The 72,089-nt window shown below is 42.4% G+C and overlaps 1 long non-coding RNA gene across 1 annotated transcript; it reads right to left on the reverse strand.

Moving 5' to 3' along the window:
- Nucleotides 1-2,661: 2,661 nt before the first annotated feature.
- LOC142741408 (uncharacterized) lies at nt 2,662-32,545 on the reverse strand. The gene is made up of 3 exons (XR_012881121.1): nt 32,267-32,545; nt 31,627-31,833; nt 2,662-2,832 (listed from the first exon to the last, which is right to left on the reverse strand). It is a non-coding gene; the product is annotated as an uncharacterized LOC142741408 (long non-coding RNA).
- Between the last annotated feature and the right edge of the window lie 39,544 nt (nt 32,546-72,089).

A 72,089-nucleotide genomic window follows, 5' to 3' on the forward strand; every position in this document is an offset into this window, starting at 1 on the left:
GTTACTTTGAATACCTGAAGCTCCTATAACGTACCTTTATGAGTGGAACCGCTGTCATGGCTACTGACGCGGTGATCCAGTTGCTTGACAATGAGGACACCTTTGGATTGTGCACCTGCAAAGTAGTGATCTTGAGCATATCACTATGTGTATATAAGTTTTTGTGAGCACTACATCGATCTTCAACTGTTTATTAACACAGATATACATGTATATGGTTATGAATGTTTACACCTATATATTGGCATATTTAAACAAGGATTTGGGAGTATACCTCTTATATAAGATGCATCTTGCGCTTTGTATGCTTGAAAAACACCTATATTGGGTTGAAACTTCATATGATTCGGTGAATAAAAGCTGTACATCTTTTTTGCAAATTGGACGAGCACTGCAGGTTTTTTTTGTCTATAGAATAGGTCCAGGATATGTGCTTACTTAATTAGGATGTGCTGTATACAGTATTTGCCCATTGTTCTGATTCCAGCCTGTGGCACCATTTGTTTATTGTGTAGGACCCAGTTAATTTCCCCTGTAGAACCTGGTATAGGTGCTTTGATTATTTGGGTAAGAAATACAAAGAGCAATGCATAAAATGTACAATCCTTCTTTTTCAAGACGTGAAGATTTTCTGCAAACGTCAGCTGATGAAAGCGACTGTCAGTGGGCATCTAGTTTAATACTGTTTAAATAAGTGAGCGCTGTAGGAGTCTTCTATGAATATTGAAACATGCTTTAAATATCTATTATTACTGGAACCATTTCTCCCTAATGTTCTTGTCTCTTGTAGTTTCTTCCTGTAGTTTTTTTCTTTATGTTGAGCCTGATTTTGCATGTGTCTGCATATCTAAAGATGTTCCTTGAAATGTAATTTAATGTTTCAATAAAGTTTGCACTAAAGCTCTAACTTAAAGATAAATTGTAACGTATTTTATGGAAATCCCATAGTTCAGCTGCTCAGATTTTTAAAATGCACATTTTTATACAAGAACTTATGTGTTGTATAAAAATCTATTCAGTGTAGAGATGTACTTAGAAATGCACAATTTTGCTGGAAATTTCATTGTTGGACCAAAATCTATGTGTGTAAAATGTGAAAGCAGCAAAGTTTGATATCCCGTAAAAAAGAAGTAATTTAGTTGTAATAGAATTTAATAATAATGACAATATTTATATTGGGAGTAAAGATGAGTGAATTTTCCGAATCGGGCACAAAATTGTTATGGTCCAAATAAATTTGCAGCATACCACATTTTCCCCGATAGACTTATCTGACACACTGATGTCTTCTAGGACTGTATCCAACTTGGATACAGTCTTAGAAGATATCAGAGTGTTAGATAGGGCAATAGAGGCACTTGCGATACCACTCCTCGCCTTCCCCAGCACACACGAAATCCAGCGCTTGCGCATCGATGTACTGTTCTGGTGCGTGCACACAATGGGGCACCATATCGGCGCATGCGCAGTAACTAGATTTGAGGACCGGACAAAGCAGAGAAGGGTGTCGGACCATACATAACGGGCGCATGCCAGTGGGCGGGCATAAGTAGAGGAACGAACGAGACTGCTGGATTATTACCATAAAAGGCGCAAAATGTTTGCAGACCGTTATTTACGGTCGGAAGAGGAGTTTAGGAGAGGGGATAATGCCAATGAACTTTTGACAGCAGTGGCCAGCGAGGAGTGAGTAGAGTTCAATAGGTGAAATGCTGATGACAGGTTCCCTTTAAGACTGGCCTTTCATACGCCAGTCTAAGGGTATGTGCACACGAGAAGTGGCTTTTACGTCTGAAAAGACAGACTGTTTTCAGGAGAAAACAGCTGCGTCGTTTCAGATGTAAAAGCTCCTCCTCGCATTTTGCGAGGCGTCTTTGACGCCGGTAATCTTGAGCTGTTCTTCATTGACTTCAATGAAAAACGGCTCAAATTACATTTCAAAGAAGTGTCCTGCACTTCTTTGACGAGGCAGTAATTTTACGCGTCGTCGTTTGACAGCTGTCAAACGACGATGCGTAAATGACAGGTCGTCGGCACAGTACGTCGGAAAACCCATTCAAATGAATGGGCAGATGTTTGCCGACGTATTGTAGCCGTATTTTCAGGCGTAAATCGAGGCATAATACGCCTCGTTTACGCCTGAAAATAGGTCGTGTGAACCCAGCCTAAAACTAAACTTCATCAGCGTGAAATGCGACAGTTTTTAAGAGACACACGCTTCTTAATACATCTGGCGCATCTTTGGCTGTCCATGTACCAGAAATGCATATCTACGTCTGCTATGAGTCACAATTTACGCCAATATCTGTCATTCCTGGCGTTGTGTTAGGGACAATGTCTGCAGATTAGGGACTTGATTAAGGCCAGTGTTTGGGACAGTGATGGTTAGTGGCATCTGGTGATAGGGTCAGAGTTCAGGGAGAGATCCAGGGGTAGATATGGGGTTAGCTAGTTAGGGTCAGCTTGTAGTCATCACACATTATACATTTGCTACCATTATCTGACTGTTGTCATCACCCACCATCGATTTGCTATTATCATCTGACTGTTATCATCACCCATGATCCGTTTGCTCCATCATCTATCAGACATCATCATCTTGTTAGCATTCCTGTGTTTAATCGGTGAGTTCCTTTTTTATGCATTCCTACTGCCCATCAGTATTGTGATACGTGCTCCATATGTCTCTTCCCTTTGACTGTCTGGTTGGCTCACAATTCGGTTTGGGAAAAACGGAATACTGGGAAACACTGTTAGTCCCCGGGAAAGAGGATTTTTATAGTTGAGGTCTAGTTCCGCCGTCCTGTGGCCTGCCAGCGTCGTTACACTTGCCTACATCAAAAACGAAACAGCAGGAAACCTTACGTTTTGGCTTCATAAGTGACCTCTATCATACAAAATATTGACAAGTTAAGAAAGTGATTATTGCACAAGCATCTGTATTTACAAAAAATAATGATAGTAGCGTTGTAAAGTGGTATTCAGATAACATCAGATACTTAGAATGAATGCATAATAAGATGCAACAATGATTCTAGCTGGCATCAGCATCAAGAATATTGATTATATATCTGATTCTATTATCAATGCACCGAGAATAAGAATAGATTCTGTCAAAGTCAATTTGGAAACTGCTACTGTGCACATTGTCATACATAATGATAAAAAGACAAGTATATTCATAGCAACATTGTTAAGTTGGAAAAAGACAGAAGTCCATCTGGTTCAATCTATTATCATGCAATGTTGACACAGTAGACAATTATCTACATTTTAGTATTATTTTGGAGATCATTTAATTAAATTAAAGTTTTTTTTATATTTATGAAAAATCTTGCTTTCTGGTGCCCGAAATAAATATATTATAATTGGTGATCAATAAAGCTATTTTCATTTTTTTATTACATCTGAGGAGTGCCTTTTTTAATTACTATTATATTGGATTGACGAATCTTTCCGGGTGGCACCCAAATATATTTTTTATGAAGAGTTATCTTATTTTATGAAAGTTAGATTTCAGTTTTCTGTCTTTAGAACTGCTAGAGATGCGCCAAATTTATAAATTAATTTGGCGCGTTTCTTTCTTAATAAATTTGGCTCATTTTATTTCGCTGTACTTCAGTTTAAGGCTGTCATAACGCTAGCCTTAATAAATTCACCCAATGAGTTTCATAGGTCTTGAGAAACCCTTGTGCATTTTATCCAGGCCGCACTGACAAAGGACCTGTGAGCAAAAGTAGTTAATCTTTAGAAATCAGAAAAACTATATAAAAAGATATTCAAAGATTTGAAAATGGCAATCAGTTCTGTTCAAACCTTGATCAAGAAATGGAAAATTATGGGTTCTGTTAATACCAAGCCACGGTCGGGTAGACCAAGAAAGGTTTCAAGCACAAATGCAATAAAAATCCCACAAGTAACTCTTACTGAAATACAGGCTTTTCTGAAACAAAGTGCTTTGGCTGTTTCATAGTTACATAGTTACATAGTTAGTACGGCTGAAAAAAGACACATGTCCATCAAGCTCAACCAAGGGACGGGAAAAGGGAAGGTAAAAATTTCTACACATAGGAACTAATATTTTTTTGTTCTAGGAAATTATCTAAGCCTTTTTTTAACGCCATCTACTGTCCCTGCTGTGACCAGCTCCTGCGGTGACTATTCCGTAGATTCACAGTTCTCACAGTAAAGAAGGCTTGTTGCCTCTGCAGGTTGAACCTTTTTTTCTCCAGATGGAGGGAGTGCCCCCTTGTTTTATGAGGGGGTTTTACATGGAACAGGATTTCACCATATTTTTTGTATGTGCCATTAATATATTTATAAAAATTAATCATGTCCTCCCTTAGTCGTCTTTTTTCAAGGCTAAATAGGTTTAGTTCTGTAGCACCCATGGCTGCGGGCCCTCGGGTTCACTCACCTCCCGACGCCCGCAGCCATGGATCTGTGAGCGCTGGCCTCCGTCTCCCTCCTAGGAGATGCCAGCGGTCACTTCCCCTCCGTCCGGCTGGGTCCCGTAGGGTGCGCGCGCACGCTCGCGCTCGCTCTTAAAGGGCCAGCGCGCGCACATGAAAACAATGTTCATTAACCCACATGATTTCCTGCCCTATAAGAATGCCCCAGGCCTTCTGATCCTTGCCTGAGCGCTGTTAGGGTATGTTCACACGGCCTATTTACGGACGTAATTTGGGCGTTTTTGCCGCGAATTACGTCTGAAAATAGCGCCTCAATAGCGCTGACAAACATCTGCCCATTGAAAGCAATGGGCAGACGTTTGTCTGTTCACACGAGGCGTAATTTACGCGCCGCTGTCAAATGACGGCGCGTAAATAGACGCCCGCATCAAAGAAGTGACCTGTCACTTCTTTGGCCGTAATTGGAGCCGTTATTCATTGACTTCAATGAATAGCAGCGCCAATTACGTCCGTAATGGACGCGGCGTTCAAGCGCCTGCACATGCCGTTACGGCTGAAATTACGGGGATGTTTTCAGGCTTAAACATCCCCGTAATTTCAGCCGTTACGGACGCCCTCGTGTGAACATACCCTTAGTCTTTCCCAGTCTGTCTCGCAAATGGTCCCTTAGTGTCTCCCGTTCCAGCTGTTACCCGTGCCCTGTTACCGTTCCTGTATTCCGCATTGTTCCTGTGCCTACCCGTGTTCAAGTGTCATCTGCTACGTCAAGTGTCATCTGCCACGTCAAGTGCCATCTGCCACGTCAAGTGTCATCTGCCACGTCAGGTGCCATCTGCCACGTCAAGTGCCATCTGCCACGTCAAGTGCCAACTGCCACGTCAAGTGTCTTCTGCCACGTCAAGTGCCATCTGCTCATCGGATACGGCCCGCCACGTCTGGCGCCACTTTCCGCACCTGCCTCCATCCGTGCTGAAGCCACAGCCACCACCCGGACTATTTCAGGTACCTAAGCATTACTGTCTGCCATCTTACTTTCACATAGACTGTGACCTGGTCAGCTGCCTCCCCGCTACGGCGGAGCGGCCTAGTGGGTCCACAAACCCAGTGTCCGTGACAGTACGCTCAGGCCATGGAACCCGCTGGCCAGCCCAAGACCCCAGTACAGAAGATTCAGACAGAGATGCACACGTCAGGATCAACTCCTTGAGGCGGTGAATTCTATCCTGGTCCGCCTGGATCTACTCGCTGTTCCACCCCCGGTTCTTCCTCCAGAGGCTGTTGCCGTGCCACTGCCTGTTGCTCCCCCTGTTTGTTCCGGATCCTCAGTTCGTCTGCCTCTTCCTCCTCGCTACGACGGTGACCCCAGAGCATGCAGAAGATTTCTTAATGCACGGTGCATTTTAGGCTACGGCCTCATCTCTTCCCCTCTGAGGAGGCTAAAGTAGCGTTCATTATCTCACTCCTCGCTAGTAAGGCCCTCGCATGGGCGAACCCAATCTTGGAGCAACAGGGACCTGTATCCTCGGACCTAGCCTTTTTCCTGCAGTCCTTTCGTGCCGTGTTCGAGGAGCCGGGTCGAACATCCTCTGCCGCAGCCACTCTGTTGACCCTCAAGCAAGAAGGCTCCACAGTAGGGGAGTATGCGATCTCCTTCCGTACCCTAGCAGCCGAGCTGGCATGGAGCAATGAGGCACTGGTGGCGACCTTCTGGCAGGGACTGTACCCTCACATCAAGGACGAACTGGCAGCCCGCGACCTTCCTTCTACCTTGGATGCCCTCATCCTGTTAGCCACCCGGGTTGATATGAGAATCCGGGAGCGCTCTCAAGAGGTTCGTCAGGAGAGCCGGGCCCACAGACCAGCACCCCCTGCCCAGAGACCACTATTGCCCACTCCTAGTGCGCTACCTGAGGAACCCATGCAGGTAGACAGAGTCCGGTTATCTGAACAGGAGAAGAAGCGCAGACGCTCCTCTGGACTTTGCATGTATTGCGGCCTCAAGTGTCATTCTGTGCGTCAATGCCCACAGAAACCGGGAAACTCCAGTACCTAGGGTTGGTTGGAGAGGCAACTCTAGGTGGAACGTCTCCAAACGTCAAAACCTCTTCCAAATTATCGATACCTGTGGCCATCGTCACCGGACAGACTTTACATCCTTCCTCCGCCTATCTTGACTCTGGAGCGGCTGCTAATTTTATCCACCAAGATCTAGTGGATCGGTTTCAACTACCCACAGTCCGTCTGGAGAGACCCCCGGCAGTTGCCTCTGTGAATGGTCTACCGTTGCCTGATCCAATCATGCTCATCACTGAGCCGGTGACATTACGGGTCGGAGCTCTTCACTCAGAACAGATCTCCTTCCTGGTACTACCCAAGGCTATCAATCCTATCCTGCTGGGTCTGCCATGGCTCAGTCTACACGCCCCGACACTCGACTGGAGTTCTGGAGAGGTTCTTCAATGGGGCTCCAGATGCCATAGCCATTGCCTGTCACAAGTCCGTCCTGTTGTGCCCCCTCTGCCTCAGTCACTCTCCGATCTACCTTCTCAGTATGCCAGTTTTGCGGATGTCTTCTGCAAACGAGAGGCTGAGACGTTGCCTCCACATCGGAATTATGACTGTCCCATTGAACTGGTTCCCAATGCTTCTCTTCCCCGTGGACGAGTATATCCTCTCTCCTTGCCAGAGACTTTATCGATGTCAGCCTATATCAAGGAGAACTTGGAGAGGGGTTTTATTCAAAAATCTTCCTCCCCGGCCGGGGCAGGATTCTTCTTCGTTAAAAAGAAAGATGGATCTCTCCGACCCTGCATTGATTACCGTGGTCTCAATCAGATCACGGTCAAGAACAAGTACCCGTTGCCACTCATTTCCGAGCTGTTTGATCGCATACGAGGAGCCAAAAATTTTTCCAAGCTAGATCTGCGAGGGGCCTATAATCTAATCCGGATTCGCCGGGGTGACGACTGGAAGACGGCATTTAACACCCGCGATGGGCACTACGAATACAGAGTGATGCCCTTCGGACTGTGTAACGCTCCCGCAGTATTTCAGGAGTTCGTTAATGACATCTTCCGAGATCTCCTCTATACATGTGTTGTAGTTTATCTCGATGATATTCGAATCTTCTCCCCAGATCTGATGACCCATCGGAGGCACGCTCGTCAAGTTCTTCTGCGACTAAGAGAGAATCGCTTGTATGCCAAGTTAGAGAAATGCACCTTTGAAAAGAGGTCTCTGCCCTTCCTGGGCTATGTCATCTCGGATCAAGGCCTTAAGATGGACCCTGAGAAGTTAAAGTCTGTCCTGGAATGGCCACGTCCTCAAGGCCTAAGGGCCATACAGCGGTTCCTGGGTTTCGCCAATTTCTACCGGCAGTTTATTCCGAACTTTTCTTCTCTGACGGCCCCCATCTCTACCCTTACCAAGAAGGGTGTGAACGCCAAGGTGTGGACTCCGGAGGCAGAGTCTGCATTCATTAGCCTCAAGAAAGCCTTCACTTCAGCATCGATCCTCCATCACCCTGACATATCTCGGCAGTTCTCACTGGAAGTGGACGCTTCCTCTGTTGGTGCAGGCACACTTCTGTTCCAGAGGATCTCCAAAGGAAAGGCAGTAGTGTGTGGCTACTACTCAAGACTGTTTTCCTCTGCTGAGCGCAATTATTCCATTGGAGATCGGGAGCTACTGGCTATCAAATTGGCCCTGGAGGAGTGGAGACATCTTCTGGAGGGCGCTGCTCACCCCATCCTGATCTTCACCGACCACAAGAATCTCACTTACCTTCAGTCCGCTCAAAGACTGAATCCTCGTCAAGCCAGGTGGTTACTGTTCTTCACCCGTTTCCAATTTCTGCTCCACTACCGTCCCGCTGACAGGAACGTGAGGGCCGATGCCCTGTCCAGATCATTCGAAACGGAAGACACGGTGGAGTCCCTTCAGACGATCATAGACCCATCCTGCGTTGTCACCGCCAATCCTCTGCAGCTTAGAAATATCCCTCCAGGGAGAACTTTTGTTCGGTTGGCAGACAGAAAAAGAATTCTCCGCTGGGGACACAGTTCTAAACTAGCTTGGCACGCCGGTGTCTGTAAGACCCAAGACCTGATCGCTCATCACTTCTGGTGGCCCACACTACCTAAGGATGTTCTGGACTTTGTCTCTGCTTGCACGATGTGTACCTCTAACAAGGTGGCTCACAGCAAGCCTGCCGGCCTGCTTCAGCCCCTGCCTGTACCCAGTGCCCCCTGGCAGCACATCGCTATGGACTTCGTCACGGACCTTCCTCTCTCAGCAGGATGCAACACCATCTGGCTGGTGGTGGACCGGTTCTCTAAGATGGCACATTTTATCCCGCTGACCGGCCTACCCTCTGCTCCTCGACTGGCAAGCTTCTTCATTCAGCACATCTTCCGCTTGCATGGCTTGCCTCTTCACATTGTGTCCGACCGGGGGGTTCAGTTTACCTCCAAGTTCTGGAGAGCCCTCTGTAAACTCCTGGATGTGAGTTTGGACTTTTCCTCTGCCTATCACCCCCAGTCCAATGGGCAAGTTGAGAGGATCAACCAGATCATGGAAAATTATCTCCGCCACTTCATCTCTTCACAGCACGATAACTGGGTACAGCTTCTACCATGGGCGGAGTTTTCTTATAATAACCACACAAGTGAGTCCACCACCTCCACTCCGTTTCACATCGTGTACAGTCAACATCCCAGAGTTCCTCTTCCAGTGTCGACTTCATCTCAGGTACCCGCTGCTGACTCTGCATATGGGGACTTCCTGCAAATCTGGCAACAGACCCGGTCCTCTATTTTGCAGGCGGTAGATCGCATGAAGCGTAAGGCAGATACCAAAAGAAGAGAGCCGCCTCAGTATCTTCCTGGGACTAAAGTCTGGCTGTCCTCTCGAAACATTCGCTTGAGGGTGCCTTCATACAAGTTTGCTTCCAGGTTCCTTGGTCCCTTCGAGATCCTGCAACAAATTAACCCTGTTTCCTATAAGCTGCGGCTGCCCCCTACCCTCAGAATCCCTAACTCCTTCCATGTGTCCCTCCTGAAACCAGTGGTCCTGAACCGCTACAGCAAGACCTCTAGTTCCACAGTTGCTTCCAGCGGTCCTTCTGATGTATTCGAGGTAAAGGAGATCCTGGACCGCAAAAGCGGTTGGAGGAAGGACTTTCTATCTGGTGGACTGGAGAGGGTTTGGTCCTGAGGAGAGGTCCTGGGAGCCAGAAGAGAACCTCAGCGCCCCTACTCTTATTAAAAAGTTCCTCTCTCACTCTGGTCCATAGAAGAGGGGGCGTAAGAGTGGGGATACTGTAGCGCCCATGGCCACGGGCCGTCAGGTTCACTCACCTCCCGATGCCCGCAGCCATGGATCTGTGAGCGCTGGCCTCCGTCTCCCTCCTAGGAGATGCCAGCGCTCACTTCCGCTCCATCCGGCTGGGTCCCGTAGGGTGCGCGCGCACGCTCGCGCCCGCTCTTAAAGGGCCAGCGCGCGCACATGAAAACAATGTTCATTAACCCACATGATTTCCTGCCCTATAAGAATGCCCCAGCCCTTCTGATCCTTGCCTGAGCGCTGTTAGTCTTTCCCAATCTGTCTCGCAAATGGTCCCTTAGTGTCTCCCGGTCCAGCTGTTACCCGTGCCCTGTTACCGTTCCTGTATTCCGCATTGTTCCTGTGCCTACCCGTGTTCAAGTGTCATCTGCCACGTCAAGTGCCATCTGCCACGTCAAGTGGCATCTGCCACGTCAAGTGTCATCTGCCACGTCAAGTGCCATCTGCCACGTCAAGTGTCATCTGCCACGTCAAGTGCCATGTGCTACGTAAAGTGTCATCTGCCACGTCAGGTGCCATCTGCCACGTCAAGTGCCATCTGCCACGTCAAGTGCCAACTGCCACGTCAAGTGTCTTCTGCCACGTCAAGTGCCATCTGCTCATCGGATACTGCCCGCCACGTCTGGCGCCACTTTCCGCACCTGCCTCCATCCGTGCTGAAGCCACAGCCACCGCCCGGACTATTTCAGGTACCTAAGCATTACTGTCTTCCATCTTACTTTCACATAGACTGTGACCTGGTCAGCTGCCTCCCCGCTACGGCCTAGTGGGTCCACAAACCCAGTGTCCGTGACAAGTTCTTTTAATCTTTCCTCATAACTTAAATTCTCCATGCCCCTTATTAGCTTTGTTGCTCTTCTTTGTATTTTTTTCTAACTCCAGGGCATCCTTTCTATGAACTTGAGCCCAGTACGGAACTCCACATTCTAGATGAAGCCTCACTAATGCTTTGTAAAGTGGTAATATTATATCCCTGTTCTGCGAGTCCATGCCTCTTTTAATACACGACAATATCTTGCTGGCCTTTGAAGCAGCTGATTGACATTGCATGCTGTTATTTAGTTTATGATTTACAAGTACACCCACATCCTTCTCAACAAGTGACTGCCCCAGTGTAGCTCCCCCTAGGACATATGATGCATGCAGGTTGTTGGTATCCAGATACATAACTTTATATTTATCCACATTAAACTTAATTTGCCAACCGGATGCCCAAACACTTAGTTTGTGTAAATCCGCTTGCAATTCACAAACATCTTCCATAGACTGAACTATATTACATAGCTTGGTGTCATCTGCAAAAATAGAAATAGTGCTATTAATCCCATCCTCTATATCATTAATAAATAAGTTGAATAATAGTGGTCCCAGCACTGAACCCTGGGGTACACCACTTATAACCGGGGACCATTCAGAGTAGGAATCATCGACCACAACTCTCTGGATACGGTCCTTGAGCCAATTCTCAATTCAATTACAAACTATATTTTCTAAACCTATAGTCCTTAATTTACCCATTAGACGTCTATGAGGGACATTGTCAAATGTCTTTGCAAAGTCCAAAAACACTATATTCACAGCAGCCCCTCTGTCTAGGCTTCTGCTCACCTCTTCATAAAAACAGATCAGGTTAGTTTGACAACTTCTGTCCTTAGTAAAACTGTACTGGCTGTCACTTATAATACTATTTTTTGTCACATAATCCTGTATATAGTCCCTCAATAGCCCCTCAAACATTTTTGCCACGATGGATGTTAAGCTTACTGGTCTATAATTACCCGGGGAAGACCTAGAGCCCTTTTTGAAAATATGCACCACATTTGCCCTGCGCCTGTCCCCTGGCACAATACCAGTCACTAGAGAATCTCTGAATATTATGGAAAGGGGGACAGACATAACTGAACTAAGCTCTCTAAGAATTCTAGGGTGTAACCCATCTGGTCCCGGGGCCTTGTGCACATTTATTTTATTTAATTTAGCTTGGACCATATCTACATTCATCCAATTCAGTATATTAACTGATATATTACCAGCACTGGCAGCGGCTACATCAGCTGCTCTTTCTTCTGTTGTATATACAGAGCTAAAGAACCCATTTAGTAACTCTGCCTTCTCTTGATCCCCTGTAACCAACTCCCCATTACCACTATCTAGGGGTCCTACATGTTCAGACCTTGGCTTTTTTGCATATATATACTTGAAGAATTTTTTGGGATTTGTTTTACTATCCTTGGCCACCTGCCTTTCATTTTGTATTTTTGCTAATTTTATTACATTTTTACAGATTTTATTACGCTCTTTATAATTTAAAAAGGCTACAGCTGTACCCTCAGATTTGTATTTTTTAAATGCCCTTTTTTTTGTCATGTATTGCCCTTTTTACAGACGGTGTAAGCCATGTGGGATTTAATTTTAGTCGTTTATACTTGTTACCTATAGGAATAAATTTTGCACTATATTTACCCAAAGTAGATTTGAAAATCTCCCATTTATCATTTGTCCCATTATTTACCATTGGTTCTTCCCAGTCTATATCGTGAATTGCAGCCCTCATCCTGGGGAAATTGGCTTTCTTAAAATGAAGTGTTTTTGCCCTCCCAGCCTGTGTTTGTTTTTTACAGTATTGGTAAAATGTAACTATATTGTGTTCACTGTTACCGAGGTTTTCACGAACATTGACATTCCCAACAAGCTCTGCATTTTTAGAACTGACCAGATCCAACAGAGCTTCACCTCTAGCCGGGTCTTCCATCAACTGGCCCATAAAATTTTCCTGCAACAGGTTGAGGAAATGTCTCCCCTTTGCAGTTGAAGCCGAACCATGACACAAATTAATATCCCGGTAATTAAAATCTCCCATTATTACTACAGTACCCGCCTGTTCAGCCATCTGTTTATATAGCTTAACTTCCATCTCCTGAGTTATATTGGGGGGTCTATAGATTACACCAAAAGTAATTTTTTCAATGTTTACCTCCCTTTGTAATTCCACCCACAAGGTTTCTACCTCCTCACAATCTTCACCCACTATTCTCTCTTTCACACTCACCTTCATATCACTTCTCATATACAGACATATACCACCGCCTTTCCTATTTGTACTGTCTTTCCGAAAAAGTGTAAAATCCTGTAGATTTACAGCCCAGTTGTGTGAAGAGCCTAGCCATGTTTCAGCAACACCAACTATATCTATATTTTCTTCCAGTATCAAGGCCTCCAGCTCCCCCATTTTGCTTTCTAGACTTCTGGCATTTGTGAACATACACTTTAACTTGCCTTTCAGTTTTTCACTTTTATTATCAGAAATGTGATTATTTGACATTATTTGGGCATTTTTATTTTCACTGCTGTTTTGTAACAAAAGGATCTCCTTATCCTGTTGTCTAGTCCTCTCCCCACAGTCTGGTTCTCCCCCACCAATATAGTCTGATCCCTCTCTAACCTAACTACCCCTTTATTTTCTACATTGACCTCCCTCCTCAGCCCTAGTTTAAATACTCCACCACCCCAGCTAGAATTCTCTCCCCCAGCATAGCGGACCCCAGCATGAACAATAAGAAGAGAAGATACTTGAACAAAAATGGCTGCATGACAAGAGTTGTCAGAAAAAAAGCTATTGCTGCATCAAAGACACAACAACAGCACATATACAGTAAGGACCTATTCACACTGAGGTTTTTTTTACACGTTTTTTTACTCGGAAAACGCGTCAGGAAATGCGGCAAAAAATCATCCGAAAACGGTAAAAACGTCAAGAGCAGCTCACGGGAAAAAGAAGCGACATGGCCTATCTTCGGGCGTTTACATCTCTGACCTCCCATTGAAATCAATGTGAGGTAGAGAAAGTGTTTTTCGCTGCGTTTTTGCCCATGGAGCTCAAGGGCCGCGGACAAAAAACACTGTGAAAAACGCGGCAAATGGCATGCAGACAGATCAACATCTTCCTCAAAATTCCAGACGGAATTTTGAGTCAGAATTTTCGGCCTGCAAAAAACTCTGTGAACAAACCCTAAGTTAGACATCTCTTAGAGAGGCCTCAGAACTTTTGTAACAAAATAATGTTGAGTAATGAGACCAAATTAAAATGTTATGGTCCCATATCAACGATATGTGTATCATACTGTATCTCACAGTTATTTTACTTTGTTTTGTTTTGAACCGCTAAAAAAACTAATAAAAACAATTAAAAAAATAAATAAAAATGTTATGGTCGCATGGATAAATTCTTTGTTTGAAGAGGAGTCAACAAGGTCTATAAAATGGGGGCAGTGTCTGGCCGCGTTTCTGAATGGCCGCAATGTAGGCGAGCTTCGTTGTTGGCCCTTGTTTAGCGGCACATAGCAGCGATCCACGACCTGATACCCTTCCCAAACACTTACCCCGGCTTCCGGAATCCTTGGGAGATGAGCCATGGTACGGAGACACGGCGATAAGTCTGGGCCGCGGCGTCTTACTGACTTCTACTCCTCGGCTTTGTCCTCACAAGATAGCACTGGACAACGCTCTTCTCCGGCGTCTGCCGAACATGAAAGAGCTGCACATGACATGCTCGTGCCGCTCATCTCCCACTTGTAGCGATGTCTCGCCCAGGGCCGGCTCCAGGTTTAGGGGGGCCCTTGGGGGCCTCTTTGCGGTGCAACTCGAGCGGCCGTGGTATAAAGGCACAAACTAGACAGTGAATATGAAAACATTTTATATGATATACTTAGATACAGGGCCCCAGCAGTAAGTATCCTTGTACTAACATACGTTCACCCCCCAAAAAAATGTGTGTGTGTGTATGTATGTACTTGCTTTGCTTTGTTATATCTTACAAATTTTTTTGTGTGTTTGTTTTTTTTACAGTTTCGGATGCTGGACTACTTCGGATTCGAGGACTACTTCGATGACTACTTTTTTTATTCTCAATAAAATGGTTAAAGAGGGATGTGTGTTATTTTTTATTTCAATGAAATATTTTTTCTATTTCTTGTATTTTTTTTAAACTTTATTACTACCACCTTACTATTGGCCGCTGACTGATTGACAACATCCATTACTAAGGTGAGGCTTAGTGTTAGCCGGTGCAGAGGCTATCGCTAACCCCCATTATTACCCCGGTACCCACCGCCACCAGGGGTGTCGGGAAGAGCAGAGTACGATCCAGCACCCGACCATCTGCAGTGATAGTCGGGTACTGGGGCGGCCGCAGCTGGTATTATTAGGCTGGGAAAGGCAAGAAACAGTGGCACTTCCCACCCTGGTAATGCTGCCTGCCGTTGCGGTGTTGTATCTGGCTGGTTATGAAAAATGGGGGGTAGTTTTTTCCATTTAAAAAAAAAATAATTACGTGGGTTCCCCCCCCATTTTTCATAACCAGCCAGACACAACACAGCAGCAGCCGCCTGGCATTACCAGGGTGGGGAGGTCACTGTTTCTGGCCTTTTCCAGCCTAATAATACCAGCCTACGGCCGCCCCAGTGCCCGACCGTCGCTACAGATGGTCGTGTACTGGATTGTACCCAGCTCTTCCCGGCACCCCTGGTGGTAGGGGGTACCAAGGTAATAATGGGGTTTAGTGTTATCCTCTGCACCTGCCTCAGTAATGGACGCTGTAAATCAGCCAGTGGCCATTACTGAAGCGGTAATAATAAAAGTTTAAAAGAAAATACAAGGACAGAGAAAAAATATTTTATTGAAATAAAAAAAAACACACAATCCTCATTACCATTTTATTGAAAATAAAAAAATCCATCATCGAAGTAGTCCTCGAATTCGACGTAGTCCAACGACCGAAACAGTAAAAAAACACAAACACACAAAAAAACTGAGTAACACATGTGGTAGGCTTAGATACAGAGCCAATGTGTGATACTATCTTTTAGACCATGTATCTAAGCCTACCACAAGGTAGGCTTAGATACAGGGCCCATCAGACAGTATCATACATGGACATACATACATACATGACCCCATATAGAAGTTAGTCCGTTGATGTTCTCCATGTAAAAGTCAAGCGAGCCCCCAGTTTCTGCCCTGCCCCAGTTTATGCCCCCATGTGAAAGTTTTAGATCACAGGTTTGTGTCCCCGGCCAGTTTGGTGCCTTTGCTCCAATAAAAATAATTAAAATAAACTCACCTAACACGGTCCCGACTCCTGTCACTGTCTTCTCACTGGCACTTGATTTGGTGCCGCTCGCATCCACAATAACATAGCGATGCGGCGCAGTTGCACAGATGACGTAATTGCGTCAGAGTGACATTAAAACGTCATCTGCGCCACAACGCTAGGTTGTTATGGATGCGAGAGGCGAGGCCTCCGCTCTGCTACTCTGCAATCTGCCGCCACGCACCACGGATGGCTACAGTTCGTTTAAGCAGGTGGGCGGCGTAAAGCACCTGGCGGCTGAGTGGGCCCCTACAAGAGCAGTGGGCCCCGGCACTTGCCCGGGTTTACCGGGTGCTGACGCCGGCCCTGGTATCGCCTCATGCAAATGGAGGTAAGGACAGCAGTAAACGGGGGCTTCCTTCATCACCACATGCCTCTCCTTCATCCAAGGGCTCTGCTTATAAAAGAAGCACGCTCACGGCCGAATCAGGGGACAACACCCTTGTTAATGCCTCCCTGCCTGCTACAGAATGTGACTTGAACACACTTTCCTACTCTGAGAATTTAGTTACTGAAGTGGCTTTGAAAGGCATGCTGCTTTCCCTGCAAAGAAATCTTTGTACAGGGGCTTCAAATGGCCGTTGATGAATTGGACAGCCGCACTTCACACCTAGAATGTAAAATGAGTGACTACTCCATTGCTCACAATAAGCTTGTAGATGCTCATATTGCTGCGGAGGATGACATAAAATGGCTTAAAGACAAGGTTACTGATTTAGAGGACACATCATGTAGGAATAACATCAAGTTTCGGGGAATTCCTGATGTTCAACCTCCTGATATAATGGTGTTCTTGCAAAACCTGTTTAAAATCCTCCTCCCTATGGTTACTACTGCGGAGTTTGTTATAGACCGTGGTCATCGTATTCCTAAAGCGAAGTCTGCAGCAGAAAATGCCCCTCGAGATGTGTTAGCAGGAGTGTATTTCTATCATATTAAAAACCTCTTGTTGCAAGCTGCACGCAAAATGGCCTCATTGCCTGATCCATATGCTTCTATTTTGCTGTTTCTGGACCTTTCAGCAGCTACCTTGCAAGCTCGTCGCTCATTTTCTCCTGTGACGAAGGCCCTACAAGCTGTGGCTATTGCTTACAAGTTGGGATTTCCAACAAAGTTGATTATAAACCGGAGAGGCGTGTTTCATACGGTGAATTTGGTGGAGGACGGTTTATTATTGATGCACAAATAGAACATTGCTCTATTAGGCTCTTTTCCTATCACTGCTACTGCCTATCCTCGGAAAATCCATGATGAATGGAAGACCGCCGGTAAACGAGGACATCATTCATGATTCAGAGAAAATATCTGACGATCGGTGGTTGTGGATGCCACATTTAAAAGTTGGGCTAACTGTTTACTGAGCTTGGTGTTCGCCCCGACAAAAGAGTAACACCGGGCGCTCTGGCTGCTCTGGGTGACTCCAGTCTATTTTTTTTTTCTTTTCTTCTTTTTTCTTTTTCTTTTTTTAATTTTGTTTGTTTTACTTGCTGTATGTTTTTTTCTTGTTTCCTTTATATTTTTTTTTTTTCTAGATCCATTGACCCTACCGGGTTCTTTGATGCTCTATGTATCCTGCAGGTTGTGGGTAATGAGCTACTTACTTATACATGGTTATGCTTTTTTGGTCAAGTGTGTAATTCTTCACTGTTCTTAGGGTATGTTCACACGCAGTGACCAAAAACGTCTGAAAATACAGAGCTGTTTTCAGGCAAAAATAGCTGCTGATTTTCAGACGTTTTTGTAGCAACTCGCGTTTTTCGCTGCGTTTTTTACGGCCTTTTTAGAGCTGTTTTTCAATGGAGTCAATGAAAAACGCCTCCAAAAACGTCCCAAGAAGTGTCCTGCACTTCTTTTGATGAGCCGTCATTTTACGCGCCGTATTTTGACAGCGACGCGTAAAAAAAAGGCTCGTGGGAACAGAACATTGTAATTCCCATTGAAAGCAATGGGCAGATGTTTGTAGGCGTATTAGGGGCGTTTTTCAGGCATAATTCGAGGCATAAAACGCCCGAATTACGTCTGACAACACTGCGTGTGAACATACCCTTAGATGCCGGTTACAGTATCTTCTATTAATGTGTGAGGTCTAAACAGTCCCTATAAGCGACACCTTATGTGGAAAGAGGCATTATCGTTGGAATGTGATGTTTTGTTTGTTCAAGAGACCCATTTTCATAATGAGAAGACTCCTAGAAGTACCCATCCTAACTTCCCACATGTGTATTTAGCTTCTATGTCCAGTAAAAAAAAGGGGTGTTTTAATCGCTATTTCCACCAATGTAGCATTTTCCTTGGTGCGTTCTATCCCGGATAGACAGGAAAGATATCTTATTCTTATTTGTGAACTTAACTATGTAAGGTCTACTTTGGTTAATATCTATGCTTCAAACTCACAGCAAAATGAGTTTGTAGCCAAGATGTTCGCCAAGATTAAAAAAGTGACAGAAGGCCTTGCCCTAATCGGGGGAGATTTCAATGAGGTTATGTTTCATGTGCTTGACTCTTCTGTTTCTACTAGACGCTCTTCCTCTATTCATGGTTTGACTGTCAGGGACGTCTAGAGATGTTTACATGGTTCTGAGAGGGACTATACATTTTTCTCTACTAAGCATTCTTCTTACTCTAGGATAGATATGTTCTTAGTGGGTAGGTATGGCCTCTGTAAAGTCTCCAATGCCAGGTAATGCACCTATCTCAGTGGATATATTATATTCTATTCAGGGGCCCTCGACTTTCCTATGGCGTTTAAATGATACAGTCCTTCACTACTCTGATCATAGGTCTAATTTTGCCATTAGTCTTCAAGACTATTTTGAAATTAATTTGCATTCCACTCCAAATATCTTTTCAGTGTGGGGGGAACATAAAGCCTACATGAGAGGGTTGTTCCTGCAAACTGCTGCATATATTTTAAAAAACTCATAATATAGAATCCTCTCGACTTATTTCCAAGATTGCGGACTTGGAAAAATGAAATAAAATGTCTTCTTTTAGAACGGTTTCTACAGAGCATCGGACCCTATGCGATGAACTCCGACTAGTCTTATTGAATGCGCATGAGCATATAGTGCATAGATATAAATTCTATTTCTATGCATACACTAATAAACGCTGCAAATTTTTGGCGAAACAACTGAAATCCAGACAAGCCAGGCAACGGATCGCTTTCATTAAATCTAGCTTGGGGCAAAAAATAATTAATCCGGAGGAGATTGTGGCTAATTTTAGGGAGTATTATAGTAGATTATATAATCTCAAAGATGATATTCAATTATACAGCCTTCTTCCCTTGCTATTCAACAATTCTTAGATAATCTACAACTCCCTGGAATTTCTTCTTTCCAGTTGGAGCATTTGTCTTCCCCGTTCACTTCGGAGGAAGTTCTGCAAGCCATACAGTCTCTTAAATTGGGTAAATCACCAGGCCCTGATAACTTTTCGAATGGATACTAAAAAAATGTTGCCTCCCATTTTAGCTCCACTTTTGGCGGTTGTTTTTAACAGAGCGGCTGAAAACAAGGAATTTCCCTCCGAAATAATTGCAGCGACAATTTTCACACTAACTAAACCTGGCAAAGATCCAGATACACTGGCGAATTTCCGTCCGATTTCCTTGTTGAATACGGATGTGAAATTGTATGCTAGGGTGGTGGCAAATAGGCTCTTCCATATTCTCCCAACTATTATTCACCCTGACCAAGTGGGCTTTGTAGTGCATAGACAGGCTCCTGATGGTACACGTAGAAATCTGGATCTCATTCAATGTGCGGAAATAGCTCGAACGTCTTCTCTGCTCCTGGCTCTGGATGCGGAGAAGGCGTTCGATAGAGTTCATTGGGGCTACTTAGATGCAGTCTTACAAAAATTTGGGTTTCTTGGGAGAATTAATTCAGCCATAATGGCTTCATACTCTAACCCGTCCGGATGGACATTCTCCTCTGGTTATTTTTTCTCAACCGTTCTTAATTTCTAATGGTATTCGTCAGGGCTGCCCCCTTTCTCCGCTTATTTTTGCCCTGGTCATGGAGCCGTTGGCAGAAGCCATTAGAGTAGATGATAATATTCGGGGTCTGGAGGTTGGTAACATTGAACACAAAATTGGACTTTATGCCGCTGATGTTATTCTGACTTTATCAAACCCACGTACATACTTGCTAGCAGCAAAGGCAGTTCGTAGTAGTTTTGGCATCGTATCCTATTATAAAGTTAATGATAAAAAATCACAGATATTAAATGTGGGCATCTCCTCTGGGTCTCGAATAGCACTAGCGCAGGAATTCCCTTTTCAATGAAATTCTAAATCCATGAAATATTTGGGTATTAAATTAACTTCCGTTAAGCCGTTGCTGTTATCGGTACCTAAACAATTAAACTTGTATACTAATCCTAATATACTAATACTTTCATGGGCTGGTAAAAGATGATGGTGCTGCCGACCATACTATATTTTTTTCGTACAATAGCTACACCACTTCCAGCTAAATTTTTTAAATGTTTACAGAAGATTATTTCCTCTTACATTTGGTTGAGTTTGTGCTCTAGAACTCAATATAAGGTGATGATTAAGCACTGGAAACAAGGCGGGATGGGTGTTCCTGATTTGAAGTCATATTATTTAGCTTCCCTTTTAGATCAGACAAAGTACTGGTGGACAAATCACCCATATAAGGCGTGGGTGCAGATTGAAGAAAACTGTATGGGTTGTAAAGCTGTATCGTTACTAAGAACTGTAGGGCTGTCGAACCCTTTGCATCCTTTTCCTAGGATTTTGAGTATTAAAGCTACGACCTTAGCATGGAGTAAATATGTAGCTAATAGCTTGGACTCGGATTCGGTGACCCTCCATAGCATGCCTCTGTTTTACCTTAATTCAATGATCCCTACCATTGATATAACTAACTGGGTGACCTTAGATGTTAGTAAAATAGGGTATTTATACGCTCTTAATAGTCTACGTTCCTCTGAATCCCTTTCCAGTACATTTCATCTACCTAGAGCTGACTTTTTTTTAAATATCTATAGGTGAGACATGCAGTCTCAAAGATCGACATTTCCACCACATGTTTTCCTAGACTGGCATTTATATTATTTTTTTTCAGAAAGATCTAAAATGAAGGGCATCTCATGTTTTTATAGTGTCCTTGCTAATTGTGATAAGGATATTAAGTCTAAATATGTTAGAAATTGGGAGCAGGATTTAGGGAGGGTATACAAGGAGGAGGATTGGTTAGCTGCATTTAATTGGACCAAATCCATTTCAAAAGGTGTTCATCATTGGGATTTTTCACATAAATTATTACTTAGATGGCATTTAACCCTGGTCCGGATTGCGAGAGTTAATCCCGCCTATTCTGATTTATGTTGGAGGGGATGTGGCACTCGAGGTACATACTTACATGCATGGTGGCAATGTCCTGTCCTGCAGCCGTTTTGGTATACAGTTTTTGACTCTCTTAACAGGCTTTTGTCGACAAATATACCCGTTGTCCCCTGATTTGGCGTTATATTTTCTCTCTGTGCAGTCTTTACCTCCACATACCTGAACTGTAGGATCTCACATAATTTTAGCTTCTAGAAGCGCAATCGCTAGATCTTGGAAAAGCCCCTCTGCCCCTTCTCTTCAGGAGATATGGTCTTCTGTGAATACTGCCTATAGGATGGAGTCTCAATATGCAGCCTTTACTTCAGCAAAGGGGGACATTTTGAAACGTTGGGCCCTTTGGGACCCGGAATTTTTCAAATCGAGCCTTCCACGACACCCAGAATGTTAGAGTAGTGGAAGAGAGTGTTTGCTCATTTATTGTCATTATAAAGTGTAGGAGTATAGAGTTGTCTAGTGATATTTAGATTTTCTTTTACTTTTTTCTTCACTATAAAGCTTCCCCAGGCTCAGAATTAGATGCCTGATAGTGAGGTTACTGGATGTTTATTATTTGGTCCCTCCTTAATTGTTTTTTTTTCTTTTTCTTTACTTTTACTTTTAGGTATTTGTTTTTTTCTTATGGAACTGTATGTAATTCACTGCGGTGCTGATATCGATACTTTGCACTTCATTAATATTCAGTGTGGTAATTGATTATTTTGTTATTATTGGTATAAAGGCTCCTAGCTCACAGAGGTTGCACCTTGCAGAGTTTATTTTTGATCAGGTAGCATATTAGGCAAGGAATGTTCTTTTAAAAATCCAATAAAAACTATTTTGGAAAAAAAACAATCAAGGTCTATAAAATGAGGCACACCATCCCTACTGTGAAACGTGGAGATGGATCTCTGCTGTTTTCTTTGAGTGGGGGTATCTGCTACAGCCTCACAGGAATTTAGCTAAAATTGATGGCAGGATAAATACAGCATCCTTTCAGGAAATAAAGAGAACTTGCATTCATGTGTTTGGAAGGTACACATGGGGCGCACTTGGACTTCCCAACATAATAATGTTGTGGAAAAAAAGGCCAAGTTCACTCTTTAATGGCTGCAGCAGAAGAAAGTGAAGGTTCTGGTCTGGCCATCACAGTCTCCTGATCTCAACATCACCGAGCCGCATTCGGGAGAACCCAAATTTGCAGTTCATGCTAGACTACCAAAGAAGTTACAGAATCTGGAGGCTTTTTGCCAGGAGGAATGGGCAGCTTTACCACATGATAAAATGAAGGGTATCATTTACAACTATCACAAAAGACTGCAAGCCGTCATTGATGCAAAAGGAGACAATACACAATAATAAAAACTAACAGTGTGCAAACCTTTGATCGGGACCATTTTATTATTTCCTATATTGCTGTGGTTTGTTTCATGAATGTGTTATTCTGTGATGCATGATAGTTTAATTTTAAACACATTAAAAAGAACAGATGTGTTTTTTCTGATCACTATAGCTTTCTTAAAAAATGGTACACACGTTACAAATTCTGCCTATGGTATGTAAACTTATGAGCACCAATGTAAGTCAATGTGGTCAGTAGGGCATTGTTGGTTCCGTCCTGCAACGGTTCCAGCAGAGGCTATTCTATTACAAGTGGAAGCCAGAGCCTGAACATCTGATCACATCTGTGTTCGGTGTTTCCGTTGTTCTACTCATAGGAGCAGAAAAACTAAAATATCGGAGACGCGGAATCTGTCACATGATATTAAACAATCCTAACATTCTGTGCTGACTAATTTCTTAATATATTTTTATGGGGGTTAGAGCCCCTACATAGACAAATTAAAAAAATGTAATTCTGAATCCCTGCAGTCACCACTAGGGGGTGCTTATAAGCTTACTGCAAGCTCCCTCTATTAGATGCTGTTGACAGGCCGGGGATTTGAAGTCCTGCATAAGTCAAATAAAGCTCCAACCTTTTTAAAGACATATTAAGTAAATTAGTCAGCACAGAATGTGGAACCTAAAAACAACATTGTGTTAAAAGGTGTACATTCATTTTATTTCTCTTGGCACTTTAGGATTATGCTAAAGCAAGCTGAACTTGATTTCTCAAACTTTGAAAGATTGAATGGTAAGGATATGGTATGGAACCAGGTGACCTCTTTAGAACCTATGAACAAAAACATGGAACCAGCAATCTACTTCATGAAGAATTCCATTTAAAGGGAACCACCAGCATTTCACCTATTAAACCAGCAATACCTGGTGGAGGTTGGTGAAAAATTATTTTTATGTAACAGATCCCTCATAGACTACAGTCTATGGAGGAATGCATGAAAACGCAAGAAAACAGGACATGTCCTATTTTTTCACGGACCCTTCACACGCTCCATTGAAACAACGGCCGTGTGAACAACCCCATTGAAATACATGTGTCCGTTTGACGACCGTTGAGTTACACGCTCTTCTGAATGAGTCCTTACTTCTACATATCAGAGTACACAGACTCAATAAAGGCCCTATTACACCGGCTAATTTCAGCTGGTGCAATGAGCGCCGATCAACGAGACAGCTCGTTGATCGGCGCTCGTTTGCTCCTGTCACAAGGAGCTAGTATGGGGACAAGCGCTCATTACTCCGATTGCTCGTCCTCATACATTCCTATCATGTCGGCAGGACGTCTCTGGGAGATCTGCTGCCGACAACGATAATATTCCAGTTCTTTTTAACAGGTTCCCGACCGCTGGCCGTAAATATACGGCCAGCGGTCAGGGTCTCTAAAGTCCGGCGTATAGTATATATACGGCCGCACTTCAGAGACTGTGCACGCGCGATCGCGTGCACACAGCTCTATGCCCTGGCTGTTGCTAACAGCCATGGGCACTGGGCAGAATGTCAGGGGTCAATCTTTTGGCCCCTGAACATGTGATCGCTGTGACAACCAATCACAGCGATCACATGCATTTCTGCTTAGAAAACAGTGTGCACGCGATCGCGTGCACACAGCCCTGTGCCCTCGCTGTTACCAACAGCTCTGGGCACTGGGCAGAGTATCAGGGACCAATCTGATGGTCCCTGAACATGTGGTCGCTGTGACAACCAATCACAGCGATCACATGCATTTCTGCTTATAAAACAGTGTGCACGCGATCGCGTGCACACAGCCCTGTGCCCGCGATCGCGTGCACACAGCCCTGTGCCCTCGCTGTTACCAACAGCTCTGGGCACTGGGCAGAGTATCAGGGACCAATCTGATGGTCCCTGAACATGTGGTCGCTGTGAAAATCACAGCGACCACATTTGTTTTATTTTGAGTTTTCTGGCAGTAAATCTCCGGCCTCTTTTCTTCTCCTCAAATATTGTTTCAGTTTGAGGAGAAAAAGAGACTCGGGAGAATTGCTGCCAGAAGATTACAGTGAAAAAAAAACAAACAGTTACACTATAAAACATTCTCTGTATAGATAGATTTCTATCTATCTATACAATCTATCTATCCATCTATCTTTTTTTCTATCTATCTACCTTTCTTTCTTTTATTCTATTAGAATAGGCAGGTAGGGAGTATATAATTATATATATATCCACATATATATAATATATATAGCAATAGCGGTTTATTTTTTTGTTAGCGGTAGTGTAGATATATATAGCAGTTAGGCCCCATGCACACGACAGCAAAAAACCTCCGTTTTTGCGGACCGCAACTGCGGTCCGCAAAAACTGAGCCATTCACTTTCATTGAACGCTGACACCTTTCAGTAGCACTACGGAAGGGTGTCAGTGCCGTGGAAATGTTCCGGGAATTATGGAACATGTCCGTTCTTTCGCATTTTGCGGGCCGTGTTCCCATACTTTGTATGGGAGCACGGCCCGAAAATGCGGCTGTCAGTCAGCGGCCGGCCGTGCCCGCGATCGCGGACAGCAATTGCGGGCACGGTCGTGTGCATGGGGCCTTAGTTTGTGTGTTTTATAAACAAAATAAAAAAATAAAATTTGTTTAGTTAGTGTTAGTGTTAGTTACGTTATGGCGAGGAAGTTGTTTAGCGCCGAGGAGGCATACGCCATGCTGTGGTCTGAGTCGGAGACCGCATCAGAGATGGCGTTCGAGATGGAACCTGTTTTAGGTAGTGACGATGACAGCGTCACTTCAGGTTCATCTTCAGGGGACGTTGTCCCTGATGCAGTCGAAACTGCAGAACATGAAAGCGCAGGGCCAAGTAGCGCTGTAGCACGGGACAGCCTGGTCCCTCCAGTCCAGGCTCTTGTATGGGCACCTGCCCCATCTTTTGGGCCTAGAATCCACGGATTTACTGCCACTCCTGGCATAACCGTGGACAATACAAATTTTGTCCAAATGGATTACTTCCATTTATTTATAACGGACGACATCCTAAATCAGATTGTCCACGAAACAAATTTATATGCCACGCAATATATAAGGCAGAAACCTTCATCCACCCATGCCAGAGATTGGACGCCCACCAATTTGCAGGAATTAAAAAAAAATTTGGGGCTCACCCTAAATATGGGTATTGTCAAAAAGCCCTCCATTAGGTCTTACTGGTCAACAAGACCCGCCCAAGCCACCCCAGTATATTCTGCAGTAATGCCCAGGTCTCGTTATGAGACAATAATGAGGTTCCTCCACTTCAATGACAACGCACAGGCCCCCCCAAGTACCGATGCAAACCGGGATCGGTTGTTCAAAATAAGACCGCTAATAAATTCCCTGAATAATTTATTTCTGCAACTCTACACCCCTGAGCAGAATGTAAGTGTGGACGAGCAGATATTTTGGAAGTGTTATAGAAACTCTGTTGAGTTTTGTAAAACCAGCTTTGAAAAAAAGCGATATGTGAAATAATCTTCTTCTATCGTCCGCCCTCCTACATCTCTATGTGATAAATAAGGCCACATATTTGGTATCCCCGTGCACGGGAGAAGTGGCAGAATGTGAACGGAGATTAATTTTGACCGTGGTCTATACCGTGTGTGAAAAATGCTGGTATAAACTGACGCATTTGCTAAAAAATTGCTAATTTTATTTTGTTCCATCTTATTCAAGAAACTTTCAGAAGAAAACTGGACTGTCTAAAAATATGATAAACCCCTTGAAGAAAACCTTGTGGGGTCTGCTTGCGTGAATGAAGTCATTTATGGGGTGATTCTAATCTTTCAGCAGCATTACACCCCCCAGAAAACAGTATGCGGCTATAAAGTCAAGTGCAGAATTCCTGGACCGAAAAGGCCAAAAAGCCTCCTTTTATGCCAAGCCCTGGCACATGCCCGCACAGTGAATAAGGCACACATATTTGGTATCCCATGCACGGGAGAAGTGGAAGAACGTGAAAGGAGATGAATTTTGGCCGTGGTCCATACCGTGTGTGAAAAATACTGGCATAAACTGACGCATTTGCTAAAAAAGTGCTGATTTTATTTTGTTCCATCTTATTCAAGAAACTTTCAGAAGAAAACTGGACTTGCTAAAAATATGATAAACCCCTTGAAGGAAACCTTGTGGGGTCTACTTGTGTGAACGAAGTCATTTATGGGGTGTTTCCAATGTTTCAGCAGCATTACACCCCCCAGAAAACAGTATGCGGCTATAAAATCAAGTGCAGAATTCCTGGACCGAAAAGGCCAAAAAGCCTCTTTTTATGCCAAGCCCTGGCACATGCCCATGAATAAAGCACACATATTTGGTATCCCCATGCACGGGAGAAGAGGAAGAATGTGAAATGCGATGAATTTTGTCCGTGGTCCATTTTGTGTGTGAAAAAGCTAGCATAAACTGACGCATTTGTTAAAAAAAAAAGCTAATTTTATTTTGTTCCATCTTATTCAAGAAACTTTCAGAAGAAAACTGGACTGTCTAAAAATATGATAAACCCCTTGAAGGAAACCTTGTGGGGTCTACTTGTGCGAATGAAGTCATTTATGGGGTGATTCTAATGTTTCAGCAGCATTACACCCCCCAGAAAACAGTATGCGGCTCTAAAATCAAATGCAAAATTCCTGGACCAAAAAGCCTCCTTTTATGCCAAGCCCTGGCACATGCCCGCACAGTAAATAAGGCACACATATTTGGTATCCCCATGCACGGGAGAAGTGGAAGAATGTGAAAGGAGATGAATTTTGTCCGTGGACTATACCGTGTGTGAAAAATACTAGCCTAAACTGACGCATTTGCTAAAAAAGTGCTGATTTTATTTTGTTCCATCTTATTCAAGAAACTTTCAGAAGAAAACTGGACTGTCTAAAAATATGATAAACCCCTTGAAGGAAACCTTGTGGGGTCTACTTGTGTGAATGAAGTCATTTATGGGGTGATTCTAATGTTTCAGCAGCATTAGGCCCCCCAGAAAACAGTATGCGGCTATAAAATCAAATGCAAAATTCCTGGACCGAAAAGGCCAAAAAGCCTCCTTTTATGCCAAGCCCTGGCACATGCCCGCACAGCGAATAAGGCACACATATTTGGTATCCCCATGCACGGGAGAAGTGGAAGAATGTGAAAGGAGATTAATTTTGTCCGTGGACTATACCGTGTGTGAAAAATACTAGCCTAAACTGACGCATTTGCTAAAAAAGTGCTGATTTTATTTTGTTCCATCTTATTCAAGAAACTTTCAGAAGAAAACTGGACTTGCTAAAAATATGATAAACCCCTTGAAGGAAACCTTGTGGGGTCTACTTGTGTGAATGAAGTCATTTATGGGGTGATTCTAATGTTTCAGCAGCATTAGGCCCCCCAGAAAACAGTATACGGCTCTAAAATCAAATGCAAAATTCCTGGACCGAAAAGGCCAAAAAGCCTCCTTTTATGCCAAGCCCTGGCACATGCCCGCACAGTGAATAAGGCTCACATATTTGGTATCCCCATGCACGGGAGAAGTGGAAGAATGTGAAAGGAGATGAATTTTGACCGTGGTCTATACCGTGTGTGAAAAATGCTAGCCTAAACTGACGCATTTGCTAAAAAAGTGCTGATTTTATTTTGTTCCATCTTATTCAAGAAACTTTCAGAAGAAAACTGGACTGTCTAAAAATATGATAAACCCCTTGAAGGAAACCTTGTGGGGTCTACTTGTGTGAATGAAGTCATTTATGGGGTGTTTCTAATGTTTCAGCAGCATTAGGCCCCCCAGAAAACAGTATACGGCTATAAAATCAAATGCAAAATTCCTGGACCGAAAAGGCCAAAAAGCCTCCTTTTATGCCAAGCCCTGGCACATGCCCGCACAGTGAATAAGGCTCACATATTTGGTATCCCCATGCACGGGAGAAGTGGAAGAATGTGAAAGGAGATTAATTTTGTCCGTGGTCCATACCGTGTGTGAAAAATGCTAGCATAAACCGACGCAATTGTTAAATTCTTGCATTTTTTTCCAATTTTGCCCACTTTAGAGAAAAAAAAAATAATTATATATACTGACAAATGCCACTAAAACAAAGCCCTATCTGTCCTTTAAAAAGAGTGTAAAATTCAAAGATGAACTTTATTCACCTGCTGAGTTATAGTCATCTAAAGAAGCGCATAGCAAAATTGTGAAATTTGCTCTGGTCATTTAGCTGTAAAACAGCCTAGTCCTTAACCGGTTAAAATGATACGATCAGCAGATGAACGAGCGTTTGATCCTTCATCTGCTGATCACTGCCCTGTTTACAAATGGCAATTATTGCCAATGAACGTTCTATGAATGCTTGTCTGGCCGATAATTTCCCATTATTAAAGCCATTAGATAACCTCCTCACCAGTCCCTGCTGCTCTACTCCTTATCGGGGACAGAGATAAGAACTATCATTCAGCACAAGCAGTGAAGTACTTATCTAATGGCTTTTTTCCTCACCGCTTACAATCTGTATACCTCTTAAGGGTCTTTTACACCGGCCGACACTCGGCCAGTGCAGCAAGGGCCGATCAACCAGACATCGTTGATCACCGCTCGTTTGCTCCTGTCACACGGAGCTATGCATGGGGACGAGCGGTCGTAACTCCGATCGCTCGTCCCCATACATTATTATCATGTCGGCAGCGCATCTACCTGTTTAAACAGGAAGATGTGCTGTGAACAACGATAATATTTTACTTTTTAAAACGATACGAACAGCAGATCGTTATATGGACGCTCGTCTGCACGATAATCGCCCAGTGTAAAACCCCCTTTAGACTTCGTTCACATCTGTGTAAGAGCTCCGTTCTGACGTTCCGTCTGAGCTTTCCGTTAGAACAAAACCCTGACTGAAACAAACGGAAACCATAGGTTTTCGTTTGCATCATCATTGATTTCAATGGTGAAGGATCCGGTGCAAATGGTTTCCATTTGTCTCCGTTGTGCAAGGGTTCCGTAGTCGAAGAAACACAATAACTGAAACATGCAGGCCGTTGCTGCCCACATAAATGCAATATAGTCCCCTTAATATTTTGGGCATTTATCCCCCACACCTTACACGCAGACACATTATGAATAAACACCAGTGATCCAGTTCAATTGGCAGCCAGATATGCCCATGCCATATATGCCCATGCCATAACACTGCCTCCACCATGTGTGACAGATGATGTGGTAAGCTACGACTCATAAACCCTTCCTTTCCTTCTCCATACTGTTCTCTTCCCATCATTCTGGTACAAGTTCATTTCGGTTTCATCTGTCCAAAGAATCTAGATCCAGAAATGGGTGTTTTTTTTACTGTTTTCTAGCAAAGTCTAATCTGCCCTTTCTGTTCTTGAGAGTTCACAGTGGTTTGCATCTTGTGAGTGTTCTTGATTCTGCCAAATGTTGTCAAGAGCTTTTCTTTACCAAGCAAAGATACCTGCAATCATTGTCTTTTCTTGTCTTCCGTGGTCCTCAAGGCCTTTTTATATTGTGAGCTCGCCAGTGCATTCCTTCTTTTTAAGAATGTACCAAATTGCTGATTTGGCCCCTCCTAAAGTTTCTACTACCTGTCTGATTTATTTAGGTTAATTTTATTTTTTTCCGTCTCATAATGGTCTCCGTTTCTTGCATTGACACCTCTTTGGACTGCATATTGAAAGTTCCCATGAACAGCTACCAAATAAAATTTAACACTTGAATTTGACTCCAGACCTTTTATATATATCCTTATTTTGTGATTAAATAAAGACGGAACAGGTAGCACCCGGCAATGACACTGCTTAGGCTTCTTTCACACTAGCGTTACTATACGATTTACCTCTCTTCCATCAGAGGAAGAGAGGATCAAAAGATTAAACGGAAAGCAATGGTTCCACTAGAATTACCATTGATTTAAATTGTAATTATTTTGTTTCAGTCGCTTTACGTTTGTCTCCGTTTGCTAAGTTTCCGTTTTTTTGATGGACGTAAAACTGCAGAACTTTTGTTTCCGTGAAAAAAAAAATGGAAACCTAGCGAATGGAGACAAACGGAAAGCAACTGAAACAAAGAATTACCATTGAAATCAATGGTAATTATAAAGGAACCGTTGCTTTCAGTTTAATCTTTCAATCCTCTCTTCCTCTGACGGAAGAGAGGTAAACGTATATTATTGGTAGTGTGAACTTAGCCTTATTAGACAATTGTTCAATTACTTTTGAGCTTGTGAAAAAGGAGGGTTTATGTAAAAAATTGCTTTAGTTCCTAAACGTTAATGCAATATTTTTGTTAAAGTACTTGAATTAAAGCTGAAAGTCTACACTTCAATCAGATCTTTATTACTATGTATCAAATCCATCGGGGTGGAGTACAGAGGCTTAATGAGGAAAATTGTGTCACTCTGCAAATACTTCTCGACGCGATTGTGTATCGCAATAACATACAAAAACATGAATCTGCTCCCTAACAAACATCTACAGCCGTGATCTAATACTCATAGGCATATAGTGTAGAACTGCACAATAAGTCATTTGTTTCACACTAAATAATAACCATGGCACTTAAATAGTAGCTTGGCAGGAGCATTGTATTTATAGTGCCCTGTGGCACAGACGTGGACTGATTTATTAAAGTATCGCTGCATTTCTCTTACTTGTCAATTTTTGTTTTGTTAAATGAGGTATGTGGGTTTAGGAACATAATCCCCTCATTTAGGTAGCAATCTAGTGAAAAGAAAATGAATAGGAGAACTGTAATATACTTAATAGAATTAAACTGAAAAATTGATTTAATTTATATATATGAAAAAGGTTTATACACACGTCACATAGAAGTATTAAATAGCTATCTGAGGATGGCAAATTGGAATATAAGAACATCCTTAAATGAGAAAATAATAATGTGGATCATTTAGATAGTGAGTTTGATTGTATGACTGTCCTTATATAAAGCTACAATACTAACCACTTATGACAGTGTTCCTAAAAGAAGAGAAAAATGTACCTGCGTTGGAGTTGGAGCGTTGGAGCTGTAGTTAGTTGTAGGTAGTTCGTTTACACAATCTGCACCAACCATTGCAGGTACATTTTTGAAGATCTAATAAACTGTTATTGTTGCCCCTGCCACTTAGGAGACCTTCTGCTTGGACTTTCTCTACTGATCGTAATGCAAAAATCTAGATGATAACCGTCTATTTTCCTCTGTGACCTGCTAAGAGTAGAGAACGGAAAACTTCTCAGGGAAATGGATAGCAGCCATTTAGCTATTAGAAAGCTTAAAGAAACATTGAAGTCTTCACATCAATATATATTGATAACTTCCCCGTAGGGTGCTATAGATACAAGCGATAACCCCCAAAGCAAAATAAACAGTAAACACATTTGCAGTGCAGATTTCGACTTTTGGCCTTTTTGCCCCACCATTGCCACTTTTATGGAAAGAGGACATAACCTCTGCATAAATTATAGTGGAAATCTGCACCAGCACCTAGCTAACATAGATTTCACTCTATGGACATAGCAAGAAGGGAGCCTGCACTGGACCCCAACCTTGACACCCCCAAACATACTGCTCCCACCGCCCCTTCCATTGGACAGTTAAATATATATATTTTTTTAAATTATATATTTTTTTTTATACTTACCGAACCATTCCTCTTCTCCTCTCCGGCTCCACTAGGTCCTTGTACCAGCGGCGTGGCAGTGATGAGGGGACCAGAGAGGAGAAGTGGTGCGCTGAGGTGAGTATTTGTTTGTTGTTGTTTTTTTGTGGCTGAAGGGGGGAAATGTAAGGTGTGTGGCTGCAGTCATTCTATGGAACACGTTTATTAAGGGCCTTTTGCTTCTTAATAAATGTGCTGGAGTTTACTCCAACTTTTCTGTCTATTTAGACTGGCGTATGGCCCTCCTAGGCTGGACCTTCCCACTCCATCTTCCTTTCCTCTTTAGGCCAGTCACAGTGTAAATTGCTTGTGATTGTCACACACAGAGACAATGAACTACTAAGCTATTACATCACTGTGTCAAAGGTCATGGAAAGGCTAAAGTGAAGTTTCCCCTATTAGGCCTTGTTCACATTGAGGATTTTTCCTGAGAAAATTTTTTACATGGATTTGGCCAAGATTCTGTGGCTGACCCTTTAGATTTCTGCCACGGTTTTGCAGTAAAAACTGTCATCTTCCTGCACGCAGATTAGCCCCATTCAATGAGGGTAATCTGCGTGTGGCTACCCAAATTTGTATTAACCCCTTAAGGACACGGCCAATTTTAGCCTTGAGGACAGAGCAATTTTTCTTACATTTCCCTCTTTGCATCCCGACGCTCATAACGCTTTTATTTTTTGTACGACGTAGTTGTATGAGACTTTGTTTTTTGCGGGACGAGTTGTACTTTATGTACGTACCATTTTTTGGTACAAATACATTATCGTTTAATTTCTATAAATTTTTAATTAGATTAAAATGCAGAAAAAAAGCAGTTGCGCTGCAGTTTTAATATTTTTTTTTTTACACCATACACTGATCATCATAAATAATGTTATACATTTGTTGTACAGGTTGTTACGGTCGTGGCGATACCAAATATGTCTATATTATTTCATGTTTTGGGACTTATATTTTAAAAAGTTGATTTATTATAAAAAATGTGTGTTTCTGTGTATTTTATTTACTTTTTATTTATTTATTTACCATTATTTTTTTTTTACATTCATTTAACTTTTTTTTTTAATCCCATTAAGGGATTTATCATTTTGATTTTGATTTTGTAACTGCAATGTACTGGCATAGATCTATATACCAGTACATTAGCCTGTCACTGATTGTACACGAGCAGTTGTTAGGGCATACCTCAGTATGCCCTAACAACAGGAAATACGTTCAGACAGCCCTGGGGTCTTTCAATGGACCCTGGGCTGTCTGGCCATACAAGTTATGGGCTTTGATCGCGTCACAGACATTTTCTCCCCCCTCCTTGAACGCTGCGATCAGCTTTTATCGCGGCATTCAAGGGGTTAACGTCAGTTATTTTCTGTGACGCGATCAATGTGCAGTCCCCTCTCCTTGAACGCCGCGATCAGCTGTCATCGCGGCGTTCAAAGGGTTAACAGCGGAGAGAAGATGTTTCTCTCCTCTCCGCTGTCAGAGCGGGGCCGTGGCTGTGTATTACAGCCGTTGCCCCGCTCTTGATCGCACACACAGAGACGGCAGGGACGGCTGTCACACAGGACGAGTATGCTCGTCCTAATGCGCGAAGTGCTCGCCGCTCAGGACGAGCATACTCGTCCTGTGTCGGCAACCAGTTAGGGTATGTTCACATGGCCTATTTACGGACGTAATTCGGGCGTTTTTGCCCCGAATTACGTCTGAAAATAGCGCCTCAATAGCGCTGACAAACATCTGCCCATTGAAAGCAATGGGCAGACGTTTGTCTGTTCACACAAGGCGTATATTTACGCGCCGCTGTCAAATGACGGCGCGTAAATAGACGCCCGCGTAGAAGTGACCTGTCACTTCTTTGGCCTTAATTGGAGCCGCTATTCATTGACTCCAATGAATAGCAGCGCTAATTACGGCCGTAATTGACGCGGCGTTCAAGCGCCTGCACATGCCGGTACGGCTGAAATTACGGGGATGTTTTCAGGCTGAAACATCCCCGTAATTTCAGCCGTTACGGACCCCCGCCGTGTGAACATACCCTTAAAGCGGAATACGCCGCAGAAAACGCATCAAGAAGTGATGTAACTTTTCTTGCAGCTGAAAATCCTGTTTCCCTTCTCAGAAAGTGATAAAACGCTGGCAGCCTGCTGTCACCACTAGGGGGAGCTCAGTGCTGATGGATTTATACAGCTAATATTGTACTCACTGGAATCGGTAAAAATTTCTATGTAGTGGGCTCCTCCTATTGGCAGCTGCAGGAAAATGCTATAACTCTAAGACGTGAAGAGTCTTAGATCAGGGCCGGGTACTACTCTCACAACGAGTCCCATAGCAGTTGCGTGGTTTGCTTTTATAAAAGGTATGCCACTGAAGCCATGACAGCCATGCCGTATCTGTTTTCAAAGAGATACTGGAGATTTCTGATTGACCCTATTGACTTTAATGTGGTCTGTCAGGTTTTATAGACTATACTTACAGTCAAAAATATCAGAAAGCCAGACGGAAACCTTGATGTAAGTTGCATATATCATTGGCAGTGCTTCTCATTAAAGAAAATCTGTCAGCAGTTTCAAGGCCTCAAGAACTGCTGACAGTTTTTGAGGGGGAATTATTCATCAATTTCTCGGTCATGCAACTTGGATGACCAAGACAATAGGTATGCTTTAAATGCCCACCCCCTCCCCTATATTGCACTGTCAGCAATTTTGAGGCCTTAAAACAGACAAATTATTTTTAACCTTATTGGATTTTCTGTGTGACCATGATCTTTATTGCATTTTCCTTAAAAAGTTACAGTTATTAGCTAGCAGTATCTGTATTCCAAATAAGTGATTGACATTAATGGCCACAGCTGCATAATAGAGCTAGATTGGTCCTGACATTAGAGTAGCAGTCATACTGAAAGCACATTATCATATTTGAATCTATTGTCATAAGATAATAAATACCACTGATTTACAATGGGATTAGAAATTCTGCAAATGTCTACTGTGACAACTAATTATCTAAACCTTACTATGGTCCCATTGTAAAACTATATTCTATACACTTAATTACATTTTCCATTTAAAGGGGTTATGTGGGGACGGAAAATTATTAGCGGTGTACTCACTACAGTATGTGAATGCACTCGCTAATTTACATTCCGGTCCCCAGTGGCGGATTAAGTAGACCATGGGCCCTGGGCTGTTACCCAAACTTGGGCCCCCCTTCCTCACCGCCGCCCTGCCGCGCCGTAACTATTTTTAACACTACCTTTTTGGGCAAGCATTAACAGTGTTACGATTTCCCTTGTCACAGGGCTGTGTCCATACATACTGAGAGTATCACACTGTGCAGGGACACAACCTCCTGACAAGGGGAATTGTCTATCAGTCCTGGACTACAGAAAGACTTTTTGTGAAATACAAGGATTCCTATAATAAACATGTCAGGAGAGGTGACAGATTCTCTATAAATCTAGTGACTCACAGGTGACGACGTCTCAGATTCTAGTAGTTTTTTTCCTCTTTTCTTCTCCATCCGGTCCAGCGCTCATGACGATTTCTCCCGGCCATGACTCATTTCTGCAGAATTTGCCACTCAGACGTCTCCTCACTTTTCCAACATTTCCACACCTATAAACGAAAATAAAGTTATCATGGTGCCACATACTGTGCCCCTAAATATAATAGCACCAAACACTGCGTGCCTGAATATAATAATACCACACACTGTAAAACACCACATACACACAGCCCCCTGTACATAGTGCCACACACAGCCCCTGTAGATATTACACACCCCCATAGATATCGCCATACACAGCCCCCTCTATATACCACACATCCCCCCGTAGAGAGTGTTACACACAGCCCCATATAGATAGTGCCATACAGCCCCCTGTAGAGAGCGCCACACAGCCCTCCCCCTCTTGTAAATAGCACCAAAAAGCCCCCCCTATAAAGAGCGCCACACACATACCACTGTGGATAGCACTACACAGCCCCCCCCCTTGTATATAGTGCCACACAGCGCTCCCCCTTGTATATAGTGCCACACAGCGCCCCCCCTTGTATATAGTGCCACACAGCACTCCCCTTGTATATAGTGCCACAAGGTTATGTACACATTTAAAAACTTTATATCATAATTATATATATATATATATATATATATATATATATATATATATATATATATTAGTATGTGTGTGATTGATTGATTTTATTTAAAAATATTTTCACTTTTATGAGATACAGCTGCTTTGTATCCTGTATCTGCCAGGTCAGCAGGACTGACAGGATCAGTGACACGCAGGATCCACCTCAAATCTATCACATCTAAGATTATAATTTAGCGCAGGGCCCGTTTCACTGATCCCGTCAGTCCTGCTGACCTGACGGATACAGGATACAAAGCAGCTGTATCTCAAAAAGTGAAAATATTTTTTAATAAAACGTAATTACAAAGTTGCACCAAACACACATTTTTATAAAAAATAAATAAAAACGACGTGATTTTTGCGACGTTTTTTCCGTAGACAATGCAGGTTTCGTTTTTTATCATTTTTATGCACACCTTTTTTGCTATTTTAGAATTTTTATTCATAAAGTTTGAAAATAATAGTAAAAAAATAAGCTTTTTTACGTTTCAGCTATTTTTTTTGGTAATAACATAGTTTTACCCTAAAATAGACCTTTTATTTGTGATCGTCATTGTCTACCGGAAATTGTTATATATTACATTTCTATATTAGGGTAATTGGGTCAGCGCTAGCGTTACAACAATGATTGGCGGGGGGGAAAGTTTTTTTGGGGTGGGTATTTTATGTGTATTTATTAATTTTTTTTTGCACTTTACTTTATTATTTTTTTATTACTGTGGTCTGTCCCTCAAAGGTCAAAAAAGACCTTTGGGGAACTTTATATCTACTTTTTCTTTCTTTTACACCATGTTTTTCCACTGTAACTGGAGCTGCACAGCAGCCCCAGTTACAGGGGAAATCAGCCCTCTCATAGTGACGATTGTCACTAATAGGGCTGTGCTGGGTCTAGTTAGACCCAGCAACAGTCTGCCACTAACGGCACCCGGCGATCATGTGACCAGTCACATGATCACCGGGAGGAATAGAGACAGCGCCGCTGCTGCTGTCTCTATTCCTATACACAGCGTTCATTGAACGCTGTGTAAGAAGACATCGGAGAAGACAGGAGCAGAATAGCTGCTTCTGTCTTCTCCTCAAGGTCCCCGGCAGTCACTGACAGCCGGAGACCCGACATTCAGCTGCCCGATCGCGCGGGCAGCAAGTTAAAACCCGAGCCGTAGAAAGTCTATGGCTCGGGTTTTAAGGACCCGTCCCTGACCGCTGGCCGTAAAAATACAGCCAGCGGTCGGGAACCAGTTGGGCAGGAGGATAAGCCAACTAACCTCAGCGCCGGTGACCGCCCGCCCGGCACTTCTTGCAGCTTTGGAGTAACAGAACAGCCGTCCGTCGCTGTTCTGTTACTCAATGGCGGCGCCCGCACTTGTCAGGGAGGCGTGTCCTACCCTTGGATCCCGGCAAATTCCCTGCTCCTCCCCTCCTCATCTTCGGCTTGTAGCAGCGCTAGCGCGCTGAATAGGTTTGTAAAATGATGTGCGGTTCGGGCTGCCATGGGCCCCCTGGGAGCCTCGGGCCCCGGGCGGCCGCCCGAATCGCCCATATGATAATCCGCCACTGCCGGTCCCCCGTTGTGCTGATTATGATATTTTAATAGATTTTTACAGAGCTGCAGAGGGACCGGAAGTCTAGTGGCACAGTCTAACTTCATGAGTACACGACTCGTCGTCATGTGACTGGCCACGCTATAGTAGTACAGCGATAACATAGCGTACAGTGGGGCCGGTCACATGACGACGAGTCGTGTCCTAATGAAGTTAGACTGTGCCACTACACTTCCGGTCCCCTGGCAGGGCTATAAAAATCTATTAAAATCTCATAATCAGCACGATGGGGGACCGGAGTGTATATTAGCAGTGTACTCAAATACTGCAGTGAGTACACTGCTAATAATTTTCGGTCCCTACATAACCCCTTTAAGGAAGCTTTATTAAAACACTGCAACAATATGGCCACATAGACAATATCTGGCATAACTGAAAAAGCATTAATGGCATTTTTGAATTTTTGCAATATCCATGTATATGTTGGATATGGTTAAAGTCAACTGCAACAGTTTTCATGACTCATAAAGTGATATATAGCTGTGATTTATGCAATGGTGGATTATAACATGTCCATTTTGGACAAGCTCCATTTGTATACAGCGGGGAGCACAGCTGGAACACAATCAGTGCGTGAGGGCTGTCATGGTAACGGCGCTTAGCAGCGTGATGCGCCATGACATCGATGGCTCTGCCATTGTGAGGGGAGAAAATCTCTGCCTGGTGTGCAGCGAGGAAGAGAGCAGGAAGACGCTGCGAAGCTGCGCTCATGACAGCATCGGTAGGAAGGACCGAGGGACTAAGGAGAGAGCAGGAGGATGAGGAAGGAGTAGTGTGTTAGGAGCACCACGTGAAGCTGCCTGGGAAGGTTCTGCAGCAGTAGACCACCACTAGGGCCGTATTGGTGTTTTCTGAAGATAGAGATCTTGTACGCGGACACTTATTTACCCCTGCTGCCCTCTATTGTACTATAAGTACCTTTTGGATTTGTGTATGCAAACTCAAGTTCAATTTTAGTGCCCTTCTGTGACAGACTGTTGCTAAAGGTGCAAGGAATGTCAAATGGGCATCCAGTGGGCACTGAACAGAAGATTACTAAAGAAGCAATCAATGGCAAATAGGAACTAATTCTGTACCCATTTGCCATTTGTTGCCCCTTCAGTGCCCTTCTGTTCAGTGCCCCTTTTCTGCCGAATTGCTGTTCATATGGGTGGGCGAAGTATTGTGACAGCCCAGAGCCTATGGTATACTTAATCCACCACTGGATATATAGATAAATATTACCCACCATATTACCCACCATATTTTTAGTGTAGCTCTGTTACGACATTGATTGTAACGCCTTCCAAAATGCATTTTGGCATTTTATATTTATGATTGCTTTACTTTTCTAACAGACATGCATGGCATCCAGTCCTGTCTCTAAAAGAGAAGTGTATATGATCCATAAACTAGAGACTGTAGTGATAAATCTCTTTTAACATCTAAGATTTAAGGCCTACCAAAATGATCTTCTCCCTCCAGTTTCATTGGTGTGTGTTCGTCTTTGGTTTCAAGTCTGGTCTCTGCTGTTGGGTAATTTAGTGCTCTGGTCTGTGGTGTCTGGTGTTAGATATCACAACCAAGTTGGTACTTACTTTTTGTCATTTTTCTGACCCTCAAAAACAAAATTTTACTGCAGCTGCTCTCAATATTCCACTAATATACAATGTAAGTCATACTCACAGGTCCTCACATTGGAGAGTTGCATCAGCTATCCCTGCGCATGCATGTGACATGGAGGGGAACAAATTTGTCACTAGTAAATAACTTTTTTCTCACTAAATGAATTTTTTTTTTTTTAGTTGGGGTAGAAATTTCCAGTTCTACAAAACACTGGAAGACACGGGGTGGCTAAAACAATGCTCCAATGTAAAAATCCTGTCAATCTGCATTCTATGTTTCAGCTTCCTGGATCCCTGAGTAACAATTTTTCAGGTTTTGAGAGAAGTTAGGCTTTAAACCGGCTCCTTTGGTTATAGCTGGAAATTCTTAGTATTTTCCTTTTTAACGATATCCTAATTTACAGTTTTTCTTTTGAAGACTGCAAGACTGCAATGAAAGGGAATAACACATAAAATAAGGAACACTTTACTCCTGTGAAAAGGATGGTAAGGCAGTATAACACTTTTCTGAAAGAGCCTTATTATTTAGCTATTTTTGTACAGAACAAAGACAAAATCATATATCACAATACGCTATCATGTACCAGTAAAAGAGCAAAATCAATTTTTATATTTAGGTGAATGATAACTGTAATAAAATCTTCACCATCTACCTTATAAGTGTTTATACTTTTCATTATGGCTGTCCCATTAAAAGTTGAAATTTTGATTTATGTTCCTTTTTTTATATTTGTCTTATATGTTATGGTATGGTATTTGCAACAGGTCATTTTTTTAGTTTTTTTTTCTCTGATGAACATTTTAGGTATTTCATGGTTAACTACTAGTTATAGTAGAAGAACTAAAAGAGATGGATATGATTGTTTGGCAAGCATGCCCAAGAAATAAAGAAAAAAAAAGTTGCAGCCTCAGGTTTATGCACTCAAAATCCCTGAAATTTTGTGTTTATAAAAAAGTACAGATAGACTAAAAGGAGTATACTGTCGTGTGCACAAGTACTGAAGACAACCAGACAGACAGTACATTCATGAAGACAGTTGATACGGAACATTTTTTATCTGTTTGTTTAGAATCCTGTGAAAAAGTGTCCCCTTCTAGATCTCCACTATCAACCCCTTTAGGACCTGGGTCATTTTCGCTTTCCTGATGCAGCTAATTTTTTCCGCTTTTGCCTCACTTCATTCCGAGAGGCATAACTTTCTTATTTTTTCACTGATGTTGCTATGTGAAGTCTTGTTTTTGTACAAAAACTTTTAGAATTGACTTTATATAAATGTTTTTCTTAAACTGAATTAGTAAAAAATTTTTGTTTTTTTTTAGTGTTATGTTTTCTTAATTCTGCCTGATGTACTGCAGGGTAAAAGTGGGAAGTTTCGTTGATAGAAATATATTAGGGGATTGCTCAAGTTGTTTCCCAAAAGTCAATGTACACTTGAATAAGTGCTTAGCCGCACCTTTCATTAGCATTATGGGGAACAGCCCCAGACACATTTATATTTTAACTCCTGTTAATCAAAATGTATATCACAGACTTAGACCTCATGCACACGACCGTAAGGGTATGTTAACACGCAGTGTTTTCAGACGTAATTCTGGCATTTTACGGCTCTGATTACGCCTTAAAAAACGGCTCCATTACGCCTACAAAAATCTGCCCATTGCTTTCACTGGGTTTTACGGTGTTCTGTTCCCACGAGGTGTAATTTTATGCGTCGCTGTCAAAATACGGCGTGTAAAAAGACAGCCGCGAAAAAGAGGTGCATGTCACTTCTTGGGCCGTTTTTGGAGCCGTTTTTCATTGACTGCATTGAAAAACAGCTCCAATAACGGCCGTAAAATACGCCCCGAAAAACGCGAGTTGCTACAAAAATGTCTGAAAATCAGGAGCTGTTTTCGCCAGAAAAACAGCTCCGTATTTTCAGACGTTTTTGGTCACTGCGTGTGAACATATCCTTAGGTTGCATGCACGCGTTGCATATTTTGCTGTGAAAAATACGCAGCAAAACTGCAAGAAGTTCACAGGAAAAAAACGCACCTGAAGGTGTGTTTTTTAATGCGTTTTTCTATGCGGTTTTAATAAGTTTTTCTGCGTAAATGGCGGCGTTTTCTTGCTGCATGTTTTGCTGAGTACTTCTGGAGAATTACAGGGATAGAATTTACAAGCGGAATCGCAGGATAAATTGACATGCCGCGGTTTTAAAAATATGCACCGTAGGTCAATTTACCTTGTCTATGTTGGTACTGTATTACACTGCGGTTCTTCCGCGCAGCAAAGCCGCACGTAATACGCATAGTGTACATTGACCCTACGGGTTTTTACTGTCCATTTCTGCCGCCGCATTTGCGGACAGGAATAGGACATGTGTCTATATTTTGCAGGTCAATTCCACGGCCCGGACACACATTCATAAATATACGGAAAGGTCTCCGTGGCCGAAAGAAATGAATGGGTCCGCAATTTTATCCGTAATTACCTGATCCGTAATTTTGGATGAAAACTACGGTCACTTTTCTCAAAGCGCTCATTGGTTAATACAGGCTCCTTTCACACAGTTAGGGTATGTTCACACGTGCACGTCCGTTATGGCCGAAATTACGGGGCTGTTTTCAGGAGAAAACAGCCCCGTCATTTCAGCCGTAACGGCATGTACAGGCGCTTGAACGCCGCTTCCATTACGGACGTAATTGGCGCTGCTTTTCATTGGAGTCAATGAATAACGGCTCCAATTACGTCCCAAGAAGTGACAGGACACTTCTTTGGCGCGGGCGTCTATTTACGCGCCGTCTTTTGACAGCGACGCGTAAATATACGCCTCATGTGAACAGACAAACGTCAGCCCATTGCTTTCAATGGGCAGATGTTTGTCAACGCTTTCAAGCCGTAATTTCGGCCGTAATTCCAGGCGTAAAAAGCCCGAATTACGTCCGTAATTTGGCCGTGTGAACATACCCTTACAGGCTATGTCTGTGTGACAGGTGCCATTCAGTAACCAATGAGCGATTTCCTTAACCCCTTAATGACCAGGCCATTTTGCGGGTTAATGACCAAGGATTATTTTTCTCACGGTCGCATTCCAACAGTCGTAACTTTTTTTTTATTCCGTCGAAATAGCCGTATAAGGGCTTGTTTTTTGCGGGGTGAGTTGTATTTTTTCATTGCACCATTTTTGGATGCATATAATATATCGATTAACTTTTATTAACTTTATTTTAGGAGAGAATTGAAAATAAGCAGCTATTCTAGCATTGATTTTCATGTTATAAATTTACGCCGTTTACTATGCAGCCTAAATAACATGTTATCTTTGTTCTGTGGGTCGTCACAATTACGGGGATACCAAATATGTATAGGTTTTATATGTTTTCCTACATTTACACAATAGGAATCCTTTTAGAAAAAAATTACTTGTTTTTGCATCGCCGCATTCCAAAAGCCGTGACTTTTTTATTTTTCCGTCAATGTGGCCGTATGCGGGCTTGATTTTTGCGGGCAAAGGTGTCGTTTTTATTAGTACTATTTTGGGTTAAATAGGACTTATTGATTAACTTTTATTTTATTTTAAAGCGGGGGAATGGGAGAAAATAAAGAATTTTGGCGTTGTTATCAAAAATGGGGGGACCCCCCCCCCATTTTTGATAACCAGCCAGATACAAAATAGCAGCCACAGCCTAGCATTACCAGGGTGGAAAGGACCAAGGTTTCCGGCTCTTCCCAGCCTAATAATACCAGCCTGCGGCCGCCCCAGTGCCCGACCATCACTGCAGATGATCGGGTACTGGATCGTACCCCTGGAGGCGGTGGGTACCGGGGTAATAATGGGGGTTAGTGTTAGCCTTTTCACCTGCTAACATTAAGCCCCACCCTAGTAATGGACGCTGTCAATCAGCCAGCAGCCATTACTAAGGTGGTAGTAATAAAGTGTAAAAAAAATACAAGGACATAGAAAAAATATTTTATTGAAATAAACCCCCCCCCCACACACAATCCTCATTAACCATTTTATTGAGGATAAAAAATCCGTAATCGAAGTAGTCCTCGAATCCGACGTAGTCCAACGACCGAACCTGTAAAAAGACAAAAATACACCCAAAAAATTAGTAGCTAGTGATAAAAGAGCAAAACAATTATTATCTTACCTTTCCTGGGTCCAGCGCTGGAGCCGCAATGTCAGCGAGCTGGGCCCTATATCTAAGCCTATCATGTGTGATACTGTCTGCTGAGCCACTGTATCTAATCCTATCCATAGCTATAGGGTTGTAGTGCTATACATATGCTGTCTCATATATATATATATATATATATATATATATATATATATATACATATATATAAATATATATGTTAGTACAAGGATACTGTCTGCTGTGGCCCTCTATCTAAGTCTATTATGTGGGATACTGTCTGCTGGGCCATGTATCTAAGCCTATCATGTGCGATACTGTCTGCTAGGGCACCGTATCTATGTCTATCGTGTGATACTGACTGCTGGGGCGTTGTATCTAAGTCTATCATGTGTTATACTGTCTGCTGGGCCATGTATTTAAGCCTATCATGTGTGATACTGTCTGCTGTGGCCATGTATTTAAGCCTATCATGTATGATACTGTCTGCTAAGACAAGGTGGGTATGTGGGACTACCTACAGGGGACTGCATGGGAACCAAGTGGGATGTATGGCAGAGGGACTGTGTGTGGAACCATACAGGGGGTTGTGACACTATATACAGGGGGCATTGTGTGGGGAACGCTCTACAGGTGCCTTTGATTAGAACCCCGAGACATAACTTAGCTTGGGGCCCCAGAAATGCCAACTTTGCCCCTGAGGTTTAGTACAAGGATACTTACTGCTGGGGCCCTGTATCAAAGGCTACATTCACACGCGCGTGACAGATTTACTTGCGTAAAAAATGCAGGTAAAACTAGTCGTGTGGGTTGCGTGTGGCAAGTGGTTTTTTTTCCAGTGTAATTGAAGTTGTTCGTGTGCTATACATGGTTTTCACGCACCCATTGACTTCAATGGGCGGCTAGGTGCGTGAAATACACCAATATAGGACATGCAGTGAGTTTCACACAACGGACACTCGCTGTGTGAAAACTCCTGCATGTGTGAATAGCCCCATTGAAATCAATGGGTTTGTGTGCTGTGCGTTGTTTCAACGCACAGCACACGGATGAGAATCACACTCGTCTGAATGAGCCCTAAGTCTATCATGTGAGATACTGTCTGCTTTGGCCATGTATCTAAGCATATAATTTATGTTTTGTTTTGTGTGGGTGGGTGTAAATATATGTCTTGGGGCTTGTGCCCCTGATCTTTTAAGACCCTAGCAACACCCCTGCTATCATTTGTGATACGGTCTTCTGGGACCATGTATCTAAGCCCATCATGTATTATACTGTATGCTGAGACAATGCATCCAATTCTATCCAGCGGTGTAGCTATGGGAGACTTAGATTTATAGATATGCTATCTTCGATATGTATCTAAAAATGTATTTATTTTTCTGGGGGGGGGGGGGGTAAATATGTCTTGGGGCTTGTGCCCCTGATCTTTTAAGACCCTAGCATTGCCCCTGCATAGTAGGGCATACGGATAGGGGTCATCTTCTTGAGACAACCTAATAAAATGTTTCAAAAACTTTAAGCTACCTATCGTAATTTTACAAAATAACAAGTGTTCAGTGTTTTTAAATGAAAATGAATTCCATTTTGCTATTTTTGGTGGTTTATATTTTTCCTGTTGAATTTTTACATTACCAAATATTAACAAAACTGAAACACTTTCTATTGCTGTAAGGCATATTATTCTGATAGCTGTGTCGGCTGATGTCTCATATCATTTATTTTAAGACCTTAAAGAGGCTCTGTCACCACATTATAAGTGGCCTATATTGTACATGATGTGATCGGCGCTGTAATGTAGATTACAGCAGTGTTTTTTTATTTAGAAAACATATCATTTTTGACGGAGTTATGACCTATATTAGCTTTATGCTAATGACTTTCTCAATGGACAACTGGGCGTGTTTTACTTTTTGGCCAAGTGGACGTTGTACAGAGGAGTGTATGACGCTGACCAATCAGTGACCAATCATCGTCATACACTTCTCTCCATTCATTTACACAGCACATAGCGATATAGCTATATCGCTATGTGCAGCCACATAAACACACTATAACATTACTGCAGTGTCCTGACAATGAATATACATTACCTCCAGCCAGGATGTGCTGTGTATTCAGCATCCTGACACGTCTCTGCACTTTTCTGTGATTTACAGCACAGCACAGTGAGGTCTCGCTGTAAATGACAGTTTACAGCGTAATCTCGCGAGACTGCGCCTCATATGCTGTAAATCACAGAGAAGTGGTCAGGATTCTGAATACACATCCCGTCCTGGCTGGAGGTAATGTCTATTCATTGTCAGGACATTGCAGTAATGTTAGTGTCTGTGTATGTGGCTGCACATAGCGATATAGCTACATCGCATTTTTATTCCGTCGAAATAGCCGTATAAGGGCTTGTTTTTTGCGGGGTGAGTTGTATTTTTTCATTGCACCATTTTTGGATGCATATAATATATCGATTAACTTTTATTAACTTTATTTTAGGAGAGAATTGAAAATAAGCAGCTATTCTAGCATTGATTTTCATGTTATAAATTTACGCCGTTTACTATGCAGCCTAAATAACATGTTATCTTTGTTCTGTGGGTCGTCACAATTACGGGGATACCAAATATGTATAGGTTTTATATGTTTTCCTACATTTACACAATAGGAATCCTTTTAGAAAAAAATTACTTGTTTTTGCATCGCCGCATTCCAAAAGCCGTGACTTTTTTATTTTTCCGTCAATGTGGCCGTATGCGGGCTTGATTTTTGCGGGCAAAGGTGTCGTTTTTATTAGTACTATTTTGGGTTAAATAGGACTTATTGATTAACTTTTATTTTATTTTAAAGCGGGGGAATGGGAGAAAATAAAGAATTTTGGCGTTGTTATCAAAAATGGGGGGACCCCCCCCCCATTTTTGATAACCAGCCAGATACAAAATAGCAGCCACAGCCTAGCATTACCAGGGTGGAAAGGACCAAGGTTTCCGGCTCTTCCCAGCCTAATAATACCAGCCTGCGGCCGCCCCAGTGCCCGACCATCACTGCAGATGATCGGGTACTGGATCGTACCCCTGGAGGCGGTGGGTACCGGGGTAATAATGGGGGTTAGTGTTAGCCTTTTCACCTGCTAACATTAAGCCCCACCCTAGTAATGGACGCTGTCAATCAGCCAGCAGCCATTACTAAGGTGGTAGTAATAAAGTGTAAAAAAAATACAAGGACATAGAAAAAATATTTTATTGAAATAAACCCCCCCCCACACACAATCCTCATTAACCATTTTATTGAGGATAAAAAATCCGTAATCGAAGTAGTCCTCGAATCCGACGTAGTCCAACGACCGAACCTGTAAAAAGACAAAAATACACCCAAAAAATTAGTAGCTAGTGATAAAAGAGCAAAACAATTATTATCTTACCTTTCCTGGGTCCAGCGCTGGAGCCGCAATGTCAGCGAGCTGGGCCCTATATCTAAGCCTATCATGTGTGATACTGTCTGCTGAGCCACTGTATCTAATCCTATCCATAGCTATAGGGTTGTAGTGCTATACATATGCTGTCTCATATATATATATATATATATATATATATATATATATATATATATATATATATATATATATATATACATATATATAAATATATATGTTAGTACAAGGATACTGTCTGCTGTGGCCCTCTATCTAAGTCTATTATGTGGGATACTGTCTGCTGGGCCATGTATCTAAGCCTATCATGTGCGATACTGTCTGCTAGGGCACCGTATCTATGTCTATCGTGTGATACTGACTGCTGGGGCGTTGTATCTAAGTCTATCATGTGTTATACTGTCTGCTGGGCCATGTATTTAAGCCTATCATGTGTGATACTGTCTGCTGTGGCCATGTATTTAAGCCTATCATGTATGATACTGTCTGCTAAGACAAGGTGGGTATGTGGGACTACCTACAGGGGACTGCATGGGAACCAAGTGGGATGTATGGCAGAGGGACTGTGTGTGGAACCATACAGGGGGTTGTGACACTATATACAGGGGGCATTGTGTGGGGAACGCTCTACAGGTGCCTTTGATTAGAACCCCGAGACATAACTTAGCTTGGGGCCCCAGAAATGCCAACTTTGCCCCTGAGGTTTAGTACAAGGATACTTACTGCTGGGGCCCTGTATCAAAGGCTACATTCACACGCGCGTGACAGATTTACTTGCGTAAAAAATGCAGGTAAAACTAGTCGTGTGGGTTGCGTGTGGCAAGTGGTTTTTTTTCCAGTGTAATTGAAGTTGTTCGTGTGCTATACATGGTTTTCACGCACCCATTGACTTCAATGGGCGGCTAGGTGCGTGAAATACACCAATATAGGACATGCAGTGAGTTTCACACAACGGACACTCGCTGTGTGAAAACTCCTGCATGTGTGAATAGCCCCATTGAAATCAATGGGTTTGTGTGCTGTGCGTTGTTTCAACGCACAGCACACGGATGAGAATCACACTCGTCTGAATGAGCCCTAAGTCTATCATGTGAGATACTGTCTGCTTTGGCCATGTATCTAAGCATATAATTTATGTTTTGTTTTGTGTGGGTGGGTGTAAATATATGTCTTGGGGCTTGTGCCCCTGATCTTTTAAGACCCTAGCAACACCCCTGCTATCATTTGTGATACGGTCTTCTGGGACCATGTATCTAAGCCCATCATGTATTATACTGTATGCTGAGACAATGCATCCAATTCTATCCAGCGGTGTAGCTATGGGAGACTTAGATTTATAGATATGCTATCTTCGATATGTATCTAAAAATGTATTTATTTTTCTGGGGGGGGGGGGGGGGTAAATATGTCTTGGGGCTTGTGCCCCTGATCTTTTAAGACCCTAGCATTGCCCCTGCATAGTAGGGCATACGGATAGGGGTCATCTTCTTGAGACAACCTAATAAAATGTTTCAAAAACTTTAAGCTACCTATCGTAATTTTACAAAATAACAAGTGTTCAGTGTTTTTAAATGAAAATGAATTCCATTTTGCTATTTTTGGTGGTTTATATTTTTCCTGTTGAATTTTTACATTACCAAATATTAACAAAACTGAAACACTTTCTATTGCTGTAAGGCATATTATTCTGATAGCTGTGTCGGCTGATGTCTCATATCATTTATTTTAAGACCTTAAAGAGGCTCTGTCACCACATTATAAGTGGCCTATATTGTACATGATGTGATCGGCGCTGTAATGTAGATTACAGCAGTGTTTTTTTATTTAGAAAACATATCATTTTTGACGGAGTTATGACCTATATTAGCTTTATGCTAATGACTTTCTCAATGGACAACTGGGCGTGTTTTACTTTTTGGCCAAGTGGACGTTGTACAGAGGAGTGTATGACGCTGACCAATCAGTGACCAATCATCGTCATACACTTCTCTCCATTCATTTACACAGCACATAGCGATATAGCTATATCGCTATGTGCAGCCACATAAACACACTATAACATTACTGCAGTGTCCTGACAATGAATATACATTACCTCCAGCCAGGATGTGCTGTGTATTCAGCATCCTGACACGTCTCTGCACTTTTCTGTGATTTACAGCACAGCACAGTGAGGTCTCGCTGTAAATGACAGTTTACAGCGTAATCTCGCGAGACTGCGCCTCATATGCTGTAAATCACAGAGAAGTGGTCAGGATTCTGAATACACATCCCGTCCTGGCTGGAGGTAATGTCTATTCATTGTCAGGACATTGCAGTAATGTTAGTGTCTGTGTATGTGGCTGCACATAGCGATATAGCTACATCGCTATATGCAGAGTAAATTAATGGAGAGAAGTGCATGACGCTGATTGGTTACTGATTGGTCAGCGTCATACACTTCTCTCCACAACGCCCACTTGGTCAAAAAGTAAAAAACACGCCCAGTTGTCCATTGAGAAACTCATTAACATAAAGCTAAAATAGGTCATACCTCCGTCAAAAATGATCGGTTTTCTAAATAAAAAAAACTGCTGTAATCTACATTACAGCGCCGATCACATCATGTACAATATAGGGCACTTATAATGTGGTGACAGAGCCTCTTTATATTAACTTCTAGACTTCTGATGTGAATGTCATCGTGTTGGGGTTATATTTTAAATATTGTACGTGTTCTGCTATCAACATAAATTTGCCAGTGATAGATAATAAATGCAATAAAATCAGGGCTGTCTCTAGCTTTATGTGGGCCCTTGGGCGATAGTCACAGTGAGCCCCCTTATACCTCGACTTCTTTCATCCACTCAGTATACTATATGCCAATAACGACTAAAGGGTATGTACACAGTATGTTTTTGACACGTATTTAAAAAAAAATTCTATTCATCATGACCACAAAATGCAAAAAACATGTGAACATTCCTTAAAAGCCATGTAAACCTTTGAAAGGCATTTTTGTTTTTTAAATAAAAAGGTCAAATAGTGTGATTGGTGCAACTTTATAAATTATTTTGACTTTTTGAGATACAGCTGCTCTGTATTCTGTATACAGAGCAGCTGTATCGTTTGCTATGACCTGAATCTGTCAGTCGAGCGGACCTGATGGGTTCAGTGTCAGCGGGTCCTTCGTGTCTCTGACACACAGGATCCACCTGTAACCTCTCTCATCTAAGCCTTCCATTCACCAGGTCCAGAGTTTGTGGACCGGCATGGATAAGGTAAGGATGAGAGGTTTAATAATAATTACATATATAGTGGCATTGCCCGAGCATGTAGAGGGCATGCAGCCAGTAGGGGGCAGTCTGAGAATAGCATGTTAGAGCTTCAGCCAATAGCTGCAGAGCATGATTTCAGAGAAGGGTCATTATTTTGGCAACTTCTTCTGCAGCCATTTTGTTATTGGCTTTGATATCAAGGACCTTTGGTGTAGTGGGGAACTTACATTTTAGGGACCAGAGTGAAAGAATTAATGTCCCTGGTATGTGAAATGATTCTAATATGTTATAATTCTAATAATATAATTCTATCACTGTGTGAATATGAAACCGAGGATTTAGAGTTCTCTGTCTGAAATGGAGCACAGCAAAGATATATTATGAAAATAATCAGCACATAATTTCAGACTTAAAAATGAAATGAGTTCAATGGTAGCAGCGAAGTTCAGTGTTTCTATCTACAGTAAAATGCCAACAATTATGGAAAATACCAGTCTATCAAAACTTTTAAATAAGCGTACATACATACATACATAATAAATGTATACAACTGTACATGGTATACCCAGTTGCTATTCCCCCCCCCCCTTTTAGGAGTGGGGCCTATTCTGAGTTTTGCTATGCGGCCATTATCAGCTGATAGTTGGGGGACTTTTTATGTGTGAAGAGATGGTCCAAAGTGAACAACCCCATCAAGCTATTCATTCTATAATTTTACAGTATTTTTATAGCAGAGGAAGATACACAGTTGCCAGAAACCTCCCGTGGGAGAAACAAAGGAATAAACAAAGGAAAAATCCATTGTATTTGAACCTCGGTGACATTAGCACACCATGGCAATCAGTAGGATCTGCCAGCAATTGACATGTTGGCGTCGGCAATATTTCGTATCTGCTGCTAGTCCGTGTCTGTATTTGCTACATGCATTTGGTTTTTGGTCCTCTGTCCACTGCCGGCTTCTGTATCCAGTTTCTGCTACTAGTCTATGTCCAATGTCTACCCCTAGCCTGTGGTGTTGGCTGTCTGGGTTCAGTGCCTCCTATAAGCCAGTTGTCTAGTTTCTGCTGCCAGCTTTGTCCACTCTTTTGTACCTGTCAGAAATCAGCGCCTCCTAACAGCCTCTGGTTTGGTGTCTGCTGCCAGTCTGGGTCCAATGTCTCCTGCCAGCCTGTAGCCCTTTGTCTGCTGCCAGCTGTGTTTGCTGTCTGCGAGCTGTACTGGTACGGAGCCTTCTAAAGCCCTGTTCAAACAGAGTTTTTTGACACGTTTTTTGACGCGGAAACCGCGTCGGAAAATGCACCAAAAAACGTCCGAAAATGCCTCCCATTGATTTCAATGGGAGGCGGAGGCGTTTTTTCCCCGCGAGCAGTAAAAAACGCTCGCGGGTAAAAGAAGCGACATGCCCTATCTTCGGGCGTTTGCGTCTCTGATCTCCCATTGACATCAATGGGAGGCAGAGAAAGCGTATTTTGCTGTGTTTTTGCCCGTGGCACTCAATTGGCACGAGCGAAAAACGCATGTGAAAAACGGGGCAAACGGCGTGCAGGCAGATCAAAATCTGCCTCAAAATTCCATTAGAATTTTCTGCCTGCAAAAAAAACTCAGTGTGAACAGAGCCTAACAGTCTGTGTTACAGAATCCACTGATCTTTGGTGCCCAAAGATCAGTTGCCTGACTGAACTCCAGAAATCAGTATACTCAAACCTCTAGCCTAGCCTGCGCCTCCTGAACAACGGTTCTCTAGTGCCTGGGATTGTAACCCAGTCCCATTCACTAGAATGGGGCAGGAATTGCAATCCCAGGCACAGCCGCTATAGAGGTGTAGGGCACTGTGCCTGGTAAGCTATTAAGAGGCCGCAACCCCTTCAGTCAGCGGATAGGTGGGGGTGCCGACCTCCACCGATTTGATATTGATGACCTATCCTAACAATAGGCCATTAATATAAAATGCCCTTTATGTGAATATACTGTATATAAATTGCCTCCGTCAAAGGTTTCTCTTTGACCTAATGTTAGTATTTATTCCACACCATTTCTCCATTTTATTTCCAAATTAATCAGTGTACAGTAGTTACATTATAAATTAAGGAGCACTGTGAGTTATTGTCTCATTTTACATTAAAACCAAGAGACTATTAATATGAGTGTATGCTTTTTATGAGACTGCAACTTAGGGCAGATTCACACGAACGTTGCGTTTTTGCGCACGCAAACAACGCAGCGTTTTGCGAGCGCAAAAACCATTTGACAGCTGCGTGTGTCATGCGTGTCTGATGCGCGGCTGCGTGATTTTCGCGCAGCCGGCATCATAGAGATGAGGCTTGTCGATGCCCGTCACTGTCCAAGGTGCTGAAAGAGCTAAATCTTTCAGCACCCTCGACAGTGAATGCCGAACACAACAGCGAAAAACATGTAAAAAAAAAGATAAAGTTCCTACTTACCGAGAACTTCCCGGCCGTTGCCTTGGTGACGCGTCCTTGGTGACGCGTCCATGGTGACGCGCCTCTCTTGACATCGGGCCCCACCTCCCTGGATGACGCGGCAGTCCAAGTGACCGCTGCAGCCTGTGATTGGCTGCAGCCTGTGCTTGGCCTGTGATTGGCTGGAGCTGTCACTTGAACTGAAGTGTCATCCCGGGAGGTCGGACTGCAGGAAGGAGACAAGAGTAATCGGTAAGTTAGAACTTCGTTTTTTTTTTACAGGTTCATGTATTTTGGGATCACAAGTCACTGTCCATGGTGCTGAAACAGTTTAACTCTTTCAGCACCATGCACAGTGAATGTCTCCCGACGTCGCGGACCGGAAATTTTTTGGCCGGGTTCGGCCAAAACGAGTTTGGCCGAACCCGGTGAAGTTAGCTTCGGTTGTCGGGGTTCGCTCCTCGCAAAGACACTCCGTTTGGATGCTTGGAAACAGAAAAGCACGTGGTGCTTTTCTGTTTCCATTCATCCTTTTGACAGCTGTTGCGCAAACACGCAGTTCGCACGGAAGTGCTTCCGTGCGACATGCGTGGTTTTCACGCACCCATTGACTTCAATGGGTGCGTGATGCGTGAAATACGCAGAGTTATTGAACCTGTCGCATATTTTGCGCAGCGAACAAACGCTGCGCAAAATACACGGACTGTGTGTACTGCCCCATAGACTTCTATAGGGCATTGCGTGCCGCGCGAAAACCACGCGCCCTACACGCTGCCAAATCACGCTCGTGTGAATCCCCCCTTATAGAGGACGGATATGGTCAACAAAGCTAAATACTGAGAGGTCTTTCTACAAGATTTTGTGCTCAGTATATATGTTTTGTGTGTTTGTGACTGAAGAATATGTTACTTCCTACAGAGTTTCTAAAAAGATTTATAACAGGTCATGAAATTTGCAAGTGAACACAAAAAGAGCGGAGTGTGTTAAACATCAAGATGCCGGCATAGAACAAGAGCTCCTTTTATTTTATATTTTATAAACTATGGAGTAGAATTTAACACAATTCACTTAGTTTAATGCTGGGAATATAATACACCAGGAATGGTCATTTGTCATTTAGATCGCTACAGGAAGCAGAACATACAACATCCTCCTAGTGGAGGAGAACTTGGAGGGATAAGTAAATTGTCCTGTATGGAGGCTCTGTAATAGGTAATGGTAGTGGCTTTATGGCTAGTAATGGGGGACTATGGCGCTGGCAATGGGGGCACTGTGGTAGGCACTGATCACTTTATAGCTGCAACTGTATAGGGATTCTGTGACTGTCACTTAATTAGAGCTCTGTGTCTGACACTATATGAGAGCTATGCAGCTTGCATTATATGGAGTATAGGGGACTCTATAGCTGGGACTGCATGGGGCCTCTGATGGTGGTCTTACCTGAAGTTTGGGACACAGATTAGCAGGTGCGAAACTTGATGGGCCGGCATCAGCACCAGTCAAACCGTGGCAGATGCCAGGGCCCACTGGGCTTGGGGGAGGGAATGGGAATCATGACCATCTGGGTAAGCATGCTTTATGCTCATTAAGCCAAGGGTGGGGTTGAGATATGGGGCCTGCTTTGACTCTGTCACAAAAGAGCCCATATACAACTTCAGCCCTGAGTACCTGCTTACATATTTCTTGAAAAGCTTCTTGTAGATACTATTAGTTAAAGGTGTCTATCCTGGTAAAATGTTTTCTTCAATGTAAACAGCATTAGGAATTTTTCAACATTTTGCTTTTCTTAGAATTAATCACGCCACGCAGGTAATTATGACTTTTTCTATGACTAAGTATGATGTTTTGCTACTTTTATAACAAAGATTACAATAAACTTATGTGAAATAATTGCATTTTCTATTGTATAAGATAATCTTGCTCTGTCAGGACGGTTCACAATGAAGCTATAGAAGTACATTCAGTTTATTGTCTAAGATATTTTTTAAAGATAATAAAATGACTAATACTTCTTACATATGCAAATTGAAGGTACTGTAAAGAAGATCAACATTAATGACTTTGATTTTGTTTAAAAAAATCAAAATAACTTTGACTTATGGGAAGCACTGGCAAGCTCAGCAACACCAAAAGGCCTGGAAGACCATGTGGATGATTGCAAAATTCTTTCCTTGGTGAAGAAAAACCTCTTTACAACATCTAACCAAGTAAAAAACACTCTCAAAGAGGTAGATGTATCAGTATCAAAGTCTACAATATAATACAATACATGGACACACGTCACACCCCCATCAGACTGACTCCAGATGCCTTAACTCCTAAGTCATCACCACTATAACCTCCGTTTTATCGCCCCAGCTTATCTTAATGATGTATCACCTCATGTACTAATTGTCTTTGTGTAACATCTAAATGTTGTGCTTTTCTCGAAGTCATTCATTTGTAAACAGCCTGAAGAAGGAGCCTCTGTTGCTCTGAAAGCTGCATATAGAACTTTTATGGTTAGACAATAAAGGTATCACACCTTCTATACTTTTGTCTGTTTTGACACAAAGGTATTTAACATTGCATAAAGTCTACAATTTAAATACATAGGGTTGATCTTAAGATGCAAACCACAGGTAAAACTCAAGGACAGAAAGACCAGATTAGACTTTACAAGAAAACATCTAAAAAAGCCGCCCAGTTCTGGAACAAGATGCTGTGGACAAATAAAACCAAGATGAACTTGGACCAGAACGATGGGAAGAGAACAGTATGGAGGAAGAAAGGAAGGGCTCATGATCTGAAGCATACCACGTCACCTGTCACACCTGGTGGAGGCAGTATTATGGCATGGGCATGTGGGTCACTGGTTTTTATTGATGATTTGACTTCGGATATAAGTTACAGGATGAATTTGAAAGTGTATAGAGTTTCTGTATATTTTCTCTCAGATTTAGTCAAATGCTGCAAAACTGATAGGACGGCGCTTCACAGTACAAATATATAATGACTCAAAAAAAAACAAGAGCTTCATAAACGTAGTCTGTCAGTAGTTTTGAACCCCCCACCATCAAACTGCTAACATCGTTACATAGGTGACGGGAAATCAAGTTTAAACATCCCCATGTTAACAATCATAATGCTGATGATCCAAGGAATAAACCTGAAAGCACTCTAGTAATTCTTGATAGTGGTTTTCAAAATAATTTTATTGTATTCATAACATGAATAATATCCATATGGTTTTGAATCGATTTTTCTGAACGTTTCGGCCTAGCCTAGGCCTTTTTCACAATCGCTGTTTGTGGTCTTAATGTGGGGATGTAGCGGCGTCTACCAGACGCTCCAGGTAAGGCCTCATTCACACGGCAGGGTTTCCCGGCCGGGTGCCGGCCGTTAATAAATCGGCCGGCACCCGGCTGCATTAGGAATAATAGACCCCTAATGGGGCTATTCACACGACCGATTTTTTGACGGCCGGGAAATCCGGCCGTCAAAAAATAGGACATGCTCTATCTTCGCCCGGGTACCCGGCCGCCTGGCTCCCATAGAAGTCTATGGGGCCGGGTATTACACGGCCATCACCGGAATGTGTTCCGAGTGATGGCCGGGTTTCCCGGCGCTTGCGCTCTATCTCCTCCTCCTCACAGCGCAGAGTGCATGTGAGGAGGAGGAGTTGATGCCATTCGGACGAATGGCATCGCTGTACACTGTGTGGCAGGGCCGGGGTGTACAGCAGGTGGAAGGGAGTGCTGCGCTGGCTCCCTTCTCCTGCTTGTTTTAAAAGCACCCTGGCCCGGCGACACCTTCGATAGCGCCGCTAGCAGCTGCAGCTGCTGCGGCTGCTACTACTGTAGCGACGCCACTATAGCAGAGCGGGGAGGTATCTCCCCGCTCTGCTATGTGCTAGCCGCACTTTAGCTCCTTGAAGGAGCGGAATCCCCATGTTTTCGGGGATTCCGCTCCTGGACAGAGCGCTTGATGTCTCTGTCCATATCTGGGCAGTGACATCAGGCGAAACTCCTGAAGCGGAATCCTCGACACATGGGGATTCCCCTTCAGGAGTTGCCGCTGATGTCACTGTCCGGATCTGCCCGGCCCGGATGCATAACTTTATGCAAACCGGCCGGGCAGAAAGGCCGATTTTACCGGCCGACACTCAGGCTCGGGCGCGACCCGTTCGTGTGAATCCCGCCTAAGAATTCTGTCTGACCAGCCTGGACGTCATGTGTATTCAGAATCCTGACACTTCTGACTCTTTTCTTTGAGATTTCCAGCAAGGGAAACGAAATCTCGTTTACCTCCGTAATCTCGCGAGATTACGCGTGGCTTGCTGGAATCTCACAGAAAAGATCAGGATTCTGAATACACATGACGTCCAGGCTGGATGGTCATGTGTATTCATTATCAGGACACTCGATTAACGTTAATCTCTGTGTATGTGGCTGCACATCGCTGCTGTGTAAATGAATGGAGAGGAGTGTATAACGCTGACTGGTCACTGATTGGTCAGCGTCATACACGTAAACACGCCCAGTTAAAAACACAATACACGCCCAGTTGGACATAACGAAAAAAAAAACGCCCAGTTGTCCATTTCAAACCTCATTTGCATATATATAAAATAGCTCATAACTTGGCCAAAAATGAACGTTTAAAAAAACAAACAAAACGTTACTGTTATCTACATTGCAGCGCCGATCACATGCAATAGGAGATAGGGATTTGAGAATCTGGTGACAGAGCCTCTTTAAAGAAATGTTGCACTTTTCTATATGTTTTCCATCTATATACAATGTCAAATAAATATATTTGTGACCTATTAAGGATGTGGGGTCACTTACATTCTTACAGAGCCCATGACACGTGCCTGGTTGTACACCCAGCGGACACTTGAATTCTCATTAGCATACGGCGCATGAGTCATTAAAACTAGATTTTTTTCTGTTATGCTAGCAGTATGATTAGCAACATACAGATTTTTAAACTTGTTTCCCCATCACCTATGTAGCCATGTTATTAGTTTGAGAGGGGAAAAACTGCTGACAGACTCCCTCTAAGGCCCAGTTTTTTGGCACATTTTTTGATGCAGAAAAAAACGCCTCTGCCTCCCATTGAAATAATATGGAGGCATTTTCGGACTTTTTGGGCACATTTTCTGCCGCGATTTCTGCATCAAAAAACGTGTAAAAAAACTCTGTGTGAACTGGAAAAGTAGCTACATGCCCTATCTTCAGGTGTTTACATCTCTGACCTCCCATTGACATCAATAGGAGGCAGAGAAAGCGTATTTCGCTGCATTTTTGCCCATGGTGCTCAATGGGCGCGAGCTAAAAACGCCATGAAAAACGCAGCAAATGGCGTGCAGGCAGATCAAAATCTGCCTCAAAATTCCAAACTGAATTTTGAGGCAGAATTTTCAGCCTGCAAATAACTCTGTGTGAACATAGCCTAAAGGGGTTGTCCTAAAATGAAAAGTTATCTCCTAACTACAGGATAGGTGATAAAATGCATGATCGGTGAGGGTCGCATGCGCCCTGATGCTCCATTCATTCTCTATGGCACTGCTGTAGATAGTCGAGCGCTGTACTATCTCCAGCAGTGTCATATACAGTGAACGGAGCAGCAGTGTACATGTGTGACCTGCCACTCCATTTATTCGGTGGAACGGGTCCCACTGATTTCTTGATCGATGAAGGGTCTAGAAGTTCAGCATGTTATCACCTATTCTGTAGTTAGGGGATAACATTTAATCTTGGGACAATCCCTTTAAGACAATGAAATGGAATATTCTTCAATGGTCGAGTCCATCACCTGACCTCAACCCAAATGAGCTGAAGACAAAACTAAATGCAAAAAACCCACAATCAGCAACTGAAGGCAGCAACACTAAGGCTATGTTCACACGGGGTCTTTTGCCGAGTTTTTTGACGCGGAAACCGCGTCGCAAAACTCGGCAGAAACGGCCCGAGAACGCCTCCCATTGATTTCAATGGGAGGCGTCGGCGTCTTTTTCCCGCGAGCAGTAAAACTGCCTCGCGGGAAAAAGAAGCGACATGCCCTATCTTCGGGCGCTTCCGCCTCCGACCTCCCATTGACTTCAATGGGAGGCAGGAGAAAGCGTGTTTTATGCCCGCGGCGCTCAATGGCCGCGGGCGAAAAACGGCGCGATAATTGCTATTCACACGGAGTATTTTGGGGGAGGAATATCTGCCTCAAAATTCCGTTTGGAGCTTTGAGGCAGATATTCCTCCCCCAAAATACTCCGTGTGAACATAGCCTAAAGGTCCGGTAAAGCATCTCAAGGAGGAAACTCAGCATATGGTCATGTCCATAAATTGTAGACTTCGGGCAATCATGGACTACAAAGGATTAAAAATAATCCTTATATATATATTTGTTCGTTTGTCTGATTGCTTTTGAGCCTGTGAAAATGTAGGGACGATGTAAAAAATGGCTGTAATTAATGCAACATATTCGTTAAACATCTTTAACTAAAGCCTTACACTTCAATCACATTCTGATTGCTTTATTCCAAAACCATTGTGGATAGACTAAATTCAGAAAATTGTGTCAATGTCCAAATACTTCTGTACATGACTGTATGTTAATGCCATTACTGGCTAAAGTAATCACAATCTTATGTATTGCCATGGCAATAATTATTCTGCTTTTTTGCAAGCTGTTATATGCCCCTAATACTCTTTTAAGTGTCTGTGCTTAAATTGTATTGTTAGTTTGACTTTCAGAGCACGACCTAGCTCTCCATTTTCAAGAACCTTATAATATGAATGTCTTTTTTGTACAGCGCATACAGGGACTATACAATGAAGCTCTGCTCAAAGCACTGCATACAAATTTATAACCTGAAATGACACATGCATGATCATGGTGTGGAGTTCCAAGGCAAAGCACCACAATCTGATTTACTGTAGTGGTGTATGCTAGCTTTTACCAGTACAACACAAATTAGACCAGAGAACACAGAGCAGTGAAGGATAATAGCATTGCTCTTCCCCACAACTATACTTTTCTAATAATACAACATAGCAATTTCAGCAACTGTGCAAATATATGGGCCCAGAACATTGTTCGCACACTTTACCGAACAGGTCCATGCTGGTAAAGCAATGATCCCAGTGGTACTCAGGCTAACCAGGCCTACTGGCACCACTAACTAGGATAAATGCCATTATATAGTAAAATACTCTTATCGGTCTGAGTACGGAACAGATCTCCAAGAGCTGTGGTTATAGCTATCAGTTTGGGCAGACCTGTTTAGTAATTCCGGAGCATATCTTATTTGCATATATAGGAACTTCTTAGTACTGGCTGGAACGCTAAAATCCTAACTACTTGCAAAACCACTTTGTGTAATCTAATACCTATAAAAGGTAAACTAAAAGTAAGGGACTATTGGGAGACAGAATCTCAGGTTTTTTCATTTTTGGTTAGACATTGACATTAACATAAAAATTTCAATTTTGCGCTGGAAGAATGCGCTTGGTGGCTTTGAACCAAATGGGAACCAGATGAAAACAACTTTGAGGGTGGTGTGAGAAGTTTCCCTCCCGGCAAAAGCAAAATTCAGTTTTTTTCCTGCAGGATCCCTTTAAAAATGTAAAAAAATATTCTTTCTGTATCTATATGTATAAAGAAAAACTCCCAGCTTAGGCCCGGTGATTATGGGCACGGCCGGCCGTGGACAGTCACCCGAATTTGAGCGCCGTGCTCCGATTATAAAATATGAGAGCACGGTCTGAAAAATCAAGAAATAGGACCTATGTCCTATTTTTTGCGGGTCATTTCTACGGCCACCATATTATAAGTGCCTTTCCTACATAAAATGATTGGCGCTGTAATGTAGATCACAAAAGTGTTTTTTATATTGTAAAACTATCATTTTTGAGCAAGTTATGAGCAATTTTAGATTTATGCTAATTAGTTTCTTAATAGACAACTGTGCGTGTTTTACCTTTTTATCAAGTGGGCGTTGTACAGAGGAGTGTATGACGCTGACCAATCAGCGTCATACACTTCTCTCCATTCATGTCCATTTGTACTCAGCACAGCGTGATCACATACACCCACATTAAATTTACTGAAGTGTCTTGAGAGTGAATAGACATTGCCTCCAGCCAGGACGCGATGTCTATTCACACTCCCGACACTTCGGTAAGGTGATCTCGCTGTGCCGTGTGAGTAAGTCCCACACAAACTTTACCGAAGTGTCGGGAGTGTGAATAGACATCGTGTTCCGGCTGGAGGCAATGTCTATTCACTCTCAAGACACTTCAGTAAAGTTAATGTGGGTGTATTTGACAGCACAGCATGATCTCGTGAGATCACGCTGTGCTGAGTACAAATGGACACGAATTGAGAGAAGTGTATGACGCTGATTGGTCAGTGTCACACAATTCTCTTTACCACGCCCACTTGATAAAAAGGTAAAACACGCCCAGTTGTCTATTAAGAAACTAATTAGCATAAATCTAAAATTGCTCATAACTTGCTCAAAAATGATCGTATTTCAAAATAAAAACCAGTGTTGTTATCTACATTACAGCGCCGATCAGATTAGGTAGGAGATAGGGCACTTATAATGTGGTGACAGAGCCTCTTTAAATATACAGGAAGGTGTCCGTGGGCAATACAAATGAATGGGTACAAACTATGATTTCCAGCAGCGCTTTTTGAAAACACCAGGGTATACACAGAAAACATGCTTTAAAGAAACTGCTTAATTTATTCTGGAATGAAATTCAGTAAATTAAATTGATGTATAATTTTAAAGGATGTTAATTATGCCACAGTTAATTCATGATTGGTAATAAAACAGGCCATTTTTTTTGAGTCTTTCTATTTTAGAAAAGCAGTTTTATTGAAAGTTGTGAATAGGAAAGCAGAAAAACAGCCACCTTATTTATTTATTTTAACTCAATGTTATTAGCAGCAAAAGTGGGAGATGGGAATATAAATCTTATATAAATATTGAATGAATGAATGATTTATTTAATAAGAAACTTATTATATTGTGATATATTATTATTGTTTGTGATGTTGCACAGTCATTCGGTATATAATATATATAGAAATCATGTGACCACAGGCTCTCTGGAGGATATTCATTAATCACATATACTTGTCTCACAATGACTTGTGTTTGAAAAACATTACAGGAAAGTAATACACCAAGTTTCTATTTTGGTGGCTTGCAGCTATCAATTTTGCTCTATTCTAAGGGGATTTCTATACTGTGATCAACAACACTTTGTTTGCCGGGCTTATTTAATTATTTATTTTGTAATGTAAAAATAGCAGTAGCAAAAAGTATGGTTATTGACACCAACCAAAAACGAAAACAAAACAATAATAGTTTAAATGCTGCTTGAATAGGCTAATCCTTATGTCATTGGGCCTGGCAGACCCCCTGTTGAGTGCTGCTATTTGGGGAACAGGTTAGGGACAGGATGTATTTTTCTTGTCAGATCCTAATGTTTCTCCAGGACACATGTGGCTACAACATGCAAGCTATTGGGAGCATCATGGACTATATGCTGACAGTTCTGTCATATGTAAGGCAGCCTTAATGCGGACATTGTCCTCTCTAAGTACCAGCTGATCTCTGCAGATTTGGCAGTTTAAACCAAGGGGAAATTGCTGTTAGCTCCAGGGAAGCTACGGGCAGCTGCAGATTTCTCCTCTATGATGTTCATATGCCAAAATAGGGCACATAGACAGGGGTTGCCCTGCTCACACAGAGTTTTTTTTGCAGTTTCTGCCTGGAAAAATCAGCTCAGTTTTTTTAAGTGGTTTTGCACCACATGTGTTTTTTGCCACAAATTTTCCACGTTTTTTACCTTCCTCATCAACCGGCAAAGGAAAAAAATGCGAGCATTGTTTTGCCATAAACCGCGAAAAAAAACGCTGCGGCCGTTGGCGGCATTTTTTTCCATCTCCCATTGATTTCAATGGGGTTTTTGAGGCGGAAAACTCCTCAAGATAGGACATGTGGCTTCTTTTTCCTGCAAGCATTTTTTCCCGTCAATGGGAGGCAATTTTGGATGTTTTTTTTGCAATGGGAGGCAATTTCGGACGTTTTTTGCCACGTCAAAAAAAACTCTGTGTGAACAGGGCCTTAGACTGTTTCATTGATATGCTCTACTGTACTAAGGTTCTTTCCTCAGGGATTCATTAACATTTTACTGAAAAAAACATTCCTCCTCACATGTCAGAAGATGATATCATCATTGTGAGTTCATGAGCTCAACAGAGTAGTGATGTGAGAATTGAGTTGGAAAATAGTGATGGAAAACACAGACAAGCTACATAGGGCTTCTGGATGTCTGCATCAAAACTGTCACGGAAAAGAAATTGGTCTTGTTGCCAATAGGTGTGTGTGTGTGTGTGTGTGCGTGTGCGTGTGCGTGTGCGTGTGTGTCATATGCTGCTAAGTTGGAAGTTCACTTGCCACCACCTGCAGTACTGCCATCGTCATGGTCATAGGCATGTATGTGAACAGGTGGCTCAGTGGTTAGCACTGTTCCTTTACAGCACTAGAGTCTTGGGTATGAATCTGACCAAGGGCAATATCTTTATGAAGTTTTTATTTTCTCCTTTTGTTTGTGTGGGCTTCCACCCATGCTCCAAAAACATACTGATAATTGAATTGGCTTCCTATGAAATTAGCTCTAGTGTGTGTAACAATCGTGGGGTATGTGGACCCACTAGGCTGCTCAGCTGTAGCGAAGTAGCAACTGGCCAAACTATAGTGAATAACAGTCTCTAGGACAAGAGTCCCTGGACAGATGATTTGGCAGATGCTCGGCATAGTAGACACATGGCATAGCAGACACTTGGCACTGATGACACTTGGCACAGATGGCACAAATGACACTTGGCTTAGCACTGGAACAAACACAATTACTGGATACGGGATACAGGGTATGGGAACACAGGATATAACTACGGGACTATTTGCAGTTACGAACATGGGCAGGCACAACGCTTAGGCAAGGAGAGGAAGGGAAGAGCCCTTTTTAAAGTACAGGGTGCATAGGGATTGGCCGGGGAACTTCGCACTGGTGCGCGCGCTGGTCCTTTAAGGCTGGGAATGAGCAGGTGCGCGCACCTCACAAGACTCAGGAGGGAGCTGCAGCTGCCTGTGGTGGCGTCTCTGGGGAAGAAGACACCAGCATGAAGATAGTGTCCGGTGATCGTGGCTGCCGGTAAGTAGGTTGTTCCGGCGGTCACATGGGCAGACAGAACAACGCTCAGGCAAGGAGAGAAAGGGCAGAGCCCTTTTTAAAGTACAGGGTGCATAGGGATTGGCTGGGGAACTTTGCACTGGTGCATGCGCGCATGTTCCCGCACTTTAAGGGCCATTTCTCCAGCACCTTACAGGACTCAGAGGGGAGCTGCAGCTGCGTATGCCTGTGTCTCTGGGGAGAGAGATACTGGCATGAACAGAGTGTCCTGCGGTCGCGGCTGCAGGTAAGTAGGATGTGCGCCTGCTTTTCATAGGGAAATTAGTCTGTGAGCCCCATGGGGATTGATGTAAATGGTGACAATCACTGTACAGCCATGCAGAATACAATGGTACCATATAAGCACAATGAAATAAAATTTTATGATAGGACAGAGTCAAATATTTTCCGTTGTACATGTACTATACAAAGAGCTTCTCTTGGTCTGGACAACTCATCATATCCATGCATTACACAAACATCCCATTGATTTAAATGAGAACTGTGTTATGCTTCATTTGCCCTGTGGTAGCGCTGCTGGGGAATTGAACACTTGCTGCTTGAGTTGTTTGACAGATTACAGGTGATCACTGGGGTCTCAGCAGTGGAACTCCCTGTGATCAGTCAGGGGACCCTTCTAACAAAATAGGACTGTCAAAAGAGGACAATCTTTTTAAACAAAATCATATATGTTATATTAGACAAGGATATTAGTTATCACATTTATTAAAAATTACTACTGTATCCAAGTAACTTTCTCCTTACAATTAATTCTTAGCCACACTGCCTATCATTGTGCATAAAGAAAGGATATTTGGAAGGGGAGAATATTATTTATCAGCATTGTAATACAGGTTGTTTCTTAATAGATTCATTGTCACTCTTAAGCAAATTTTGAGTTGATCCACTTCCAGTAACCAGTATTAGTATCAGAGAGTCCATCTGGTATTTTATTGTAAGATACATGCTGTGTTTTGAACAGTTCCTGCAGCCAGTATGTACATTTTTTCCTGGTTAATAGTCATAAGCTTATCTTGGCATTTACAAGGCCCTTCTGGTGGACTTCTGCCTTGTTCTATGAAGATCCTGTTGTATAGCATGTACAGCTTGCTACCTTGTGAGTTGTTACACTCTCTAAATGAATATATTCTAGCCATACCAAAAAAAACAACCCAAGTAATATCTGAACGAGTGAGTCGTCATGACAATAATATTCCCTTTCAAACTTAATTTTTTTAAATAATATACTTTATAAAGTAACCTTACTGTAATAAGTAGTATGATGTGTAAGAAAACGTATCCTTTCGATTTTAAACTCAGTACAGCTACTTCTATCAAGGCATAGAGCCGCCTCTCGCCTCTGGCAATCCACTTTATTTGTATATAATCATACAGTCATTGTCTTTTATATATGACATACATTCTATCAGTTTGACATTTTCGTATACATTGTACACGTTTTACATATTTCTGAGGTTATTTTTTATTGTATGTGTCTTTATTTGTTAACACGCTGTATATGATGGTTTACTAGGCTTTTTATGTTTAAAAACAAACTAATTCTGTTACTTACTGATGTGTAGTGCCTGAGAAAGAAACCAGTCCAGTTCCAAAACACGTAGCCTTTTACATACAGAATAAAACATAAAATTTGACCTTAAAGGGGATTTCCAGCCACTAAAAATGGATGGCCTGTCCACAGGATAGGCCATCCATAGCTGATGGGTCAGGGTCCGGCATTCAGGACCCCCGGCAATCAGCTGTTTTGAAGGGGCCAGAGCGCTCATACGAGCGCTGCTTTCCCTTCATTTCTTCTTGCTCACTGTGAATCGTCGACACGCATTTAGCAGCACTTCACAGATATTGTAGCCTTCTTCTCACATTCACTTCAATGGGAGAAAAGGCTGTGAATCGCAACTAATCGTACGAGCGCTGCGGCCCCTTCAAAACAGCTGATAGGCAGGGATCCCAGGAGTCGGACCCCGACCCATCAGCTATTGATGGTCTATTCTGAGGATAGGCCATGAATTTTTAGTCACTGGAAAAACCCTTTAAGCTCAAATATTATGTTTTATTTTGTATGTAAAGGCTACCTGTTTCGGAACTGGACTGGTTTCTTTCTCAGGCTATGTACATCTTTGAGGGCATTTTGTTTTTAAAAAATAAATAGATTAGTCAGTGTGATTAGTGTAACTTTGTAAATAGTTTTTTATTAAAAATTAATTTTACTTTTGGAGATACTGTACAGCTGTTCTGTATTCTCTGTACAGAACAGCTGTATCATTCGCTTTACACTGAATCCATCAGTCCCGCAGACCAAAGTTACACTAATCACACTGACTAACCTATTTATTAAAAAAAAATATGCCCTCAAAGGTGTCCATAGCCTTTAAATACTGCACTCTTCTTTATTTCCATTACAAGCAGCGCCAGAGAGAATCAACTGTTTTGCCTCTTTGACCATTGATGATGACAGGCAGCTAATGCCGCAGAGCGGACTCCAGGCAGATGCTTAAATGTTATATTCATTTTAAGCCATCAAGAAAGTTATGCTCCTAGTGCAACTAAGCCAGGTTAGCCAAACCATTTTTAATTTTATTTCTTAACTTTAGTGGGTGATGCCATATGAGGCGCCTTTGTGTTTGTTTTTAAATCCAAATTTTAATATCTGAATCAATGACAAGTTCAATTATTAATGTCATAAATATAATCACATAATAAAATCACTAATACCAGTGTAATTTCATACAAAAATAAGCTAAAAACTAATTCTTCGTTCACTTGTAATTGATGTGTAACTCCACCTTGGAGCTACTTTAAATAATATATTAGGGAATTGCATAAAATAGAAATTCCCTTACATAGTATTATCGGAATAGCTCTCTTTAGCTGCAGTAGTGTTCCAGTAATAACTTTTATTGCCTCTGAGACTAATTTTCTCCATGACTTCCGTAACAACATGTCAGCAGACAAATACTGTTTTAAGATGACAACTACAATATAGGGTAGTATTTCTTTTACACAGGGGCCTACCGTGATGATATTCCTGTAAAATGGAAACTTCTCACTAGATTACTGGTCACTTTAAAAGAATATTTGCCATATTTCTCTACTAAGGGCTAGCAAACTATACAGCCAATATGGGTGTATACTGTTGACTAATGGTGACACTTGCAGGAGCAACCATGTACAGTACATAGACATGTTTTGTAGCTGTCAAAATAACTCAGAAGACAGCCTACCTAGTGAGCTTCTCATAATCCTGTCTGTGAGTACATTAGCACATAGCACCCATGATCAACATCACATGCATTGCAGCTTGACCCCTCCATAGCTGTCGCCTCTACTGGTTAAAACAGTTGTCGCCCTATTTTTTGCCATCCTCATCCGGTGCTAAATAGTTTGACCCTGTGTCTGGGAAGAAATGCTAAAAATAGGGTGCCAGACACAACAAAAAAAATAGAAAATCGGTAATGAGCGGTAGCTCACACAACATTCTGACGCTGGACGATGTCAGGACCCGGTGCAGCAGCGCCCGAAGCTGAACAAGAGCTAGGAGTAAGGCGGGTAAATATAGTCTGGTCTAGGGTCTGCTGGCCTGGGTTCTGAATTAAGTTTAGGGTCTGGTCAGGGGTCTGAAATTAGTAGAGGGGTTCTAAGGTCTAAATATATTTTGGGGTGTGGTCTGGACTCTGAATAGATTTAAGAGTCTGATCTGGGGTCTTAATATATTGAGGGATCTGGTCTGGGGTCAGGTGACTTGGAGCTCTGCATCAGAAAAACAGAGATCTGACCTCAATAAGGAATTTTGCACCTATTTAGATGAAATAAAATAAAATTATAGATACATTTTCCTGACTTGTATCACCTAAATTAATGCATTCACTATCCTGAACCACCAGGAATATTAGGTGTTGCGTGGGATGTACGGCATTGTGCGGGAATTACCTCCCACTGATGACATATGATGTCATCGTGTACCAAAGGGTTAAATGCATTCATATTAATGTGCTCACATTGTACATATGTGTCACGTCTTTTTCTTCCTTCAGAGATAAACATTATTGTTAGCACCTGATTGTGATATTTGTATTTGGTGTCTTATACTTATTAACCAAAAGAAAACGGAAAGCTTCTTACTTGTATCCTGGCTCCTCCATCTTCATCTCCTGAACTGAGCAGTTGGTCTCTAAAACCCAGTTTATATAGTCATGGTGACCTCATGCAGTGATGTTAAAATGGCCCTCTGTACTTATATGACTTTTTTACCTTATGACATCATCAGGTCAATTCTGTTGAAAATAAGCAGCTCGGTTTGATTCTGAACCTGATCCTCAATCAGTATCAGTAAGAAAAAAAACACAAGTAGAATCTCATCTCCTCCTTACATAGGTAGATAACCAAACCCCCAGGGTATACAAAGTTTTAAAATGTCAAAATGAAAGGACGACATGGGTTTTTAGCACCCATTTGGTACCAGTCTGAGTTTATATTATATGCTTTGTTTCATACGTTGTCTGTATCAGGAACTATGTACTATAGATAGTGGCCCTGCAACACCATTAGCAACTTTTGGTCACATACACGCTTACTGGTAGTGTAAGTCCCGAATAAACCTTTTCACAATGGTGTGCCTTCTGGGAGATCTTAAAATACTTAATTTACATTACCACAATTTTTTCTGCAAGCTGCCAGGATACATATTGCGGCAAAATGGCAGTCAGCTAAACTATCTGCATTGACTGTCATTGCTCACATTAACAGAATTTTGATCTATGAAAAGATTGAGTTTATTAGATTTGATATCTTCAAACTATTTTGACATGTTTGGCAGACATGTATGTCCTCCTCTCATTTCCCAATATGCAATATTATATCACGATATGATGTACATAGATGTCTGAATCTCACATATTTACTGACCCTGAGAATGATCCTTTATGACATTTCATTCCTTTTTTGATTGCATACAGTATCTACATTTTTGCACTCTGTATGTTTCCTGTCCTTTCTCTCCTCGCCCTCTGTAATTCAGTACCTGTGTAGCAATTCTATACTGCTAATGTTGCGCACTTTGTGAACCGATCCGGCATCAATAACCTGACACAGCCAGACAGAAAAATTCTAACTCCTCCCCAACCCCTCCCCTCTGCTACTGAGTGACAGCTCTTGGATCGCACAACGTATGAGGCTGAAGACCAGTAGAGCTGCCAATCAAAAGCTGAGAAGAGGCGTTGGGGAGGAGTTACAGCGGGGAGCCGGACTTTTCCTATTTAGCGTGTGATTTTTAAAACTCCTTTTCCAGGGTGAGGATTTCAGCCATAACGTCGACATAGACTTGCCTAAACTTGTCTCCCTTACACTTTTCTAGTGGTGTTAGCGGTGTGCGGGGGACAAAAGTCCTGACAGACTCCCTGTAGTGGTATTACTACTGTGAAAAGTTACATTCTCTGTATCTGAGCAGGACTTTTATTGACGCTAATACATATTGATGACCAAGTCAGCAGTTGCTTCCCAAAAGTATATTGTTTCCCTAGCTAGTGACTGCACTCATCCATAATATTTATGCAGCCCGGATGGCAAGCTGTTGCCTCATTAAGAATTGGGTTTAGAGTATGAGCAGCCATGCATATCTTGTTGTTGTGTCACATTGCATTCTGATTTCCTTTGACATTGAGACTGGAATGTGAAACGTCTCTGGTAATGGGGATCCTTTAGCTTCACTAAACTGGATGTTGAAGGGAATGACAAATAGGAATGCTTGTATTGATGGTCTTTTAACTCTTTGGTTGGTTAACCTAACTTTTTATGTTCTGTTTATCTCCTATACATTGGAGATGGTAAAAAACGCAAAAACCCATTTGTATTTCTGATCAGATTTCGGCTAGCATTTTTAAATTTACTTTATATGCAATGTACTATATTATACACTTTCTACAAAACAAAAAAATGGCCTTTGGCAAGCTCCATTCACCCATTATTATTGCTTTACCATTAGTACTCCACCTTCCCTCAAGACAGAGCACTTTCCAGTGCCATATTTATTGGGTTAGTCGAGGTAGCACCTGGGACATGGTGCCTGAGATGATCCAGAACCCTACCTGGAACATAAGGGTACAGCAGTACTATAGATGGCATGTGACGGTTGGGATTGGCCCTGGTATTGACCATCTGGGCCCAGAAAATTCTAACTACACATCTGAGACCTCCGATTTTGGTGGTTACTACATTATGTACACATGACCCTATGCAGACAATTCCTGTGCATGGCTCTGCAGTGCAGGGTAGCTGCCCGGCCCAAGAGTAGGTAACCGCCTTGGTAAGCACACCTTTTTCTTTGCTGATTTATGTAAAGTCCATATTGCACTATATATGAAAAAAATAAAATATAATCTGGTCCGAAAACAGATCTATTTTAATAAAATATATTGAATCTAACTATAAATTGTATTGGTTAAGTGTATTGTAAGTGTGTGAAGGGGTGTCTATAAGTATAATTACTACAACTTTGATGAGGGAATGTGATGCCCTGTGGTAAATGCCCACCTAACAATGTCATTGGAAAACATTTGGGCAGATTTACTATTTCTATCCTTTTTAAAGAGGCTCTATCACCACATTATAAGTGCTATATACATCCTATATAATGTGATCGGCGCTATAATGTAGATCACAGTAGTGGTTTTTATTTTGAGTTAGGACCTTTTTTATATTTATGCTAATGACTTTCTTAATAGACAACTGGGCGTGTTTTTACTTTTTGACCAAGTGGGCATTGTAAAGAGAAGTGTATGACGCTGACCAATCAGCATCATACACTTCTCTCCATTCATGTACTCAGACATCGTGATCTTGCGAGATCACAATGTGCTGTCACTTACGTTACTGAAGTGTCTTGAGAGTGAATAGACATCGCTTCCAGCCAGGACGCAATGTCTATTCACAATCCCGACACTTCTGTAACGTTTGTGTGGCACTTACAGCACAGCACATCGAGATCACGCTGTGCTGTCATTTACAGCGTGATCTCACGACATCACGCTTGCTGTGCTGTAAGTCCCACACAAACGTTACTGAAGTGTCGGGATTGTGAATAGACATCGCGTCCTGGGTGGAAGCAAATACAAAATGCAGAAAAATTCTAGTGCAACGGTAGTTAGACATAAGGAGCAACCAGGTCAAAAACCATGCGCTCTACAGTATTCCTAAACAAATTGTAATCAAGGCTTTGACATTATTAGTGAGGGATATGCATAGAAAGTTTTACATTGCTTTGTCACTTTAAATGTACTGGCTGAAAATAAGCTGATAAATAAAAATAAGTAAGCAGTATCCCAACAGGTGAATTACATTTTGAGTATATTGCCTGCCAGGGAGAGACTATATCCTATCAGCTAGAGTTATCACTCACACAAGTGGATGCAATTACACACCAGCAGTGTGGAGAAACAGGCACATATTACAGCGCATACAAATCCGATCAGTGAACATTTTCAGCCACCATCTTTAGATTCAGGAGATGACTAACACAACCTTCTTATCATTGCTGTCTGCCAGCTGCTCCTGCTGATACCTGTCTGCATGCCAACAAGTGTAACAAAGTGAATGGCATGATGTGACACTGACAGGAACAGGAAAAATCTATATGAGTGATTTACTTTTTTCTAACTAAGATTTATTTTGTTTTATTTATTGTTTACCTTCATTTATTTATTATTATAAAAGAGATACATTCATTGTAGACCTAGTCCGCTGCACAGACATCTACTGGTTTTGTTTTTATTCCTGACTATTAAATATGAATATTCAATAAAATGTTGCAGTTATTAGCTCATTAATGATGATAATTCACATGTACAGCTGTAACAAATTTATCTTTCTCAGCTCCAGGGGTATGATCTAAAAGGGGACTGGTAAAGACTCTTATATTTAACGGCTGCAGCAGTAGATGTGTCTGGCAAATTTAAAGGGTTGTCCAGGATAAGAAAAATAGGTCTTTTTCTCCAAGAAC

The sequence above is a fragment of the Rhinoderma darwinii genome, chromosome 2 (genome assembly GCF_050947455.1).
Source record: "Rhinoderma darwinii isolate aRhiDar2 chromosome 2, aRhiDar2.hap1, whole genome shotgun sequence".
NCBI lineage: Eukaryota > Metazoa > Chordata > Amphibia > Anura > Rhinodermatidae > Rhinoderma > Rhinoderma darwinii.